The sequence below is a fragment of the Aulostomus chinensis genome, chromosome 1 (genome assembly GCF_037954235.1).
Source record: "Aulostomus chinensis isolate RoL2024-O1b breed Wild chromosome 1, RoL_Achi_v1.0, whole genome shotgun sequence".
NCBI lineage: Eukaryota > Metazoa > Chordata > Actinopteri > Syngnathiformes > Aulostomidae > Aulostomus > Aulostomus chinensis.
This window is the reverse complement of record NC_141320.1, coordinates 32,140,017-32,211,460: the sequence shown is the minus strand read 5'-3', so window position 1 is coordinate 32,211,460 and position 71,444 is coordinate 32,140,017. Positions and strand designations below refer to the sequence as shown.

At 45.1% G+C, this 71,444-nt stretch overlaps 2 protein-coding genes and 7 non-coding genes across 9 annotated transcripts; 4 read left to right on the top strand and 5 right to left on the bottom strand.

Annotated features, from left to right (window-relative positions):
* Positions 1-13,299: 13,299 nt before the first annotated feature.
* Positions 13,300-13,371, bottom strand: trnaa-agc (transfer RNA alanine (anticodon AGC)). Its single transcript has one exon. It is a non-coding gene; the product is annotated as a tRNA-Ala (tRNA).
* A 3,810-nt stretch (positions 13,372-17,181) lies between these two features.
* trnaa-cgc (transfer RNA alanine (anticodon CGC)) lies at positions 17,182-17,253 on the bottom strand. Its single transcript has one exon. It is a non-coding gene; the product is annotated as a tRNA-Ala (tRNA).
* Positions 17,254-18,876: 1,623 nt separating this feature from the next.
* trnae-uuc (transfer RNA glutamic acid (anticodon UUC)) lies at positions 18,877-18,948 on the top strand. The gene has a single exon. It is a non-coding gene; the product is annotated as a tRNA-Glu (tRNA).
* Positions 18,949-21,080: 2,132 nt separating this feature from the next.
* On the bottom strand, positions 21,081-21,162 carry trnal-aag (transfer RNA leucine (anticodon AAG)). The gene has a single exon. It is a non-coding gene; the product is annotated as a tRNA-Leu (tRNA).
* Positions 21,163-23,261: 2,099 nt separating this feature from the next.
* trnak-cuu (transfer RNA lysine (anticodon CUU)) lies at positions 23,262-23,334 on the bottom strand. The gene has a single exon. It is a non-coding gene; the product is annotated as a tRNA-Lys (tRNA).
* Positions 23,335-27,981: 4,647 nt separating this feature from the next.
* LOC147271264 (uncharacterized) lies at positions 27,982-36,545 on the top strand. The gene is made up of 4 exons (XM_086205809.1): positions 27,982-27,985; positions 35,104-35,300; positions 35,769-36,187; positions 36,356-36,545. Exons 1-4 carry the CDS (start codon positions 27,982-27,984, stop codon positions 36,543-36,545), a joined length of 810 nt encoding a protein of 269 aa, XP_086061935.1.
* Positions 36,546-51,181: 14,636 nt separating this feature from the next.
* Positions 51,182-51,253, top strand: trnaq-uug (transfer RNA glutamine (anticodon UUG)). Its single transcript has one exon. It is a non-coding gene; the product is annotated as a tRNA-Gln (tRNA).
* Positions 51,254-53,542: 2,289 nt separating this feature from the next.
* trnas-gcu (transfer RNA serine (anticodon GCU)) lies at positions 53,543-53,624 on the bottom strand. The gene has a single exon. It is a non-coding gene; the product is annotated as a tRNA-Ser (tRNA).
* A 9,994-nt stretch (positions 53,625-63,618) lies between these two features.
* On the top strand, positions 63,619-64,530 carry LOC147271261 (uncharacterized). The gene has a single exon (XM_086203446.1). It carries the CDS (start codon positions 63,632-63,634, stop codon positions 64,475-64,477), a length of 846 nt encoding a protein of 281 aa, XP_086059572.1. The 5' UTR covers positions 63,619-63,631; the 3' UTR covers positions 64,478-64,530.
* The last annotated feature ends 6,914 nt before the right edge of the window (positions 64,531-71,444 follow it).

Below are 71,444 nucleotides of genomic sequence, written 5' to 3'. Positions count from 1 at the left end.
GCATCATTTTGAGTTCATTTGCAATTCTTACTACATCACTTTCGCATCATTTTGAGATCATTAGCAATTCTTCCGACATCACTGTCGCATTATTATGAGGTGCGTAGCAACTCTTACTACATTATTGTTGCATTATTTTGAGGTTCGTAGCAACTCTTACTACATTACTGTCAGCATCACTTTGAGTTTATTAGCAACTATCACTACATTACTGTTTGCATCATTTTGAGTTGTTGAGCAATTCTCACGACATCACTGTAGCATTAAATTGAGTTCATTAACAACTCTTACTAAATTACTGTCAGCATCACTTTTAGGTTGTTCGAAACTCTTACTACATTACTTTAAGCATCACTGAGTTTCTTCGCAACTATCACTACATTACTGTTAGCATCATCTTGAGTTCATTAGCAATTCTTCCGACATCACTGTCGCAATATTTTGAGGTTCCGTAGCAACTTTTACTACATCACTGTCGCATCATTTTGACATCATTAGCAATTCTTCCGACATCACTGTCACATTATTTTGAGGTTCGTCGCAACTCTTACTACATTATTGTTGCATTATTTTAAGGTTCCTAGCAACTCTTACTACATTACTGTCAGCATCACTTTGAGTTTATTAGCAACTATCACTACATTACTGTTAGTATCATTTTGAGTTTTTGAGCAATTCTCACGAAATCACTGTAGCATTGAACTGAGTTCATTAGCAACTCTTACTAAATGACTGTCAGCATCACTTTGAGGTTGTTCGAAACTCTTCCTACATTACTGTAAGCGTCACTGAGTTGATTAGCAACTATCACTACATTACTGTTAGCATCATCTTGAGTTCAATAGCAATTCTTCCGACATCACTGTCGCAATATTTTGAGGTTCGTAGCAACTTTTACTACATTACTTTCGCATTATTTTGAGGTTTGTAGCAACACTTACTACATGACTGTCAGCATCACTTTGAGGTTATTCGAAACACTTACTACATTACTGTTAGCATCACTGAGTTGATTAGCAACTATCACTACATTACTGTTAGCATCATTTTGAGTACATTAGCATTTCTTCCGACATCACTGTCGCAATATTTTGAGGTTCGTAGCAACTTTTCCTACATTACTGTCGCATTTTTTTGAAGTTCGTAGCAACTTTTCCTACATTACTGTCGCATTTTTTTGAGGTTCGTAGCAACTTTTACTACATTACTGTCACATTATTTTGAGGTTCGTAGAAACTCTTACTACATGACTGTAAGCATCACTTTGAGGTTATTCAAAAAGTTTCACTCCATTACTGTTAGCATCATTTTGAGTTCATTAGCAATTCTTACTACATCACTGTCGCATCATTTTGAGATCATTAGCAATTCTTCCGACATCACTGTCGCATTATTTTGAGATCATTAGCAATTCTTCCGACATCACTGTCACAATATTTTGAGGTTCGTAGCAACTCTTACTAAATGACTGTCAGCATCACTTTGAGGTTGTTCGTAACTCTTACTACATTACTGTAAGCATCACTGAGTTTCTTTGCAACTATCACTACATTACTGTTAGCATCATCTTGAGTTCATTAGCAATTCTTCCGACATCACTGTCGCAATATTTTGAGGTTCGCAGCAACTTTAATACATTACTGTCGCATTATATTGAGTTTCGTGGCAACTCTTACTACATTACTGTAAGTATCACTTTGAGGTTATTTGAAAGTTTCACTCCATTACTGTTAGCATCATTTTGAGTTCATTAGCAATTCTTACGACATCACTGTCGCAATATTTTGAGGTTCGTAGCAACTCTTACTACATTATTGTTGCATTATTTTTAGGTTCGTAGCAACTCTTACTACATGACTGTAAGCATCACTGAGTTTCTTAGCAACTATCACTACATTTCTGTTAGCATCATTTTGAGTTGTTGAGCAATTCTCACGACATCACTGTAGCATTAAATTGAGTTCATTAGCAACTCTTACTAAATGACTGTCAGCATCACTTTGAGGTTGTTCGAAACTCTTCCTACATTACTGTAAGCGTCACTGAGTTGATTAGCAACTATAGCTACATTACTGTTAGCATCATCTTGAGTTCAATAGCAATTCTTCCGACATCACTGTCGCAATATTTTGAGGTTCGTAGCAACTTTTACTACATTACTTTCGCATTATTTTGAGGTTTGTAGCAACACTTACTACATGACTGTCAGCATCACTTTGAGGTTATTCGAAACACTTACTACATTACTGTTAGCATCACTGAGTTGATTAGCAACTATCACTACATTACTGTTAGCATCATTTTGGGTTCATTAGCATTTCTTCCGACATCACTGTCGCAATATTTTGAGGTTCGTAGCAACTTTTCCTACATTACTGTCGCATTTTTTTGAAGTTCGTAGCAACTTTTCCTACATTACTGTCGCATTTTTTTGAGGTTCGTAGCAACTTATACTACATTACTGTCACATTATTTTGAGGTTCGTAGCAACTTATACTACATTACTGTCACATTATTTTGAGGTTCGTAGCAACTCTTACTACATGACTGTAAGCATCACTTTGAGGTTATTCGAAAGTTTCACTCCATTACTGTAAGCATTATTTTGAGTTCATTAGCAATTCTTACTACATCACTGTCGCATCATTTTGAGATCATTAGCAATTCTTCTGACATCACTGTCGCATTATTTTGAGATCATTAGCAATTCTTCCGACATCACTGTCGCAATATTTTGAGGTTCGTAGCAACTCTTACTACATTACTGTAAGCATCACTGAGTTTCTTAGCAAGTATCACTACATTACTGTTAGCATCATTTTGAGTTTATGAGCAATTCTCACGACATCACTGTAGCATTGAATTGAGTTCATTAGCAACTCTTACTAAATGACTGTCAGCATCACTTTGAGGTTGTTCGAAACTCTTACTACATTACTGTAAGCATCACCGAGTTTCTTTGCAACTATCACTACATTACTGTTAGCATCATCTTGAGTTCATTAGCAATTCTTCCGACATCACTGTCGCAATATTTTGAGGTTCGCAGCAACTTTAATACATTACTGTCGCATTGTATTGAGTTTCGTGGCAACTCTTACTATATTACTGTAAGTATCACTTTGAGGTTATTTGAAAGTTTCACTCCATTACTGTTAGCATCATTTGAGTTCATTAGCAATTCTTACTTAATCACTTTCGAATCATTTTGAGTTCATTAGCAATTCTTACGACATCACTGTCGCAATATTTTGAGGTTCTTAGCAACTCTTACTACATTATTGTTGCATTATTTTAAGGTTCGTAGCAACTCTTACTACATTACTGTAAGCATCACTGAGTTTCTTTGCAACTATCACTACATGACTGTTAGCATCATTTTAAGTTCATTAGCAATTCTTACTACATCACTGTCACATCATTTTGAGTTCATTAGCAATTCTTACTACATCACTGTCGCATCATTTTGAGATCATTAGCAATTCTTCCGACATCACTGTCGCAATATTTTGAGGTTCGTAGCAACTCTTACTACATTATTGTTGCATTGTTTTAAGGTCCGTAGCAACTCTTACTACATTACTGTCAGCATCACTTTGAGTTTATTAGCAACTATCACGACATTACTGTTAGCATCATTTTGAGTTGTTGAGCAATTCTCACGACATCACTGTAGCATTAAATTGAGTTCATTAGCAACTCTTACTAAATTCCTGTCAGCATCACTTTGAGGTTGTTCGAAACTCTTACTACATTACTTTAAGCATCACTGAGTTTCTTAGCAACTATCACTACATTACTGTTAGCATCATCTTGAGTTCATTAGCAATTCTTCCGACATCACTGTCGCAATATTTTGAGGTTTGTAGCAACTTTAACTACATCACTGTCGCATCATTTTGACATAATTAACAATTCTTCCGACATCACTGTCACATTATTTTGAGGTTCGGCGCAACTCTTACATTATTGTTGCATTATTTTAAGGTTCCTCGCAACTCTTACTACATGACTGTAAGCATCACTTTGAGGTTATTCGAAACGTTCACTCAATTCCTGTTACCATCATTTTGAGTTCATTAGCAATTCTTACTAAATCACTGTCGCATGATTTTGAGATCATGAGCAATTCTTCTGACATCACTGTCGCATTATATTGAGGTTCGTAGCAACTCTTACTACATGACTGTCAGCATCACTTTGAGGTTATTCGAAACACTTACTACATTACTGTAAGCATCACTGACTTGATTAGCAACTATCACTACATTACTGTTAGCATCATTTTGAGTTCATTAGCAATTCTTCCGACATCACTGTCGCAATATTTTGAGGTTCGTAGCAACTTTTACTACATTACTGTCGCATTATTTTGAGGTTCGTAGCAACTCTTACTACATGACTGTCAGCATCACTTTGAGGTTATTCGAAAACCTTACTACAATACTGTAAGCATCACTGAGTTGATTAGCAACTATCACTACATTACTGTTAGCATCATTTTGAGTTCATAAGCAATTCTTCCGACATGACTGTCGCACTATTTTGAGGTTCGTAGCAACTTTTTCTACAGTACTGTCGCATTGTTTTGAGGTTCGTAGCAACTCTTACTACATGACTGTCAGCATCACTTTGAGGTTATTGGAAACTTTCACTCCATTACTGTTAGCATCATTTTGAGTTCATTAGCAATTCTTACTACATCACTGTCGCATCATTTTGAGATCATTAGCAATTCTTCCGACATCACTGTCCCATTATTTTGAGGTTCGTAGCAACTCTTACTACATTACTGTTGCATTATTTTGAGGTTCGTAGCAACTCTTAGTACATGACTGTCAGCATCACTTTGAGGTTATTCGAAACGTTCACTCCATTACTGTTAGCATCATTTTGAGTTCTTTAGCAATTCTTACTAAATCACTGTTGCATCATTTTGAGATCATTCGCAATTCTTCTGACATCACTGTCACATTATTTTGAGGTTCGTAGCAACTCTTACTACATTATTTTTGCATTATTTTAAGGTTCGTAGCAACTCTTTCTACATTACTGTCAGCATCACTTTGAGTTTATTAGCAACTATCACTACATTACTGTTAGCATCATTTTCAGTTTATGAGCAATTCTCACAACATCACTGTAGCATTGAATTGAGTTCATTAGCAACTCTTACTAAATGACTGTCAGCATCACTTTGAGGTTGTTCGAAACTCTTACTACATTACTGTAAGCATCACTGAGTTTCTTAGCAACTATCACTACATTACTGTTAGCATCATTTTGAGTTTATTAGCAATTCTTCCGACATCACTGTCCCATTATTTTGAGGTTCGTAGCAACTCTTACTACATGACTGTCAGCATCACTTTAAGGTTGTTCGAAACTCTTACTACATTACTGTAAGCATCACTGACTTGTTTAGCAACTACAACTACATTACTGTTAGCATCATCTTGAGTTCATTAGCAATTCTTCCGACATCACTGTCGCAATATTTTGAGGTTCGTAGCAACTTTTCCTACACTACTTTCGCATTATTTTGAGGTTCGTAGCAACTCTTACAACATGACTGTCAGCATCACTTTGAGGTTATTCGAAACACTTACTACATTACTGTAAGCATGACTGAGTTGATTAGCAACTATCACTACATTACTGTTAGCATCATTTTGACTTCATTAGCAATTCTTCTGACATCACTGGTGCATTATTTTGAGGTTGGTAGCAACTCTTACTACATGACTGTCAGCATCACTCTGAGGTTGTTAGAAACACTTACTACATTACTGTAAGCTTCACTGAGTTGATGAGCAACTACCTATTACTTTACCTTACTCTACCTTTTACTATTACTATTACCTTACTTATTATCAACTATCACTACGTCATTGTTAGCATCATTTTGAGTTTAATAGCAATTCTTACAACATCACTGTCAGCATCATTTTTAGGTTACGCGCAACTCTAACCACGACTGTCAGCATCACTTTGAGGTTATTCGAAACTTTCACTCCATTACTGTTAGCATCATTTTGAGTTCGTTAGCAATTCTTACTACATCACTGTCGCATCATTTTGAGATCATGAGCAATTCTTCCGACATCACTGTCGCATTATTTTGAGGTTCGTAGCAACTCTTACTACATCACTGTAGCATTATTTTGAGGTTAGTCGCAACTCTTACTACATGACTGTCAGCATCACTTTGAGGTTATTCGAAACTTTCACTACATTACAGTTAGCATCCTTTTGAGATGATTAGCAATTCTTACTAAATCACTGTCGCATCATTTTGAGATCATTACCAATTCTTCTGACATCACTGTCGCATTATTTTGATATTCGTAGCAACTCTTACTTCGTTACTGTTGCATTATTATAAGGTTAGTAGCAATTTTAAGGTTAGTAGCAACTCTTACTACATGACTGTCAGCATCATTTTGAGATGATTAGCAATTCTTCCGACATCACTGTCGCATTATTTTTAGGTTCGTAGCAACTCTAACAACATGACTATCAGCGTCACTTTGAGGTTGTTCGAAACACTTACGACATTACTGTCAGCATCACTGAGTTTATTAGCAACTCTCACTACGTTACTGTTAGCATCTTTTTGAGTTTAATAGCAGTTCTTAAGACATCACTGTCAGCATCATTTTTAGGTTATTCGAAACTTTCACTCCATTACTATTTGCATCATTTTGAGTACATTAGCAATTCTTACTACATCACTGTCGCATCATTTTGAGATCATGAGCAATTCTTCCGACATCACTGTCGCATTATTTTGAGGTTCGTAGCAACTCTTACTACATCACTGTAGCATTATTTTTAGGTTATTAGCAACTCTTACTACATCACTGTCGCATCATTTTGAGTTTATTAGCAATTCTTACTACATCACTGTCGCATCATTTTGAAATCATTAGCAAATCTCACAACATCACTGTCAGCATCACTTTGAGGTTATTTGAAACTTTCACTACATTACTTTTACCATCATTTTAATTTCCTTAGCAATTCTTACTCCATCACCGTCGCATCATTTTGGGATCATGAGCAATTCTACTGACATCACTTTCGCATTATTTTGAGGTTCGTAGCAACTCTTACTACATGACTGTCAGCATCACTTTGAGGTTGTTCGAAACACTTACTACATTACTGTTTGCATCACTGAGTTTATTGGCAACTATCACTACATTACTGTTAGCATCATTTTGAGTTCATGAGCAATTCTTACGACATCACTGTAGCATTATTTTGAGGTTAGTAGCAACTCTTACTACATTACTGTAAGCATCACTGAGTTTTTTAGCAACTATCACTTCGTTACTGTTAGCATCGTTTTGAGTTTAATAGCAATTCTTACGACATCACTGTCAGCATCATTTTTAGGTTATTCGAAACTTTCACTACATTACTGTTAGCATCATTTTGAGTTCATTAACAATTCTTACTACATCACTGTCGCATCATTTTGAGATCATTAGCAATTCTTCTGACATCACTTTCGCATTTTTTGAGGTTCGTAGCAACTCTTACTACATTACTGTTGCATTATTTTGAGTTTAGTAGCAACTCTTACTACATCACTGTCAGCATCACTTTGAGGTTGTTAGAAACACTTACTACATTATTGTAAGCATCACTGAGTTCATTAGCAATTCTTACGACATCACTGTCGCATCATTTTGAGATCATTCGCAATTCTTACGACATCACTGTAGCATCATTTTGAGATCATTACCAATTCTTCCGATGTCACTTTCGCATTATTTTGAGGTTCGTAGCAACCCTTACTACATGACTTTCAGCATCACTTTGAGGTTATTCGAAACTTTCACTCCATTACTGTTGGCATCATTTTGAGTTCATTAGCAATTCTTACTAGATCACTGTCGCATCATTTTGAGATCATTAGCAATTCTTAAGACATCACTGTAGCATTATTTTGAGGTTATTCGCAACTCTTACTATATTACTGTCAGCATCATTTTTAGGTTACTCGCAACTCTAACCGCATGAGTGTCAACATCACTCTGAGGTTATTCAAAACTTTCACTACATTACTTTTAGCATCATTTTGAGTTCATTAGCAATTCTTCTGACATCACTGTCGCATTATTTTGATATTCGTAGCAACTCTTACTACATTATTGTTGCATTATTTTAAGGTTCGTACCAACTCTTACTACGTGACTGTCAGCATCACTTTGAGGTTGTTGTAAACACTTACTACATTACTGTAAACATCCCTGAGTTTATTAGCAACTCTCACTACATTACTTTTAGCATCATTTTTAGTTCATTAGCAATTCTTACAACATCACTGTTGCATTATTTTGAGATTGGTATCAATTCTTACTACATCACTGTCGCATCATTTTTAGATCATTCGCAATTTTTCCAAGATCACTGTAGCATTATTTTGAGGTTCGTAGCAACTCTTACTACATGACTGTCAGCATCACTTTGAGGTTGTTCGAAACTCTTACTACATTGCTGTAAGCATCACTGAGTTTATTAGCAACTATCATTACATTACCGTCAGTACCATTTTGAGTTTATTAGCAAGTCTTAAGAATATCACTGTCACCTCATTTTGAGATCATTAGCAATTCTTCTGACATCACTGTCGCATTATTTTGAGGTTCATAGCAACTCTTACCACATTACTGTGTCATTATTTTAAGGTTTGTTGCAACCCTTACTACATTACTATCAGCATCACTGAGTTTATTAGCAACTATCACTCCATTACTGTCGCATCATTTTGAGATCATTAGCAATTCTTCCCACATCACTGTCGCATTTTTAGGTTTGTATCAACTCTTACTACATTACATTCAGCATCACTGAGTTTATTAGCAACTATCACTACATTACTGTTAGCATCATTTTGAGTTCATTAGCAATTCTTACTACATCACTATAGCATCATTTGGAGATCATTAGCAATTCTTACGACATCACTGTAGCATCATTTTGAGGTTATTAGCAACTCTTACTACATCACTGTCAGCATCATTTTTAGGTTACTCGCAACTCTAACCACATGACTGTCAACATCACTTTGAGGTTATTCGAAACTTTCACTACATTACTGTTAGCATCATTTTGAGATCATTAGCAATTCCGACATCACTGTCGCATTATTTTGAGGTTATAGCAACTCTCACTACATGACTGTCGCATTATTTTGAGGTTCGTAGCAACTCTTACTACAATACTGTTGCATTATTTTAAGTTTAGTAGAAACTCTCACTACATCACTGTAGCATCATTTTGAGGTTTGTAGCAACTCTCACTACATCACTGTAGCGTAATTTTATCCTTGAGATTGGGGACCAATTATTTTATTTTCCATTTTTGGGACATGTACTGTACACAGACACACAGATTTATGAAAGTCACTTTCAGGTGCCTGAAATTCCTTTGGGGACTAAAGTCTAGAAAAGTAATTTGAACATTTGTGTGTACTTACAAGTACAAATTGTACTTTGTTTTGTGATGATAAGATTTACACCGACCAAGTCAGCCATATTGGCACCACAATCCAATTGGCATGTCAATAAACATCACCCAATAAACCAGGTCTTCTGTCTAAATGTATGTCACTGAAAAATACTGTATTGTATTGCCTCACACTTACAGCATACAAGGATGCATGGCGTGGGTGGAACTGCCTGAATCTCTTCTGCAATGGAAGTTTGGTCAACCGTGTGGAACATTCCTTTGAGTGTGAAAGTAGCATCAACACAGCACCACGTGGTCCACCAGCAGCTTGGATTTCTGCTCCTTGTCTTGTAGTTCCACTTGACTTCTCCAAGGGAAGAGACTGCAAATAGTCAAGAACTCTGGGAAATTTGGTGGCTGTGGCCTCCTCAAATTCCACATTGATGTGGACACCAGTTCAAAGTTTGAAGTGCAGTTATCAACTCTGCACTGAAGTTGTTTTGTTAAAGGATAAATGATTTCCATTGTCCAATGATTATTTTACCATTCCAATCCTCTAAAGTGATGGACTGATACTGTAAATATGCAGAAATTCTCTATTGTTCAAAGTACAGATTCTGTGTTTATACATTGTTGTAGTTTTTATACTTGGAGAAACCAGAATCTGACAGGAAATCACTGTAGAAAGTTGGCTCAGTTTCATAAAGTAACAACTAAATAGCTTCAATTGACAGTGATTGACCTTAAACTTGGCAATTTTAATCACTATGCTTGCTTTTCCACTGTCAAATGAACTTTTTAATGGGAAATTCCTGCTCATAGACTGGTTTGTTTCATAAATGAACCAGTAAGAGCCCTGAACTTAGAGAAGAACCTGAAAGGTCCTTGTTCTTCATGTGTTTTTACGTGATGGGCCTTTTTTCCTGCAGTTTAATTCACATTTATCAACAATTAAAGGGCACCTAGAATGAAAATCATTGTTTTTGTGTTTTTGGTGTTTCTTCAACGTCCCCCAGCTGTGGGGAACACACACCAAGTGTGAGGCAGTGTCATAACCTCTGTTTGAAGGATCTCCCCTTTTTTGAATCGCCGTGGGAAAATGGACCAATGCGATTTTGGCTGAAGTGTTACGTCACAGTTCAGTCAGTGCCCCCCCCCCCCCACTCACACACACCCCTTTGACATATTTCGGGGGGGGGGGGGGCGATTATGTGAGCGAGCCGAGTGAGTGCAGCGCTCTTGTGTCGCAACTGGAGCCTGCAGCAGCAGCACTTACTGAGCAGATTGATTGAAGGAATGGCCTCGATACAATTGACACCTTTGTTTTATCTGCGCTGTCTGTCGCTAGCTGGCCTGGCCTGGCTTGAGGGGGAAGGAATCTCGCCAGCCAGGCAGGCTACCAAGGGGGCAGGCCACCGGGAAAACTCCCAGTTGTCCCGACGGTCACCCCGCCGCTGCATATACGGCTGGATCTGCAAATGGGCCGTGGCTACTTGGTATCTTATCTTACGAATGTTGTTGTATGATATGGAATGTTGTCAATTGACAGTAGCCGTCACACTTAGCACTGGCAACGGTTAGCCGAGAAAGTGGGAGTACTTTCTTTTCAGTGACAGTGAGGGCAGCCAATTACCGAGTAGTAGTTAAATGAGGTTGCCAGATAAACAACTGCAACTGATCTCCGTCAACTCATGCACTTGCATAAATAATGAGGTTGCCAGATGAGGTCAGAAACGACCCCAATAGGGACAAATGAGGCAGTCTAAACCCAACATGGTAACATAGCGGTTTCAGAGATCCTTTTAGGAAGCTTCTGAGCCATCACAGACCCAACCATTTTTTGTGGGGTTACATATCACACCACAGAACAAGAATTAATACCCCTTCAACCTCTCTATGGCACCTTTAATGTACTGTAATTTAATGAGTTGGGACTGTGAAAGCTGCTGTGTATTTTTACAGTTTATTCCATGTAATTTTGTGGAACAGTTCATTACTGTAATTTGACGGTATTCGTCTGGAAACTCTGCTGCCAGACTTTTTACCGTTTTTTTGTAGTTTTTTTTCTTGACAGTGTACACAGAGGTCTCGTGGTTGAGCCGGGGCACACAGAGTCCCGCCCCCACACAGCTGAGAAACGCAGCTCTGAGCAGCTGCCTCAGTCACACAGAAGATAGACGCGTTTCCTGGTTGGCGAGTGCAGACACAACTTCTCTGAGTGCAGGGTTCACTTCTCTCATTGCTGTTTGTTCACTGTTGAGGTTTTATTCCTCCACCAACCTGCTTCTGTCTGGAAAGAAACAAATAACTGGAGTGCTGCACATCAACAGACGTGGAGTTTGGACACGGATGAATGAAGTTTGGCTTTTTGTTTCTTCCATCAGATCAGAGCTGATAGGAAAAACAATCAGGTGGTTTTATTAAACCAGCAGTGAGCTGGACTTCAGCCCAGGTCCTCAGTCCCACTGTCAGTTCACTTCAACATGGACGAACAAAATCCAACCCTCACCTGGCCTGGAAATCAATAACAATTACATAACAACTCCTTTATTTCTCTCCTGTTAAGGTCCAGTTGGACTCCATCCATCATCCATCGTCATCTTCCGCTTATTCCTTACTATTAAGGGTCGCGGGGGGGGGCTGGAGCCTATCCCAGCATCTACGGGCAAGAGGCAGGGTAAACCCTGGACAGGTCGCCAGTCCCAGTTGGACTCATTCATCTCTATTTGTTAGGATTTCACTTCATGAGTTCAGAAGCATGTTCACATGAGATGCTGGTTCCTCAAATTGATTGATCGTTGAATTCTGAGTTTGATGTCTGAATTCTGTCTTTGATCTCTGGGTTCTGTGCATTGAATTCCTGCTCCAGTCTTTGATCTCTGACTGATTCTAAACTCATCAAAGGATCACATCAGCATCTTGGTCCAGACTCCAGATGGTGGTTTTACCAAGTGCACCATAGTCCTTGTTGCTGTCTGCTGTTGGGTCACAGCAAAGTAAGGAAACAGCCTGACGGTCCTCAGGAGGAAATTCAACAGCCTCCAAAGATGGAGGTGAATCTAGACCCTCTCATGTTGGCCATCCTTGATGAACTTGGGCGGTACTCTGGTGCAGGGATGAGGTCATGGAGCTGATCTGGGAGCAGTCCTGATGTTAAATGCTGTGATGAAGGACAGTGTGGAGGCAAAATGGACAAAATGTGTCAACATCAAATAAAGTTGTAAACCTGTTTGAAGTCTTATTTTGTGTTTGATGGACATTTTTAAAATCACTAATGATTTTTTGACTGAACGTCCTGGATCCTGTGGTGCCTGATGAGGAGACAACTTGAGTACAGAGTTGGAGAAGAGGGTTTTTGGAGGGGAGAGGATTTTTGCAGTGCTGCAAGTCAATAAAATGTCATCATGTTTCAAAATGTCCTCACTAAGATGGTTATTAATCCCTCATTCTCAGCTGCTACAGCCTTTAAAGAAAACCTTTGACTGGTGGATCTAACAAAGATCAGATGTTGTCTCCTCTAGAACATCAACAGCTTAACGTTGTGGGCAGGACTCCTACCTGAGCAGGGAGACCCCAATGGATTTCTAGTCCTGATAGGGAGAGGGAGCCTCCTGGGTCAAGGAGTGGGGAACCTGATAGGGAGTGGGATGACCCGCCCATTGTGGGTGATTGACAGGGCAGGTTTGATCTATGTTTTCATTTTCAAAAGTAATTTTGAATATTTGTGGAAAGTTAGCCCAACTTGAACATGGAGAAGATGTCTTCTGATAGTTAATCGACTGTTGTCACATTTAAGGCTCACTTTAGCTGATAAGATGAAGGCTACACAGGACCAGCTGGAGATGCCAGGGATTGAACCCAGGGCCTCATACATGCTCAGCATGCGCTCTACCACTGAGCTACACCCCCTCTGGTAGAGTCACTGTTTAACTGATGCAGCAACACAAACACAGACACAACATTTATTTTCTTCATTTTAGGGATGTCTGTGTAGGTTCTCATTCATCCAGGTCATCGTAGATCGAAGCGAAGTAAAATCTGGTCAAATGGACGTAAGTTTTTCTTGAAGACGTTTCACCTCTCATCCGAGAGGCTTCTTCAGTTCTAGTGAAGAGTGTGGAAACTCCAGCTTATAAACCTATGTGGGAGTGGTCAGTGCTATTGTGGTGGAAACGACCCTCCCGAGACTCACCTGGCCTCCCCAAACGACAGACGTTGTGCGGTGTCAGGGAGTTTCAGGGGTGGTAGTTAGGGAGTTTCACCGACCACTCAGATGCTAATGGGCTGTGCTGGCAGCAGCAACTCAGTCGCGTTTTAAGGTCTCATATGTGTGAATGTCACTGAGAAGAGAACTGATCTTGTCCTGGTAGTCAGTTGTGTCAAGGACCACCATGCATCTTCCTTTGTCAGCCGGAAGGATGGTGATGTTCTCATCTTTGCTCAGTGCATTCAAGGCCTTCCTTTCCTGGACCGAGAGGTTGGCAGAGGGGACCTTCGCTTCGGAGAGGGCCGCTGTGACCTTGAGTCGTAGTTCATCTGCTTTTGTGGTGGAGAGGTTGTTCTTCTTGATGGCGGATTCTGTGGCAGTGATGAGGTCAACCGTCGGGAGATGTTTCGGGGTGACAGCAAAGTTCATTCCTTTGGCAAGGACGCGTTTCTCAGGACTGGTGAGCTCCCTGTTGGATAAGTTCCTTATCCACCTGTCCTGTGAGTCCGCTGGGGTTGGGCCTTCTGCTTCTCATTCCCGGTCGAGGCGAGACTGGAGGCGAGCGAATGTCCTTTTCTGCCTCTCCTTGCTCTTCTGATGTTGAGATAGTTGGGCTGTCCCAACGAAGGAAGTGACCTTGTCCAAGATGGCGGGTGGCAAAAATGGCGATAACTCTTGATTAAGGTGATCTTGCTTGCTCTTTAGTCCCTCGATGGTGAAATGGACCTGTCTCACTCTCTCGTTGAGAAGCTGATTTTGTGCCCGTTCCAAAATCTTGCTGGCCCTGTGGCCCCTCATGGTGGATCCTAGTAGTAGGCTAGTGGGAATGAGGTTGTGTTGGCGGCATCGGAGGTTGGAACGTAGATGGTTCCTGTAGTCTGCGATTTTCCTTGCAGTCCTTTCGCATTCCCGCACCACACTAAGGATGTCCTTCCCATAGTGTTCGGCAAGATGTCTGTGTAGGTTCTCATTCATCCAGGTCATCGTAGATCGAAGCGAAGTAAAATCTGGTCAACTGGACGTAACTGAGCCTGTGATCTCAAAGGCTCTGTGATCTCTGTCATTTCACTGTGATGTCAGCCCTCACAGTCTGAAGGCGTGTTCACATCAATCGTGACACAAATTTTCGTGCAACAAGTTCACATGTAAAGTCCATGTAGAGAGCTGAACTGGTGTGTGTACTGGCCGGCAACGTGAGTGACGCGTATTCATGCATTTGAAAGTATTCAACTTTTGTGACAAATTCTCATGACAAGGAGTCCAGAGAGCCTGTCACCGTTGAGATTCCCCTGGCGTCAGGGAAGTCATGTCAACGGTCCTGGAGCCTGGAGTTGGTGTCGGTCCTTGATATCCTGGCACCGATTCTCACAAACAGGTCATCGAACAGGAACCTCGTCAGCCTGAAGTAGCGCTGGAAACGGCCGTCGTCCAGGCGCAGTTCTTGGAGAAAGAGAGTTAAGAAGTTTAGAGGTCCAAGAAGCTTCTTCAGTTCAAAACTTGCCTTTAACCTTCAGTCTAACGCTGTTCCAGCATTGGATGAAAGAGACTGGTGCTCTCATCTTCTTCAACATTGACTTGTTCTACCAGGACAAGAGAATCTGAGCTTGGATGTCATTTAGCAGTCAAAGGCTTGTTAAACTGGTCAACATCAGCTGGTGTTCACTCTGATGATGTAGCGATGGTCTGGATTCTTCCTTCTGGAGCACCAAGCTGCTGGGAAGAAGCCTGATGATGTCAGAGTTGTGTTCAGTGGCTCCTGCTGGGTCCACCACCTACTGAATTGGATGATAAAATGCATTTGTTGGACTTTTGGTTTTTGGTGACAGCGCCACCTATCGAATTAGATTATAGCAAAATACTACTTTCTAACTGTAGTATTAAAGGTTTATTCCACCAAAATACTACTTCCTGTCCTTTAATTTCTAACTACTGTATAAAAGGTTTATTCCAATTCCTCCAAAATACTTTCTAATTTATAGTTTTAAAGGTTCATTCCACCAAAATACTTTCTAATTTATAGTTTTAAAGGTTCGTTCCACCAAAATACTTTATAATTTATAGTTTTAAAGGTTCATTCCACCAAAATACTTTCTAATTTATAGTTTTAAAGGTTCATTCCACCAAAATACTTTCTAATTTATAGTTTTAAAGGTTCATTCCACCAAAATACTGCTTTCTGTCCAACTTCTCAGTTTTAAAGGTTCCTTCAGTTGAGGGCTCCTGGTTCTGTGTGAGGGGTTGAGGGTCGATATGGGATGATGAGGAAGATTTCATGTCACGATGGTCCTGCAAAGTAACTGAGAGTCATGACATCAAACAATGTCATCAAAATACGCTTGAACTCTTAAAATGGCAATAAAATCTACTGGAATCATTTTACCACAAACACTTTTATTGTGTTTTTGTGAGCATCATTTTTCAAACATTATAACATAAACTTCAAAAAGGGTCCATTCACTAACACTCTTACTTGAAGGTAGTCACTGATATCAGTAAACAACTGATAAAGATTTGTGTTCATGTTTTAATTCTCTACTCTGACCTGTGCTGAGACACTGGACCAGAGAGGAAGACCTGCTCAGCCTCCTGCATGGACCAGTTCTGCAGCTCAGTGATGACGACGAGGGATTCAGCATTGAGTTCATTTTAAACTTTTTGGAGGAAACAACTGTAAATTAACCAGCAGTTACTGGTGATGCTTCACAGTTTCCAAGCTCAAACGGCCTCCTGCTTGTTGGACTCACAATTTCCAAAAAAAGGTAGACATCAAAAGTCAAATCATGTTTTTGTTTGGTTTTGTGTTGTTTTGTTTTTTACTGGAGGAAAACTTCAAATTGTGATGATGTGTCTGACTTAGAAACTGAACCCCCAAAAATCAAAAAGTCTCCTTCTTCTGTGCCGTGATCTCAGAGCTGATCATGATTGATCTCATCAATAATCCTTGGCAGCCGACCAGTCACACACAGCCCCCCCCCCCCACACACACACACTGAGACATGCAGCAGCTCACAGTAACTGCCTCCGTCACACAGCAGATAGACTCCTTTCTATAACAAGATAAGCAGTAGAAAATGGATGGAAGTGATGATGAACTGATGAACAGGTGATTTGTCCAAAAGTCAACATCAGATTCATTTCCAATCTGTGGAAGCAGTTTCATCTTGAGGTTCCAGGTAAGAACAGCCAGCTGTGGGCTGACACACATCTCTTCAGGAGCACTTCTATGCTCCAAACTTGCCAGGTTGAATTGTGTCTGTATTCTGAGGGCAGCAGGAGGACGGAGGAGTGAGGACACACACATTTGGAACTGAGAGCAGCTGTGTGTGGGATTTAACCCAGCAAAGATAAAACCAGCTCCTTCATGCTGGCTATGAAGGCTCACAGTCACACTGACCCAGCTACAAATACTTTGATATGCAACAGACTGGTTTCTCTTCTGGTAGTTTGTTATCAGCTGTTGTCACATTTATGGATTAATTTAGCTGTTAAGATGAAGGCTCCAAAGGACCAGCTGGAGATGCCGGGGATTGAACCCAGGGCCTCATACATGCGAAGCATGCGCTCTACCACTGAGCTACACCCCCTCTGTCAGAGTCACTGTTTAACTGATGCAGCAACACAAACACAGACACAACATTTTTATTCTTCATTTTAGGGATAAAAAGGAAGTCAGCCTGTGATCTCAAAGGCTCTGTGATCTCAGTAGTTTCACTGTGATGTCAGCCCACACAACCTTAGACCACAGAGGCAAGTCAGGCTCCAGGAAGCTGAGGCTGCTCCATTCTCAGTCCAGTCCAGAGTGAAGGTTTTCCTCTCAGAAGCTTTCCAATCCAGCCCAGATCCTCTCTGACTAGCAGGAGTCTTTGACCAGGAAATGAGAATTATATTGAACGTCTGCTCATCCTCAGAATGAAGTAAAAGTATTTGTGTTCCTAAAATAATCTCCAGATGCTAAGATCAGTTATTAACATTGATTGACAGCTCTAAACTGAGCCACCATCACTATACAGTTGCAACTGAAATATTTAGAAATATTTCAAGGAAGCAGCAGGCCCTCATCCGCCCCGGTCCACCCGACTGTGTCCCCTGAGACAGATGACAGCTCACTTCTGGCAGAGGCAGTTAGGTTGAGGACCGTTGCTGATGTCATCAACTGATGTCTCCATCACCAAAGGTGACAGACAGGATGGTCATGGACATAAAACAGAGGCCTAAGAACGAGAAAGAATGGTTGTCCTGACTGAAGTTTAGCTTGAGCTTTTTAATTTGTTACTAAAGGAAGTACTGGTACAAGTAAAGGCAGGCGAACTTTCCACAAATATTCAGAATTAACTTTGACAACCAAAACATGAACCAAGATGACAAAATAGTGAACATGAAAAAGGAACCAGTCCCACCTTCTTGTGTGTTCCTGCTGAAGTAAATGTTTATGAAGATTTGTTGTGTTCTTTTTCTAAAGGTCCAGCCAGCATTGCAGGTCTCAGGAGAAGGAGCCACTTCAGCAGGATCTGTGGGACAAATCCCCCCACGGTGAGACCTGTCCAGCTCCCTGCAGCTCTGCAAGTGTTACCAACTCTTCATTCCAGCTGTTTGGTTGAATCCCATTTCTTCACCTTTGAACCTTTTGAACACTGATGAGGAGGTGAGGCTGGAGGCAAAACCACAACCTCACGTCATCTCACAGGATGAACCAAAATGCTAGACACTTCCTGTCACTGCTCCAGCACCACCTGTCTCCCCTCCATGTCTTTACCATCTGTGCAGCTTCCTGCTGTCCCTGGACCCTCACAGGTGATCGCTCCACCTGGAGCCTCACAGATGGGTTCTAACCTCCCAATACTTGCAGCCCAGCCTCGACCCACTCAGACACAGTCACCCGTTCAAGCTGGGCCTGGTACCACACTCCTGTACAGACAGAGAGAAAGAAGACACACGGGATCCTTTGAAGAAAATGTAATAAAGACAGGAAGCCCCCATCACATTGTCAGTGTTTCAGTGACTGGCATTGGGAAGAGACTGAGACAAAGTCAGTTATGAATGGAGGGCTGAGTTGGAGCAGAGGGGGGCAGGATCCTGGGGGTGGACTGTCTTTAGGAGGCTGAGGTGTCTGGTGGTCTTGGTGGACCCTCTGCATCTCAAGCTGAGACAACAGTCCTGTGTTCTTGAGTCATTGTCTATAGTCTCTGTTGTTGGAAAGCTCAGTGTGGTCCCTGGTGGTCTAGTGGCTAGGATTCGGCGCTTTCACCGCCGCAGCCCGGGTTCGATTCCCGGTCAGGGAATGAGTTATTTAGAGGTTGAGGGAGAGGTGATCAGGTGGTCCACATGATGGTGGAGGTGATGAACTGTGAATCCATCATGGCTCCACTCTCACCCCCATTGTAGTGTTCTTGGTTCACCCTGCCATGGCCCCATGTTGAAGGGTGACTGTCTCATTCAGGTTCAACCCTTTGTTAGACTCTATTAAGTCACTGACTCCCAAACTCTGTAATCCTCCTTAGTAGCTTTGGTTCCTTGCAGCACAGAAAGTCTGTTCACTGATGTAGGAACTGAAAATCTTAGAGCTCCGGTCCTTCGTTCCTTCCTACACTGAGCAGAACAAACACAGAACAGAGAGCAGTTCCTCCTACAGTTCTCAGAAAGTCTGAGGGCACCAAAGAAAGGAGGGAAATGCAATCAATGTTGAATTATTTTACATTTCTTATATTTGATCAAAGATAGAACTTAATAAGCGTCCATCAACCTGCAGGACAAACTCCTTCACTGTGTGGGAGGTTCAGAGTCCCTGGTTTGATTGCAGCTTTGACCTGAGCAGGTGTTCATCCTCATCTCAGTAACAGGGGACACTTTATCACAGCAGTGGACAAACATCAGCATTCATCACCCAGCAGCTCCTCTGATCAACAGAACAAGCTGAAGTATTCTGAGAAGGAGGGCATGGATCCCTCTACCTCTCACATGCTAAGCTAGCACTCTACCATTGGAGCTAAGTCCCCTTTTGAGCTTCCATTTGAGTTTTCTGTTCCCATCTCTATGGTAACGGTCAGTTTTGACCCACATCTTCAATCAGCTGTAAAATTCACTAAAAACAATTTTCTATCATCCAAGTTGTTTCCATCTCTTGGTTTCCTTGTTAGGCTTCCTTAGCCATGGAAATATTGATTTGAATATTTTGTTGTGGGCCTCTGGACCTTTTTTTAGTCAGTAAACCCTCGATTTCAATTAAAAAAATGATAAAATGAACCTTTGGGTTTGGCATAAAAGTCTTTTTTTCAGCAACAGAACTTTAATATAAACACTAAATGAAAAGCAGAACAGGCCAGAACACAAACTCTGCTCTGCCGTCCTTCCTGGTTACTGGGCATGGACTGCTGGAAGGGGCATTTTCCTCAGAAAGGGACAAGACGTTCATCCACTCTCACCTCTGGCCCTGGGTTGAATGTTGGTGCAAGGAGCTGCACCCATCTTTCCCAGACATCCCCAATGGGGGCAAGCTTGTCAGTTCTTGCTCCGGTGTCTCTGTCGTCAAATCTGAGGACTCTTGATGTTCGTTGAAAGTTCTGAAGTGGCCTTGTGGCCCGGAAAATATTTCTGCCTGTCGATGCGTCCCAGAGACGATCAGTGGCCTCACTGCAGGATCTGAACACTCCAGGAAGAAGAAGAACACCAATAGAAGCATCCAGGTGTTTCTCATCAATGTCTTTCCACTTGTCACCATGGACTTTTTTTCCTTTGAGGTTTGTCACAGCAATGCTGACTCTTTTTAGTGACAGTGGCATGAACAGAACCATCAACCATAAACAGCTCCAAACATGTCTTGATGTCAGTGCCTCTCGTCACAGCAAACCTTGTGATTCCAGGGCTCATTTTGATGACATCAGCAGCAGCTTCCCTGCCATGTACATCAGGAGATACTGAGCTCCAGCCAATGTTCCCTCTAGTTTTTCATGTGTCTGGTTATCCTCACAAGCTCCCTGAGCTCACTGAGGACCACTGTGAGCACTGAAACTGTGAGACGGTTCCACAGGAGGGGAGCCTGATAGCTGAAGGCTCTGGCTCCATTCTACTTTTAGAACTCTAGGAACCACCAGTAACCCTGCATCCTGGGAGCGAAGGGTTCTAGCTGGATAATAGGGGACTAGGAGCTCTGTCAGGTAGGAAGGAGCCTGACTGTTGAGGACTTTGATGGTAGAAGGAGAATTTAGAATTCTATTCTGAATGTGACAGGGAGCCATGCAGAGAAGCCAGTACAGGAGAGACATGGTCTCTTCTACCAGTTCTAGTCAACACACAGGCAGCAGTGTTCTGTTCAGGACCTACTTCTTCTTTTGGTCACAGGTTTGAAGATACCTGTGGAAGTGAAAGGAAAGGCTGCGAGAGACCTGCCACACCTCTCCAGTGACCTAGGACATGATGGCAGTGGTGGGATTTGAACCCACGCCTCCTCAGAGACTGGAACCTTAATCCAGCACCTTAGACCACTCGGCCACACTACCTCACTGTGCTGTTCTCTGAGTTGGTCTGCTAAAGGCATGTTGAAGAGGAAGTAACATCATGATATAAAACTTATTCTGAAGGGGGACCCCTTCCCTCCACGGTCACAGGAAGTGACGACAGCGCCACTAGAAGCAGGAAAGAAATGGTAAAAGGACTCAGTTTGTACAGAGCCTTTCTACCTCAGCAGCACTCAAGGAGCTGAACAATGTCCTCTCATTCACACACACTCACACACTGATGCTGAAGGCTGCCATGCAAGGAGCCAACCTACTCATCAGAAGTATTTAGGGGTTCAGTATCTTACTCAAGGACACTTTGACATGGTCACTGGAGAAAGTGAGGATCAAACCAGCCACCCTTTGGTTGCCAGACGGCCACGCTACTCCTGAGTCATGTGACCTGGATAAGATGGTGAACTACAGCTGATCGCCATGCTAGCAAACCCCTTTTGTTTGGTTTGGTTGTTGTTTAGTGACTGTGGATGAATACACAGGAGAAGTTGAGCATAAATTTGTGTTCCCTGTTCACTTGAATATCTGCAGGAGTGTGATGTGGAAATACTACTTGGAGGAGAATGAGAGTTCAGTCTCAGCGCTATGACCTGTGCTGACACTAAAACATGTCAGCCCACAGAACAAAGATGGCAGTCCTCTGGGAAAGCAGGTACACCACACATACACGAAGAAACCCTACAGGAAACAAATATGTTGCCAGAGACTTTTACTCTGTTTTTGTTGTTTACCCAAGTACAGGATTGGAGGGAGACTGATGGTCGCTGTTTGGGTCATGTGACTGAAGTCATCCAGTCACGTGACTGAAGTCATCCATTCATGTCAGTGATGTCACTTGGCAGGACTCTCATTACCAAATCGGCCGCTCTGCAGCACAATACACAATCATTAGCTCAGTGCTACGTGAGCCAAGAGCAGCAGGTGAGCAGACAAGCCGCGTTACCTGTCCGAAGCAAAACATCCGGCGCGGAAATGACGTCACCCGTCAGGAGCAGCGAGAGAGAGAGAGAGAGAGAGAGAGAGAGAGAGAGAGAGAGAGAGAGAGAGAGAGAGAGAGAGAGAGAGAGAGAGAGAGAGAGAGAGAGATGGGGCAGGGAGGGAATCGCCCCTCTTATGAGTGAGGGCGCCTCCGGTGGTTGGCTGTGCAATTGCCAATTAGGGATGACAGCTCACAGCTGTCTGTGCTGCCACACACCGATTCAGGCCTGGACTCCTGTCTCGCTGCCAAACTCCGCCTGACTCCGTAGAGCTGGTCAGCCTCCACTCAGTCCTCTTCATTTGTTTGGAGGTCACTATCGTTCATCCTACACACCTTTCCACCTGCCTCTTAGCCGTCTACTTGAAGCTCAGATAAATCCAGGCTAATTCATACCTGCTACTCAATATGGGCCTTAATTACTCTGCTGGAATTATCACTCTGTCTTAAGGGTTTTCTTAATTGTATTAAATCCTCTTTAATTTCCAAGAAGTCTTCCAACTCATTCATTCATGCAAGCCACTGATCCACAAGACCTCATTGATGAGCTTCAATCTGAGACTGATTGTTTCTCGTTGGACGAGACACCCATTCAATGAGACTCATTGTCAGTCCATTGAAATCTACTGGTGTTCCTGGTGAGTTGATTTAACAACATGAGCTGACAGAATCTACGTTCAGGTAGGAACCACCACATCCAGGGGTCTGGACCTTTGAGCAGGCAGAGCCATCAAAGTAGCAGACTAAGCTAGCAGACATTAGCATTGAGAAGAAACTGATACCTGAGCCTAATTTTGGGTCTGGTCAGGTGATGACATTATAATATGACATCATTGTCAGACTGACGCCTGCTCAACACTGACCAAACACTATGGCATTGTGGGAAATTTCTGCTTGGCTCGCGTCCATCAAAACACACAAAGAAATTTCTCCAGAATCAGTATTGACAGTGGATACAATTGAGAACACACTGGTTTTTCATTCTGAGTCGGGTGCAGGTGTGGAATTTCAGACACAGCTTGTGTTTGTGTTGTTCATTCAGTGATTTTTCTTACAATTCCCAATCACAGCTGCAGAAAGTGAGAGAACAAGCAGGGATGTTCAAGATGAACGCCCAACGTGGGGCTTGAACCCACGACCCTGAGATTAAGAGTCTCATGCTCTACAGACTGAGCTAGTCAGGCTACATCTGAGTAGCTTCAATAGCCTGAACTGATCACAGTGAGAGACGCTACAAGCTCTTCATCAGACTCACAGTCACATGAGCCATCACATGATTGATGAATGACCACAAACACCTTCATCTTTGACAAAGAAGTAAAATAAAAGGTGAACCACAGATGAGACACCAGTGGTAAAAACACTAAAGTGCTGTCAAGGAGAAACAGGATACGAGCAAACACACACACAAGTTACAGAGAGAGAACTCTCCCAAAGGGAACCACTCAAAGGAGAACCTAGAGATCATCAGGCTGGATGACCTCATCAACATGAGACAGGTGGATAGGAAACAAGCTCAGAGATGTCAGGAACATGAGATCCAAGTGGTGAGAGAGCAAGAACTGGTGAGGTTCCAGAACCAGGAGTGAGGTGAAGCCTGCATCACCTACTGGGAGCTTTTAGTCTAAGGTTCAACTTGGACTTGAATGATTTCTGGAGAGACAACGTGCAGGGAGGGAATTTGGAGATGAAGAACAAGTTCCTCTCAGGCTTTCATGGAGTTTTCAGGAGTCAAACAGACCCTCCTCTGATTGGTTGTCAGATGTGTTCTCATTGCACCACAGCCTCCAGGTTGAGGGTTCTGGTCCGAGTCAGACACATTGACTCTGATGCTGCTGAGCCTGAAGGGAGGATGAAGAAAGGAGTGTCTGAGAGAGCTTCACCAGACAAACTGTCCAGTTGAACAACAAACACTAGTCAGTAGGAATGTTGCTGCTGGGACCCTGATTCAAACCAGGGTTGCTGCAGACACAACACAGAGGACTGACCACTAGAGGATCAGGGCCTCCTGGAGGCTGAGGTTGGAGCTGCTCTGTCTTTGTCTCACTGAGAGATCAGAGACAATTGGAGTCCACAAAGAAATCATTGAGAAATCAAGGAGATCAAAGAAAGAATTCTAAGATCAAACACAGAACTCTGTTCAACTTCAGTTTTAGCTCAGACCCTCTTTAATATCTCTGTACTGCCACTTGTCGTCAGGAGACTCAGTATAAACCCCCACAGTCCTGCTGATGTCACTCAGCTGGACATCACCGTGTCTCCTGGTGACTCAGGACCAGTTGATGTCCATTAACCTGTCATGGAGGCAGAGAACAAAACTGAGGTCTTAATTAAAGCTGGAGGCAGTGTAGTTTGGGCCTGAGCCTCCTTCTGTCCACTGCAGAAAAGTAGCAGGAGTCGTCCTGAATCCAAGGATGTATTTTATGAGAGCGGTGGGACTTGTAGTTTAGGAGGTAGAAGCCTCAGTGTGACACCAAGTGAGAATCAGAGCTGAGCCTATAAGAGCCCCTCCCCCGCTGCTCTCTGTCAGAGTGGAGAGGAGAGAGGATTTTTGGAGAGTTTGTTGTTTGAAAAAGGCTCATCAATCCCCAGATTGTGGTCAAAAGTTGAATGTAACATATTTTAGTAGGCATTTTTGTCAGGAATGTAGTGAAGTTATTTGTGAAGTGGAGAGAGTTACAGTGTAGACGAGAGAAGCGTCAGTTTGAGGCTATGTGTGTCTGAGGAGACAGCCTCCTATTGGTTTACATTGTAGGGTGAAAAGTGGGTCCTGGACTTTGTCATGACTCAAACAATTTGTAGTTGGTTTCTGTTGGTTTGGTTTGCTTGACTGGTTGTTGTTTGTTGACCTTGCAAATCCATATTTTGGGTTCTGGCTTGTTCTGCTTTTCATTTTGTGTTTGTATTAAAGTTCTGTTGCTGAAAAAATAAATCCAGGGTTTAGTGACTAAAAAAAGGTCCAGAGGCCCACAACTAAATATTCAAACCAATATTTCCATGATAAGGAAGTCTAACAAGGTCACCAAGAGATGGAAACAACTTGGAGGATAGAAAACTGTTTTAGTTTATTTGACAGCTGATTGAAGACGTGGGTCAAAACTGACCGTTACCATGGAGATGGGAACAGAAAGCTGACACAAGAGGAAGGTTCCAGCTCTGAAAAAGGAGTTTGATCAAAATCTTGAACTGACAGTAGAAATATCCTTTTGTATGTTGACCTTTGTTGACAGAAGTCACTTTAGCTTGGCAGTGAAGAGAATGGCTGCTAGCTTGACAAAGAACTGCACAAACCAGGTTCAAGCTGGACTTTGGACCCTGGTATCTGCAACGACTCCATCAACTCCTAATCTAGCAGCTCTGCTGGGTCCAACTATTTTACAGAACATTTGACAGACCTGTGGAGCAGTGAGGACACACATGAGTGGACCTTTGCTATCTGGGTGTCCTCCAGATGTCCTCCTGACTGGTAGGCACCAGTGTGCACTGTTTGGCACTGAAGTCATGTGACTGAAGTCATCCAGTCATGTCAGTGATGTCACTTGGTAGGACTGTCACTGCCGTCTCATTCTAGAAAAGAATCCAGACTCCACCTGTGGCTCCATGATAACTGATGGACCTCTGGTTGGAGGCTGGACGATGATGTTTGGACTTGAAGGAAAACTCCTTGTCCAAATTCCATTGTGTTCAAATTTAAAGTCCCACAATAAGAAGTAGCTGAATCTGACAGGTGGAGGTTTGGAACTACAAGATGGTGATGTTTCCTTGACTTGATGCTCTGACTGTCAGGGTGGATGACAGCTTCTTCTGCTGCTGCATCTGAGTGGCTATGATTGGAGGTTTTACCTCCCAAGGTTGTCTGGTTCCAGGGGAAATTTTAGAATTCCAGTCCCCAACCTTGGCTGTTCTGAAACTCTTCTCCTGAATCACTCCTGAGCTGCAGCAAGAACAAATACCAGTGCCAACCAGATCAACTTAATGGCTGCTAACAGCCTCAGACACTTGATTTCCATCAATCTGGAGCCAAGAAGGCCCTCACCTGTGGTTCTCCTCCAGGAGGGTCCAGGTTCTGCCATTGGGGCTCCTGGTGCCACTGCCAGAGAGCCTCAGCTGCACACTGCAACATTTCAACAGGAGATTGACATTCCTTCAAATGTCCTGACATCTAATTCCAATGGTTCTGTTCCATATTTATATTTTAAAATCAATCACACAATGAAAGCTGCCTCAGCTGCTTTAAGAGAGAGAACAAGCTAAGAGATCTGAAACCAGTAAAATATGCTTTTCTGTGTGCAAACTAGTGAGGGGCATGGAAGGATATTTTACCACCAATACAGAACCCAGACTTTAGTCATGTGATGAGATGGCGACTCTGATTATGAAGTTAATGGACAAAATGTGACTTGAAAGAAAACACATTAAAAAATACTAACTAAACTAAATAAATAAATAAAGAAGCAGCACAAATAACGTTTTCTTCTGCACAAATTTACTGGTATTAGACTGCATTTTTGGTTAATGAGTAGATGAAAGAGTGTCACATATATATTATATACATGTGATACATGAACGTGGCTTTGGACAAAAGCTCAGTGAAACTGTAGGATTGTAGAATGATTTAAACGTTCCTAGTGGACTGTTTCAGGTTTCTAGAAGACGCTTCAGCTCTCATCCAAGAGGCGTCTTCAGTTTTCTTCACTGATGGGAGGATTTATGGCTCTAAGGGGGCGGGACCTTCTCCAGAGGTGATTGACACATGTGAGCTCTGGGTGTCAGAGTTGTTTTGGTCAGGTTGTGAAAGGGAAGTTGACTCAACTGGTATCTGTGTCAGTTAAAAGCCTCACAGTTCAGAGTCATTCCATAATCTAGGAGCAGAAACCAAAGTCTCCTACGACAAGGATAGGATTTGAACCCACGCATGCAGAGCACAATGGATCAGCAGTCCATCGCCTGAACCACTCGGCCACCTCATCTGCTAACAGCAACCCTGACCTTTCAAACAGCTGAACTCTTTGGAGCCCATTTGTCAGAAATGGACCCAGCAGGAGCCACTGAACACAACGCTGACATCATCAGGCTTCTTCCCAGCAGCTTGGTGCTCCAGATGGAAGAATCCAGACCATCGCTACATCATCAGAGTGAACACCAGCTGATGTTGACCAGTTTAACAAGCCTTTGACTGCTAAATGACATCCAAGCTCAGATTCTCTTGTCCTGGTAGAACAAGTCAATGTTGAAGAAGATGAGAGCACCAGACTTTTTCATCAAGGAAACAAGCCTCCTGTCACTGTCCTATGCAGTTTCTTTAAAAAAAAAGTGAGACAACCTCAAGATTTTCTGTTTCCTCTTGTAGGATTTTGCCACAGAGAATCAGAGACTATCAAAAGCTTGTTGGACTTTAACGTTGGAGGACTGAACAAGTCATGACATCATCAGTTTTACCTTCACAGGTGCTCCATTTACTTTACTTTCAATTTTACAGAGGTAGAACCTGAAATCAAAGCTGTCTGTCCAAAGAAGTGAAAGCTTCCCAGGTTGTGATGTTCTTGTCTACAGACTCTGTCTTGTATGGAGCTTCAGTCTTTAATGAAAAGACTCCTCCATTAATAACATCACTGTGCCTCTGCAGTGAATCAGTCACTCCATCCATTTTCTATACCACTGATTTGTTAAAGGTTATGGGGGGGGGGTGACATTTGGTGAGAGCAGGGTTCACCCTGAACAGGTCACCAGTCCTCAGGTCCACTGAACAGGTCCCCCATGTGGGATGATGGCGTTGAAGCAGAGGAGAAGTCCAGGAAGAATAGGCGGACATAGTAGTTCCTGCTCTCCAGATGGGTGAGGGCTGTGTGGACCACTGGTGAAATGGCGTCATCAGTGGAGCGGTGTTGCCTGTAGGCGTACTGGTGGGGGTCCACAGAGACATTGATGGAGGTCTCTATGTGGGCCTTGACCAGCCTCTCAAAGTACTTCATGACTACTGGGGTGAGTGCAATGGGTCGGTAGTCATTTAGGCCTGTCACTGTGGAGCACTTGGGGACAGGGACAATAGTGGCAGTCTTTAGGCAGGTGGGGACAGATGACAGCGCCAGTAAGGTGTTGAAGATGTCCGCCAGCACCTCGGACAGCTGTTGTGCTCAGTGGTTGTGTGTGTGTGTGTGGGAGGGGGGTGGTGGTGTGTGCATGTATGTGGTCATGTGGGTTGGGAAGGCCGGGTTCTTAACATGTATTTATTGTATTGTTTTATATTTTATTAAACGTTGCCTGTTTTCTCTCAGTTCTGTGAAGCACTTTGTGTTGCAGTCTCTGGATGAAAAGTGCTGAACAAATATAAATAAACTAAACTAAAGCAGACGGACGACTCGAGAATGAGAGAGGAAAGAGTAAACAAAGCAGACTCTTTTGAGGTTTTCTCCTTGGTCCCTTCATTTTTTGAGAAGACACTGGACTCAACTGCTGTCCATGATTCTGGATTGTGTTGATTGCGTTGTGAACGAGGATTTGGCCAGGTTTTGTAGGCGGGATCACTGGTGTGCGAACACACCTGACGCTGTGGAGAAAAGATGGCGAGCCACCCACAGGAGAGAGAGAGTCGGAGTGGAAAATGGCGCTGCAAACCTCACCCACCCAGGTGACACTGACCCTGACGGTGGGATTGTGGTAGGACAGAACTGACAGGTTTCACAGAGACACCTTGAATTTCTTTTGGACTGATAACGGACTGAACGAAAAGACTGCTGATGAACGGGAGAGACTCTGATTATTGATTTGTGAGATTGAGTTGTAAATTGAAATACTTTGGCCCTGAGTTTTATTTTTATAACTTTGTTTTGTTCACGTTTCCTGATTGTGTGCCAAATCGGTGTTCCATGAGTGGGCTGTTGAAAGGGAGTTCAAGCTTGGATAGAGCCGGTGAAACAAACACACAGGAAGAGGGAACGTAGAACTAAAACTCATAAATAGGCTGAACCAAGATCAAATGAGAACCTAGACTGAGGAAACTCAAATAGACACCGTGAAGTAAACAAACAATCATAGAAATCCAGCCACCAAATTAAACCTCAACTCAAATAAGTCGGGTTAACTTCAAATAAGACTCAATAGAGGTCAATAACCTGATTCTCCTGAGGTTTGGTTTCTGTCTGTTGGTTGGAGGGAGACTCCTTTATTGAATGTGTGTGGATGTAAAGGGTTTGGAACCAATAGTTTTTGTTTTTCTGACATTTTCTGTCTATAAAGAAGTCGGCAGTTTTATTCACTGACTAGTCTGTGGTCTGTTATTCTTGCATTAGAATCAACCACTCACATGAGCCTAAAATCTCTGGTCCTCCACCTGAAGTGAGACACATGGGAACTTTGACCCTCATCAACCATGCAGGGAGGAGTTCTCAGAGTTTGATTGTGCTGATGAATCATCAGAACTCTCCATCACGCCGTGACGAGGACATCTCAGTGTCAAATCTGTCATTTCCTGCTGCCAGTAGGTGGCGCTGTGGTCACTACTGACCTGTAGATGTGTTCAGACTGGGATGTTGATCAAACCTGGAAGTTTCAAACAGATCTGACAGGTGGAGAGGATTCAGAAGAGTTGAAGCTTCATTTTAGTTGGAGCCTGAAAATGAGGTGAGACTGAGGGCTCCCAGGAGTTGCAGGTAGGTGCTGCCCCCTAGTGACCCAATGGAGAACGACATGTAACGACGTGAACGTTCTCCATTTTTCCAGTTCTTGACTTCATTCATCCTCAAACTTCTTCAAGCTGGAAGAGAGTGAGATCATTTAAAGTAGAGAGTCAATAATCAGCATCTCATCACTCATTTGTTCTCTGGTGGTGACCTCACGACTCAGCAGTGTGACATCACACATTTCGCTGATGTCATCCTCAAGTGTGTCACTCAGTTCATGCAGCCTTCATTGTTTTATTTTATTATTTCCTTTCACTTTGATCTTCACAAAGACAAAGTGCGTCTGATGGAGGCACCACTGATAGAGTGGAATGTTTCCATGTTGCCATGACAACGTGAGGCCCCTCACCTCCTCTGTTCCTTCTGCCGGTCGGCGTCAGAAGAGCAAGATGGCTGCTTCTCCATCTGGGTGGATGAGCAGCTCCTCCCATCTCAGGCAGACGCTCCCTGGCTGCATGTCAGCAGCTCCTCAAAGCTCCTTCTGGTTTCTTTGCTCTCCTGATGCTGCGCTGGTGGATTTGTCCACCTCTCATTCTCCAGGGTTCTCAGCCTCATGTTCTCCCCCTCCTGTTCCAGCTCCTCCAAGTTTCCAGTGGAAGTTTGGCTTTTGTTTGCTACTTTGTCTTTTCTCCTCTGTTGGTGCTTTGAGTTCCTTTGTTGTTCTTTGTCTTTTCATCATTCAAGCCTCCTTTTGTTGAACGCTCCTCTCCCCCGTCTGTATTTGGGTCCTGTTCTCCTCCACTTTGGCCAAGAAGGCGGCCCAACAAGAGTCACCAGTGATGTCACAGCTCCTGGATGCCCCGCCCCTTCATCTGGTGCAGGTCGTGTGATGTCACTGAATCCCACTCAGACCAAACCAGTCAGAGATCAGTGTGTTTGTGTCAGTGATGTCATCGCTGCTGACATCACAGCCCTCCATCCACACACGCCAGACTGAGGTGGAGGAGGTGATGTTGGGGTTTTCAAGGTCTTCGTCATGAGTGGGAGGGGCTGAGCTGGTGAATGATCAGCTGACCAGGTCTGGGCTCAGTTCAGATGTTGAGCCACTGCTGACTGCCGTTTGCCTGAGGAAGACCCAACGTTCCCCTCAAGAAATGGAGGGCAGTTTTTAGTGCAGCGTTCATTCTGGTTGGAGTTTTCCTTTCCTTTGCCCTGCACCTCTCTGGTGGGGAGGTGCTCCCTGTTGACGAGGACTCAGTGGAGAAGACTGGACCAGGACCTTCACTGGTTCAAGGAGCACCGAGGCAAAGGGAGGCCCAGACCAGCAGCCAGGGTGACCAGTTTGAAAACCTGCTCCTCTTCCATGCTGACTTGTTGGTGTCTCCTCTTTTATTCCTGAGTGATTTTAATCTCAGCTCTCTGAACCTGAATGGAGCAGAACCAGGAAATCATTGCAGGAAATCATGGAGGAGAAATGAATGAATGAGACTTCCAGTCAAACTGAGACAAACGTCCAGGTTTGGTTATCAAAGATATCTGACATTCATCAGTAGACTGACAAAGATGCTCATTATTATTGCAGCAGATTAAACTAGAGAATAAAGAGGGTCTCACTTTGGAAAAAAATATTGCAGTATATTTTTGTTTTATCAGAGAGGCTTTAATGTCTGTCTTTGATGTCTAAACTCTGACTCTGATGTCATTGGTGGTGACTGAATTCTACCCCCTGACAGACTGAAGGCTCATATTGGTGATGCAGGTAGGTGCTGCCCCCTAGTGACCCAATGGAGAACGACATGTAATGACATGAACGTTCTCCATTTTTCCACTTGTGAGATAAAAATACCTCACAGCAAGAAGGTTCAGGGTTCCAGTCCCGGCTGGAGCATAGGATCTTTCTGTGTGAGTCTCCATGTTCTCTCTGTTCCTGTGTGGGTTCTCTCTGGTACTCCAGCTTCCTCCCACAATCCAAAGACATCAAGAGAGGACGAGGCTGATTGATACTCTAAATTGACTGTAGGTGTGACTGTGAGAGTGAATGGTTGTCTGTCTCTATGTGTTGGTCCTGTGATGGACTGGTGACCTGTCCAGGGTGAACCCTGCCTCTCACCTGTAGACGCTGGGATAGGCTCCACCCCCCATGACCCTTAACAGGAATAAGAGGAAGACAATGGATGGATGGATATTGGAAACTACTGCAATACAGTATATAAATATTCTAGTTCCATACATGGGAACCTGGTTCTTCTGCTCTTTAACATCCTCCAATAGGAATGGACCGTCTATGACAAAGTATCAATAAATCTATCAAGGAGGAAGAAGAATTCTGATCAAAGAACTGAAGTCAATCTGGAGATCAGTTGATCTCTGGAAGGAGGAGGAGGAGGCATCCTGTGCTTTTATCTCTCTGTTCATGTTTCCTGCTGTGTGTGTGTGTGTGTGTGTGTGTGTGTGTGTGTGTGTGTGTGTGTGTGCGTGTGTGTGTGTGTGTGTGTGTGTGTGTGTGTGTGTGTGTCCCAGCTGCAGCAGTCAGTTCAGGTTCCTTCAGTGTGACTGAGGGAGGTTTCTGTCCGATGGTTTCTCCCAGTGTGAACACAGCCTGACTGCTGATGCTGTGCCGACTCTGACAGTGGTTCAGTTTTTCTCAGTGGCTTTGTTGCTGCTCTCAGATCAGAATGAAAGTTCTCTCAACTCTGAGTTCAGCCTCCACAACATGGAGTCACTTGTTTCTCCTTCCTTTGATCAAATAGCGAACGCTTTTGGACGAGGAGGGAGGAAACTACGGCGTTTCACTGCTTTACATTTAGAATCTCACGCCAAGCCGGAGAAGCAGGTCCTGAATCAGTCACGTGGTCACTGCCGGCAGGCGAGGCTTCGGACGTCACCACATACGTCATCAATACGCGCTTCACAAAACGAGAAGAAGACGCGGGAAGCTTTGAACACAACAAGGAAAGAAGGAGAAGTCCGTGAAGCCCCGGCCTCGGTCTTTGTCTCCTGAAGGCTGAGTGGCGCCGGTAGAACCTCAACATGTGCGCCGTGCAGCTGCTGCGGGTGTCGGTCCAGGAGCGGATCCTCGCCGCCGCTGAAGACTTCCTGCTGCAGCTGGGAGAAGGAGACTCAGCGGCTGGAGTCCCGGTGCTGAGAGCGCTGCTCACCGAGCGGCTGGCGGCGGCCGCGGAGCAGATCGTGGCTCTGCTGGAGGAAACCGTGGCGGAGTACGAGCGGGAGAACCGCCGGCAGAGGCTGCTGCTCGATGCCGTGCTGAAGCCCCGAGTCAGGCTGGACAGAGCAGGTGAGTTCCCGCAGGGACCTGCTGGGCCCCGAATTCAGTCGAGGAAGTGGAGCTGCAGGGGCCCTCAGAGAGCATTTTAGGGGATTTTAGGTGTAAAAAGCCATTTCCGGGTTGTGTGTGAACGTCTGAAAGGTAAAATGTAAAAATTCAAAGGTCAAAATCAAAGGGTAAACTAGTTTTTCTGTGGATTGTTGTCCAGCCTTCTTTTGTAGTTTTTACCCTGTCCTGTTCAGCAGCAGCATCCATGTTCCTGGTGCTTTGTTGTACTGAAGCAGTTCTACTCTGCTAAGGAGGAACCTGATAAACTCCTCCTATCACCATCTGTGTTGAACTTTATTAGGAATGGTGTTGGTTCATTGATGAAGCTACCGGACTGAGGCTCAGGAGAGGACAGGAAGAGAGAGCAGGGACAGGACAGGGAGGACAAGGGGGGGGCAACAATAGGAGAAAAACAAACAAACAAAAACAGTAACAACAATAACAACAGAGATTTATCGAGAGTTCGATCTGAAATTCTACTGGTCACCAAGTGACGAAATATAAAAATAGACCAGAGAGAGAGAGAGAGAGTAGAGCCAGCAGGTATTTCTTCTCAGAGTATTACAGTTCTACAACACAGAACAACAGAAGTTATCAGTCGAGAAAAACTCTCACTGACCTGTCTTTGTAGCCAGAGAGGCGTGTATTTTGAGACCAGATGTGTGTGTGTGTGTGTGTGTGTGTGTGTGTGTGTGTGTGTGTGTGTGTGTGCTACAGTTTGTCTTGAATGCGGTGGGTAGCTGACTGTAGCTGATGTGGGGGACCAGAACATCACACCCCCAGTCCAGGATAGCAGGCAGGTCAGGACCAAACCACCAGGGCACCCAGAAACCCCCTGAACACAGGGAGCCCCAGGAACCCCCCCCCCCCCCCCCAGGCCACAGGCCAACCCATGCCCACGCTGGTGCAGTTAGCAAAAGGGGCAGCAATGGACCCACTCCCCGCCCCAGCTGCCCCCCCATCCCAACATGGGTGCAGGGTGTGTGTTGTGCGTGGGAGTGTAGATGTGATGGTGTGGATGACTAGAATGTAGTTAAAATTCAGGGAGGCACCCGGGGCGTGGGAGCGCTGCCGGTTGCTTGTTTGTGCCATTTATTCTTTTTTATATATAAATATTAATATTAATATTGGCCCAGACGTTATGTGTGCCAGAGAGCTAAGTATTTCCTGTGTAGGTGTTTTTTGTGTTGTTATTTTTTGATGGCGCCATGAGGATCATGAAGTGAAAGAAACAAAGACCTGACGCATCAGTGGATCTCAGGAATCGTCACTCCAGGGCTGGAACCTGAGGTGTGAGTCACTGTCAATGGTCAATGTTAAGAACACTCCCATTGACAGGCATCAGAAGCATGTTACCATTGAACTGAACCAAGACAAGACCAAGCTAAGGGGACATTCACACTGTGTTGCGAACTCCTGCTAACTGAGTCGTGTGTGACAGGCTGGCCCAGCATGCTGTGCATGTTGGTGTCCTTGTGTCGTTCTTCTGTAGGCTGCTACGGTGCTACCTTGTTAAAAGATGATCCTGTAGACTGGAAATTATATCAGCCCATTAAAAACAACCTTTTTTTCTCCACTGCCCGGTTGGCCTGGGCTGGACCGGCCATTAGGGAATCATTCCACTTCTCCCAGTGGCCAGCACCTCCCTGGCTGTGAGTGTAGGTGGGCTGACATGTTTAGCATCGGTACAGGTTCCCTCTGGTTCTAGGGACTGAACTCTCATTCTCCTACAGGGTCTCATTCTAGAAATGAACATTCTGACTAGCAGATGTGATCATGAATGGACAAAACCATTCAGCAGAGGGGACCTATGACCTTTGACCTGGGTGACACAACGTTGATCCAAGCATCTGAAGCCAGCGTTTCTGTTCCCAGTTTGCTGACTGGTCATCAGTAGCAGGACGTCTCTTTTCATTGAGTTGATTTCTGTTTCTGTCTGTTGCTCCGCTGTTTCAGAGTCAAATGAAGAGATTTCTGATGTTGCTGTTTGTGTCCTGCAGATGTGGAGCAGCTGCTGGTGATTAAAGAAGAGGTTCCCCCTGAGCTGCAGGACCCAGAGCCCCCCCACATTAAAGAGGAGTGGGAGGAGCTCAGGATCAGTGAGGAGGGAGGGCAGCTTCAAGGGCAGCAGGAGGCTGATATCACCACGTTCCCCTTCACTCTGGTCCCTGTGAAGAGTGAAGGGAACGAAGAGAAACCTCAGTTCCCACAGCTTCATCAGAGTCTAACTGAGGAGAACTTGAAAGAAGAGTCTCTGAGCAGCAGCCCAGTTCATCCTCTGAAAACAGAAGCTGATGGAGAAGAGAGTGGAGGACCAGAACCAGAATCAGCCAGCAAGGTAGATCCAGATCCACTTGTACAACCCCAGACTGAAGACCAGATGTCAGACTCTTCTGAAGCTGAGACTGAAGTCAGTGAGGATGATTGGGTCAGACCTGATAACACGGCCACCTCTGAGCACAAGGAACCCTTTGGCTCAAGGAGGAATTTGCTTCAGAAACTGAGCCCAGGACAGGAAGTGAGTCATTGCAGCTCAAAAGAGCAAAAAGTAAAGACTGGAAGAGAATCAGAGATCATCAGGAACGTGAACTTTGGTCCTTCTGAATGTCAGACAGAAGTCAGTGAGGATGGGCGTCCCTTTAGGTGCTCAACATGCAGTAAAGGTTTTGATTCCAGAAGGAGTTTGGTCATACACATAAGAACACATACTGGGGAGAAACTGTTCCCCTGCTCAGTTTGTGGCAAAAGGTTTTCAGAAAAGGTATGTCTGAAAAGACACATGAGAACACACACTGGAGAGAAACTGTTTCCCTGCTCAGTTTGTGGCAAAAGGTTTTCAGAAAAGGGATATTTGAAATCACACATGAGAACGCACACTGGGGAGAAACCATTCCCCTGCTCAATTTGTGGCACAAGATTTTCAGTGAAATCAAATCTAGGATCACACATGAGAAGACATACCGGGGAGAAACCATTCCCTTGCTCAGTTTGTGGCAGAAGTTTTTCAGTAAAGGGAAGTCTGAAAAATCACATGAGAACACACACTGGGGACAAACCGTTTCCCTGCACAGTTTGTGGGAAAAGGTTTTCAGAGAAGGGGTGTCTGAAAAAACACATGAGAACGCACACTGGGGAGAAACCATTCCCCTGCTCATTTTGTGGCACAAGATTCTCATATAAGGCAAATCGAGAATCACACATGAGAAGACACACTGGGGAGAAACCATTCCCTTGCTCAGTTTGTGGCAAAAGGTTTTCAGAAAAGGGATGTCTGAAAAAACACATGAGAACGCACACTGGGGAGAAACCATTCCCCTGCTCAGTTTGTGGCAAAAGATTTTCAGAAAAGGGATGTCTGACAAAACACATGAGAACACACACTGGGGAGAAACCATTCCCTTCTCAGTTTGTGGCACAAGATTGTCAAATAAGGCAAATCTAGAATCACACATGAGAGCACACACTGGGGAGAAACCATTCCCCTGCTCAGTTTGTTGCAAAAAATTCTCAGTTAAGGGAAGTCTTGAAAGACACATGAGAACCCATACTGGGGAGAAAACACTTTGCCATGCTGTGGCTTTGAAGCATGACAAGAGAGCGAGGTGCAGGTACGGCTGAATGAACAGCCCCCGACCCTCCAGATACCTGCTGCAACACAGCTGCTTTCTCCAGGATTTTAGAGAGGAGGGGAGGTTAGCTATCAGTCCATAGTTGGCTAGAACCTCAGGGTCTAGAGGAGGCTTCTGAAGCTGTGGTTTAATGACAGCTACCTTCAAGGACTGTGGTTCATGTCCTGTTACTACAGACAGAGGAATCAGATTGAATAAAGAGGTGCTCACTGAGGGAAGACTTCCTGAAGCAGCCTAGTAGGAAACAATCTAAGAGACAGGATGAAGGTTTTGATGAGGTCATCATTGAATGAAGTTCTGAACTGTTAATTTGATAAAACTGGTCTAAAGAAATATCTGGTTTAGCAGCAGTTTCTGTGTTTACTGAAGCGGCTCTGGCTCGACTGAGGACCTTCTTATGTATTTTAAGACGATTCTGTCTCTTGTTTAGTTGCCAAGTGTTGAATTCTACCACAGAGCTGTTCTCTGTTGTTTAATGATCTTCTTTTTAAAGGACCGATGGAGTCGGTAGTGTGGTGGTGTTTATTGTACTGCTGTGTTGTGATGTCAAAGTCTACGTCAAGCATTGTGACAGCCGCCAATCACAAGCCACAAGTCTCCAGTCACGAGCTGCTAGTCTCAAGCCTCCAGGTTTCCCTGGTCTCTCGCCTCCAGTCTCCAGTCTCAAGTCTCCAGTCTCTCCAGTCTCCAGTCTCTTTAACAAACCTCTTTTGTGCACCCTCCTTACCCTCCTCTTCATTTGGGTCTACTTCCCTTCACCCTGAACTCCTGCCAAACAAAGGAAATGCGTCACCAAACAAAGGAAAAAGCAAGCTTCTGCAGCAGTGAGCCTGCAGTTTTATCCACCATGAGATCAACCTCCAAATGACTCAACTCAGAAACAGGCATCTCTGTTGTTGTCATCCATCCAGTTACTTAACAGTGAACTTAAAGTTAACAGAAGAATAGAAAGTTTATTAAAAGACAAGTTTATGAGGACAGTTAATAAAAAGGTTTAAAGAGTATTTTTCTTAACTCGCTGTACAGTTTTAAAGTTGTCAGTGCTTTTGTTTCCATGTAGAGGCTCTGCTTGTATCCCCACCCCTGTGTTTGACTATTTGGAGTGGATGTTATCAACCTTCATCAACCCTAACTGACCAATTAACAGCCTGGTGTCAAAGTTCCGCCGGGTCTCATTTGATGGCCAAGGGTCCGACCTCATTTTGTAAAGTAGACGCCTGTCTCAAATAAACGCCAGGTTCGTTTAAACGCCTGGGGGCCGTTATTTGAGATTAATGTTATCTTAACTTGGTTTCATGTAAGATGTTGCAATTTATTTTAACTGACCAGTAATTTATGTCTCATGATGTCAGTGCACCGCAGACAGCAAATCTTCAAGCTCACGGTTCCATGCAAAAAAAAAGATCTACAAGGTGGTAACGCGTCATTGTGAATGTGTAGATCTGCTATTTTGGCCTCATGAGACTGTCGTGGAAGTGGAAGGATACGGGCCTCAAGTTGTCACGCCCCTTTTCTTCCTAATAATGTGTTCTTGTGTAAAGTGTTCTCTGGACAATCTTGATATTTGCACTACTGTTCTTTAAAGTACTACAGTATATTGTTATACCTTGTATACCTATTGCTAAAAAAATAATAATAGTGGCCCAGTGCTGGCCAGCGCCAAAATAAAAGCCTGTTACCAATCGACGCCTGGTCTCTTTTAAACGCCCGGGGTCCACATCGATTTTGCTACTAATTGGTCATTTATGGTGCACATGCATACACACACACACACACACACACACACACACACTTGGATATATATGCCTTTTACTGCAGGAACCAACCAGAACCATCCAGAACCTGAACCTCTATATCTGATCCTGGGTCTGTTTGTTTCCATAGGCTAGCACACGGCACAGGGTGGCCTGGTTTTAGAAAGTTTCTTGAAATCCTTATTATCAATAAAATATTCAATATTTTGCATAATAAATGCATGCATGGCCTAATATTTTGCCATTTTAACGTGCTTTAAGTTGACGGTGCCCACCTGTGGTGTCAATGTTTCTATGTTTGTCTGTTCTGGTCTGAATGAAAGAGGAGGTTTTCTTGGTCATGTGACGTGGATGAGAGTTCAACTAGAATTTCCTGATTCAACAGGATTTTAGTGTGTTGGGATTTTGTCAAAGACACCAACCAAACCTCTGAGTGGTGCAGATGTCTGCTGCCTCCTCAGAGCAGACTGGAGCTCAGCCTCACTCACCTGTGGGAGCCCCAGCAGAGCCACGGTGTGATGGAGCTTCAGTTTAGGCTCCAAGGTCCTGGATTGAAGTGGTGTTTTGTGTGTTTCTAGGCCTCCTGGCACCGATGAATGAATGAACCATTGTTCCAGAGGGAGCTGGTGTCAGGTCAGTCCCTGTTTCTACAAGACCTCCTGCTGCAGAGCCACACTGGGAAACATCCATCCATCCATTTTCTTCCACTTATCCTGTTTAGGATTGTGTGTGTGTGTGTGTGTGTGTGTGTGTGTGTGTGTGTGTGTGTGTGTGTGTGTGTGTGGATGTGTGTGTGTGTGTGTGTGTGTGTGTGTGTGTGTCAAGTCAAGTCAAGTCACTACAAAAGTTCTCTCATGACTCTTTACTCGTAGAGCAGGTCCAGCACCAAACTGCTTCAATGAATCTACACCAACAATTCTCCACCAGCAAACACATCCTGCAACAGTGGCGATGAAAACCTTCCTTTTAACAGGCAGGAATGTGGAGCAGATCCAGGATCAGTGGGGACGGCCTTCTGCTTTGACCGATTGGGGGGAAAGAGAGCAGGAGAGCAGGGCAGAGACAAAGACAGATAATGCTCTCCTAAAACAAGGACTGTTCAGTCAATGGTAGAGCAGAGTGGTGCAGAGGAAGCGTGCTGGGCCCAGAACCCAGAGGTCGATGGATCAAAACCATCCTATGCTAAAAGAAGAAAAATAAAATGAACCTGCATCTTTAGAAATGTGTGTCTGTTAAAAAGAGGTTCATGAGGATTTTGTCTTCCTCCACAATCACCAACCATTGTGAGAGTTAACAACAGTCCACTTTCTGACTGAAGCAAAAGTAGACTTCAAAAGGTTTTTCTGATTCAACATAGCAGCTAAATTTCCATTTCCATTTCCTGAACAGGACAGGTTAAAAAGAAGGGAATGTCATGACTTCCTCTGTATGTTAGAATATGAACGACTAAAAATGTTCATGCCCAGTTTAAAGTTAGAATTAAACTGAAAATACAAAAATCTCCCCTCTTCAATCCTGTCACTCAGTGTTGTAAACTGTTTCAAACAAATTCTACTGTTCAACAGTTCAAGTGTTTCTAATGAAGCTGAATGTTCTCCTCTGCTTTCCTCAATTGGGTTTCTTTCATGTCCTCCTGAGATCAAAGACAGAATTCTAGGTACAAATAAATACACTATCAAAGCCCCCTGATGACATCATCATCATCAATTCTGACTTTGATCTGGAGGCTCTTTCTTTAATCTTGGCTTTGATCTGGCTAATGTTTCCTGACAGGTTGCTGTTTCCACTCCAGAGCAACCAGTAGTTGATCCTATCAGACCAGTCTGATGAACAAAGCTTTTCACTGTCAGTGGAATCACTGGGAAAAGAAACTCCTCCTGTCAGATGAAGGCTTCACTGTGTTGAGGAGGGTTTGTTCAGATGATTCTAGAAGAATAAATCAAAACCTCATCATTGAACATGAACATTAATCACTGATGACTGTTTTAACTGAACCTACTGGATACTGTGGTGCCTGGTGAGGAGACAACTTGGGTACAAAGTTGCAGAAGAGGGTTTTTGGAGAGGAGCTTTAGATGAGATGGTTTCCAAATAAAATCGGTTTTCACAAGGGAAAGTCTGCATGGAAACACACACACACACACACACACACACACACACACACACACACACACACACACACACACACACACACACACACACACAGTCCTACTGACTAACCCATGTTTTTCTTCACTTAAGCCACCACTGGAGTATTTAAGAGATTGCATGAGACACCATCAACTTACATTAAAAACCCATGACTGCCTTTAATTCCCTCCTGGCTGCAGGAAATTAGACAGACCAGCCCATAGCGGGCCTGCACGGTGGTGCAGTGGTTAGCACTGTGCCCTCACAGCAAGAAGGTTCCGGGTTTGAGTCCCAGCTCGGGCGCAGAATCTTTCTGTGTGAGTCTGCATGTTCTCCCCATCCCTGCGTGGGTTCTCTCCGGGTACTCCAGCTTCCTCCCACTGTCCAAAGACATGCAATTTGGGGACGAGGCTGATTGGATTCTCTAAATTGACCGTAGGTGTGAGTGTGAATGGTTGTTAGTCTCTGTGTGTTGGCCCTGTGATGGACTGGCGACCTGTCCAGGGTGAACCCCGCCTATCGCCCGTAGATGCTGGGATAGGCACCAGCCCCCCCGCGACCCTTACTAGTAAGGAATAAGCAGAAGATGACGATGGATGGCCCATTGAGTGGAGGTGAGACCACAACCATGCTCTACAATCAATATTTACATCAAACCAGCACCATCTCAACAACTTAACCTGACTAAATATATACATGATTCCAGACTACTTCACCAACTCAGTAATACATCCACATGCATAATCAGAGGAGCTGCTGGGTGATGAATGCTGATGTTTGTCCACTGGTGTGATGAAGTGTCCCCTGTTACTGAGATGAGGATGAACACCTGCTCAGGTCAAAGCTGCAATGAAGTCAAGTCATCACCCTGTAAAGCACCAAATAACAACAAAAGTTACACTTTACAAGTAGAACAGGTCCAGTTCAACACTCCTTAAATGAATTTACACCCAACAATTCTTCATGAGCAAGCACATCCTAGCTTAGGCCCAACTTTTCTTGGCGCTCTCCCAGATGCTTGGGAGCTGCTGGGGGAGCGCTAGTTGGGCCTAAGCTAGGAGCTAAGCTAAGGTGGTCTGCACCAGCTAGTGAGGGCTGGCTAGCTCTCGCAGCTTTTGGTGCAGAGCCGCTGCAGGTCCAATTCAACATCGCAAAGACTCACCAAAAAACTACATTTAACACACTTATCAGTATCACTAAAGGAGGCAGAGGAGGAACAAAACATGTGGCACCCTGAGCAGGAGAGAGGAGAACAAGAGGGAGAAGCCATCGTTAGCTTAGCGTGTTTACAAGGCAGAAAGACTGTTGCTACCAGAATGATGGTCTTTTAAACTTCAGCCAAATAAAGCAATTAGGTATTAATTTTTGGTGGGTAAGTAGTCAATGAAATAAGGAATTAGCAGGGAGGATCACACTTTAGCGAGCACAATGAAGCAAGGCTCTACATTCAGCAACACAGAAAAAGGAGTTGAGGTCACAGGCTTCCTGCAACCAAGGTCAAAAATCCAGGACAGACGAATGGGAGGACGACAAAGACAAAGACACAAGAAACAGAGATAATAACCATCAACTCCATAACAACCATAACAAATATAAACATACAGAACATATATAACAAATATAACAAGAAAAGCATTAAAAAATATGTCACCTCTGGTCAGATACCCTGATTTGCATTTGTGTCTCTCAGCATTTTCATTTTCATGTTAAAGCCTCCAGAATGAGGGGAGGGGTCAGGGGCAGTTTTCTGTGTTGTCTGCAAACTGAATTACAGGAAACCTGAACTTCCACTGTCAATGTATCCAATTGATTAATGATTGTAGTTATTGCCCACACACACACACACACACACACACACACACACACACACACACACACACACACACACACACACACACACACACACACACACATTTTGTGAAACAACTCAGGAGTCATCAGGTGTTTTACTCAGAGGGATTCATTCATGATAAATGAGCATGGAGGAGACCCAGTAATCATCAACACAAGCGTCACATGAGCAGGTCACCACCCACTTTTATTGATTGGTTCTTGTAAGAATCACTCCTAACGCCATCAGGAGGTCATTTTTGTCCTGCCCTGTCTCAACTGTTGGAGCACAACTACAGCCTGAACTCTGCCACTACCTTATCCCTCCCTAACAACCTCATACAGACCCACTATCTGGACTAGCCTGACCCCCCTGACCCTCATCAGTCACTCCTAGTGCCTCCCACTGGAGGGAATAGGAGCATCTGTGAGCTCTGACTGTTGGGATGCACATCCATGTGATGAAAGAGCTGTTTTAAACAGGGAATCATTTGACCTCTTGACCTGTGTGGGAAGGTACAGAGGGACGATTCCATCATGAACAATAATATTACTAAACAAATGGGTCTTTAGCTTCTTTCTGAAGGCGTCCTCAGCGTCCTCGTGTCCAGTGGGAGAGCGTTCCAGAGTCTAGGAGCTGCAACCTGGAAGGTTCCCTCTCCTTCAGTGAGGCTGAATCCCTGTGGTCAGGGAGGATAAGGGACCCCACAGGTGTCACTAAAGTGCTTTAGACTGCAAAGCACTCAGCTAATCAAGCTGGGATCAACTGCTGTGGTGATCAAGGTATCATCATATATAACAAACAAAGAAAACAAAGTTGAGGAAAAGCACACAAAGAAAAAACGATGAACATAAACAGAGCATCTTCTACACCAGATGTCACACAGCTCAGTAGACCTCTGGTTTGACCCGTAGCAGGTCCAGTCTCCAGGGTGCCCCCATCATTGGGGGTCCCAATGATGGGGGCACAATCCCATCGCTCCCCTGCAGAAGAACATATGAGAGCATCTGCTTGCTCTTCTCTGGCTGGACGTAGAGGAGAGTCTGTTTGCTCTTCTCTGGCAGGACGTAGGGGAGAGTCTGTTTGCTCTTCTCTGGCTGGACGTAGGGGAGAGTCTGTTTGCTCTTCTCTGGCTGGACGTAGGGGAGAGTCTGCTTGCTCTTCTCTGGCTGGACGTAGGGGAGAGTCTGCTTGCTCTTCTCTGGCTGGACGTAGGGGAGAGTCTGCTTGCTCTTCTCTGGCTGGACGTAGGGGAGAGTCTGCTTGCTCTTCTCTGGCTGGACGTAGTGGAGAGTCTGCTTGCTCTTCTCTGGCTGGACGTAGTGGAGAGTCTGCTTGCTCTTCTCTGGCTGGACGTAGGGGAGAGTCTGCTTGCTCTTCTCTGGCTGGACGTAGGGGAGAGTCTGCTTGCTCTTCTCTGGCTGGACGTAGGGGAGAGTCTGCTTGCTCTTCTCTGGCTGGACGTAGGGGAGAGTCTGCTTGCTCTTCTCTGGCTGGACGTAGGGGAGAGTCTGCTTGCTCTTCTCTGGCTGGACGTAGGGGAGAGTCTGCTTGCTCTTCTCTGGCTGGACGTAGGGGAGAGTCTGTTTGCTCTTCTCTGGCTGGACGTAGGGGAGAGTCTCTTTGCTCTTCTCTGGCTGGACGTAGGGGAGAGTCTGCTTGCTCTTCTCTGGCTGGAGGTAGGGGAGAGTCTTTTTGCTCTTCAGAAGTTTGCCGGACCTTCACTTGAAGGTCATGATTTTCCTCTTTCAAACAGCTTTTTAAATCATGAAGATTTCCCAGGATTTCCCTCTGAGCACTGTTCCTTTTCTTCTTTTGTGTTCTCACTGCACATAGAAGACTCTGAACTTCACCGTTCAGACTGCCAGTCTTTGTGGGGTCCTGGTCCTTCCTTGATTCAAGGTGGGCCAACTCTGCAGTGAACGTCTCTGTCTCCTGAGATGCAGTAGAAACTCGTCTCCTCAAACATCCATTTTCTGCCTGTCTCTCCTCACTCTGGGACCTCAGCTGTTCAAGAGTCGTCTTCTTCTCAGTGAGTTCTTCTCTCATTTTGTTCTTCTCTGCCTGGATGGAGTTGAGCTCACACTTGAGGTCACACTTCTCCTTGCAAACCATCTTCACCTCAAGCTGAAGATTGTGGACTTGTGTGTTCAGGTCTCTGATCTGAGTCTGGTTCTCCTCCCTCACAGATTCAAGGTTGCCCACCATGGCAGACATGTTCTCTACCAGCTGATATGCAATAATCTTCTCTTGTCCAAGACTAGAAACCTGTCCCCACAAATTCTGGTTTTCTGTCCATCTCTTGTCACACAGAGACTGAAGCTGATCAAGTGCACTTTTCTTCTCAGTCAGGTCTTCCTCAAGACATTTCATCTCCACCTGTTCTCTCTCCCTCAGAGACTGAACGTGGGTCAGCTCTTTTCTGAGCTCATTGTTCTCTCGATCAACCTTCCTCCCCTCACACTGAAGACTGTGGACTGTTGCGTTCAGACCTTCTATCTGAGTCTGGTTCTTGTCCTGGTCCATTTTGAGGTTGGCCACCACAGCAGTGAGGTTCTGGAGCTCCTGGATTGCTCTTTTATTCTCACGTTCAAGAGTAGAAACTTGTTCCCTCAAATTCTGGTTTTCTGCCTGTGTGTTGTCACTCAGAGACTGAAGCTGCTCAAGGGCAGCTTTCTTCTCAGTCAGGTCCTCCTGCTCTGTCGGCCTGAGAGATGGAGGAGCAGGATCACATTGACCAGGATCATTCAGTGGATAAATACAGCTCCTACTGAGATCCACCAGATCTCTGAATGCTCCAACGATACAATCCAATGGAGTCATAGCCTTCTGTCCTGGGTTGATCTGAAGATCTTGAGCCAGACTAAATCTCTTGGAACTGTGAAGTCTTTAAAGACCAAAACTGCCCCATGAATGTGGAGTCTGGATTCTTTTCTAGAATGTGATGGCAGTGACAGTCCTGCAGAGTGACATCACTGACATGACTGGATGACTTCAGTCATGTGACTGGATGACTTCAGTCACATGACTGGATGACAGTGTAGATACCAATGTAGAGGTTGGGGAAATAGTCTCTGAGAATCCAGCTTGAAGCCACGCCCTCCTTGTTTTTGAAAAACCCAAACAGCGACCATCAGTCTCCCTCCAATCCTGTACTTGGTTCAATGTTGCTGTTCCATTTTGCAGCAGTAGGTGTCGCTGTGATCCCAGGTTCAGTTCAAGAGTCCCAACTCCAGCTCATATTGGTGACCTCAGTGGCAGGGTAAAATGGTGCTTCAGTGGATCATGTGATCAACTCATGTGTGTCCTCACTGCTCCACAGGTCTGTCAAATGTTCTGTAAAATAGTTGGACCCAGCAGAGCTGCTAGATTAGGAGTTGATGGAGTCGTTGAAGCCCTGATTTCTGGGTCTCACAGTCTTTTTACTCTCTTGGCTCCACCCACACAGGGCAGGAGAACATCCTCATAGTGAGTCAGTATTTTTCCATGTTTAACCCAATCAGCTCTCAGTGGTTAAGAACAGGTGAGTTAGTGAGTGTGGTTCGTTCTAATCTGATGTCCAAGCTGCAGGGAACAGCAAAGCCAAACAGTACAGAAGCCTTTCAGCATTCATGCAGACTGGAAAGAGGCTGAAATGCTCCCTGCTTCTGGAAGGAGCAGAGATGGAGCCAGAAAAAACACAGAATTTACCCAGACTCTGATTTGAACTAGCAAGAGACTCAAGCTGGTCATGAAGTATGATTGGCTGCCTCTTTGTGATGTCATTCACACACACCTGTATAATCAGGATGTGAGCTGAGGGGTGGAGATCGATGAGTCCTGGAGACGTTCAATAATGTCCACAACTTTGGCACCAGGAAGACAGCAGGTGATGGCACCTGGGAGTTCAACAGACCTGATGATTGAACCACCAATCACAAGGATTTCAGCCTCCATTGTAAACAGAGAGTTTAGATGAGAGAGAACCTGCTGTCAGCCTCACCAGTCAGGGCAGTGGCAGAGGCAGCAGAGTCGAATGAAGCAGGATCACCTGGCAGGTCTCAGCTGGAGGTGATGACATCACTGGCCTCAGTCCTCACCAGTGCTCTGCCGAGCAACAGGGACGATGGAGAGAAACCAGTAGTAGCACTCTGAGAGTTGGAGACAGCAGGAGGAGAGAGACCACGACAGAGTCACCCATGGGAAACTGTTGGATCCACTCAGGACCGGCTGGACAGACACAGATCAAAGACAGAATTAATGATGATGTCATCAGGGCTTTGATGGTGTCTTTATTTGTACCTAGAATTCTGTCTTTGATGTCAGGAGAACATGAAAGAAACACAATTGAGGAAAGTAGAGGAGAACATTCAGCTTCATTAGAAACACTTGAACTGTTGAACAGTAGAATTTGTTTGAAACAGTTTACAACACTGAGTGACAGGATTGAAGAGGGAAGAGTTTTCTACTTTAAAATTAATTTGTAACTTTAATCTGTGGATGAACATTTTTAGTCGTTCATATTCTAACATACAGAGGAAGTCATGTCATTCCCTTTTTTAAAAAAGAAAAACATGTGAAGCTCCTCCCCCCAGCTCCAGATGGACAGACAGACATGAGAATGACAAGGAAGCAAAGAAGTGTTGTGCTCCTCTCCAGTGCTCTGGTGTTGTTGTGTTCTTCTCAGCTCCATCATGAAGACCTGGTGGCACTGGGCGCTGGTGGAAGTTTGCAGCTCTCACTGGAAAGTCCTGAGGCTCCTCCCACTCTGAAGCAGGCAGTTGCTCCCAGCCAGCCCACACTTTCACTCTCTGGTGTAGGAGTGAAGAACAAAATCAGAATCAAGAACCATCACTCTTTCATTGGGGCTCCTTTCTCCTTGTTCTGATACAGAAATTCAACAGCTTCTATCATTTATTTGACAGGAAATGTTTATGACACACTGGGAGTTTTGTTCTCCTGCTGTCACTGTCAAGTGCCAGTTCAGATGTACTTGATGTTACAGAAAATCCAGCATGGTGGTGCAGTGGTCAGCACTGTCTCCTCACAGCAAGAAGGTTCCAGGTTCCAGTCCTGGCTCCAGCACAGGATCTTTCTGTATGGAGTCTCCATGTTCTCCCTGTTCCTGTGTGGGTTCTCTCTGGTACTCCAGCTTCCTCCCACAGTCCAAAGACATCAAGAGGGGACGAGGCTGATTGATACTCTAAACTGACTGTAGGTGTGACTGTGAGTGTGAATGGTTGTCTGTCTCTATGTGTTGGTCCTGTGATGGACTGGTGACCTGTCCAGGGTGAACCCCGCCTCTCACCTGAAGGCTGCTGGGATAGGCTCCACCCCCCCATGAACCTTAACAGATAATAAGATAATAATAAGTGGACGAAAATGGATGTTGGATGTTTCCCAATGTGGCTCTGCAGCAGGAGGTCTTGTAGAAACAGGGACTGACCTGACACCAGCTACCTCTGGAACAATGGTTCATTCATTCATCGGTGCCAGGAGGCCTAAAAACACACAAAACACCAATTCAATCCAGGACCTTGGAGCCTAAACTGAAGCTCCATCACACCGTGGCTCTGCTGGGGCTCCCACAGGTGAGTGAGGCTGAGCTCCAGTCTGCTCTGAGGAGGCAGCAGACATCTGCACCACTCAGAGGTTTGGTTGGTGGCTTTGACAAAATCCCAACAAACTCAAATCCTGTTGAATCAAGAAGTTCTAGTTGAACTCTCATCCACGTCACATGACCAAGAAAACCTCCTCTTTCATTCAGACCAGAACAGACAAACATAGAAACATTGTTTCAGCTTCTGATCAAACAATAACAAGTTCTTGATTGTTTGCCATGTTCTATGAATCAGACTGATGATCTCTGGATGTTCTAGGAGGGGGGTCTGTTTCTGATGAAGCCTGTTTGGTCTGGGGGGGTTCAGATGGTGGGGCTGTTTCAGTTCTAGTGCTGAAGGCTTTCACCATGACAGTCAGACTCTCCTCTGTCCTTCATGGTCCCTCAAATGTGCAGTGTGGACCTCACACACTGAATTTAGCCTGAAAACTCTTCATGAAAAGCAGGTACCTCAGAGTCTCTGTGGCGCAATCGGTCAGTGCGCTCGGCTGTTAACCGAGAGGCTGGTGGTTCGAGCCCACCCAGGGACGATGAACAGGCTCTACTGGTGCTTAGGAGTCGCTGTGTTAATGATCTGAATGTGGACGGATAGACTGACCCTCCACAGCAGACTCACGTGACAGATCTCTGGATGAGACGCGTCAGTGTTTAATTTAGTCGTCGTGTGTCATGCAGTGTTGAGGAGGCCTGCTGGCTGTGGGTAAAGTGGGGGCTCAGAGTTTGTGGAGTCGGCTCTGGAATGAAGGGGGTCACTGTTTGGTTCTGAGATGCTCCAGCTCAGGTTAGCGAGGTGGTGGAGAAATGAGTGAGAGCTCTGCCAGCTGGAGCCTCTTGGGTCCCGGGAGGCTTCACTCCTGGAGGTGGAAATGATGAGGAGTTTTAAAATCTGCTCCTCTTTCACGCTGACTTGTTTTGTTGGGTTCCCTCTTTCATTCATGTGTGATTTTAGTCTCAGCTCTCTGAACCTGAATGGAGCCAGAACCCATTTTAAAAGAGCTGCTCCTCTGAAACTCCTGGAGATCAAGAGGGTCCTGCCATGTTTGTCCAGGAGACTCACAGCACAACAGTCAGTGAATGGGGATGCAGGCAGGCTTTTAATGGGGGTCATTTGAAGTCCCAAGTCCAGTTGGAGCAGAGGCTGGAGTTTGATTCTCCAGGAGATTTTTGTTGTTGTCTGGACCAGTTATCAAAATAGGATGATAAAGCAACAATCAGAGCCAAACCTGAAGTCAGAAGTGCACTGTCAGCAACACTGCCAGCAGCTCCTCTCCCAGTCATGGGAGCTTCAGGGACTCTCATCAGCCTTGTTTTCCCATCGACCTGCACAACAACACAACAAAGACCATCCTTGATGTGTCTGCATAGAATGCATTTGTGTTGTGGACCCACATCCACCAAGAGTGCAACAGCATCCTCCTCAGTAGCCCTGCCTCAACACCAACCAGAACAGCCACAGCCACAACCCCACTCAGGACCTGATTCCAGAAGAAAGAGGGTCAGGACTGCCCAAGCAGTCAGGACAGCAGGACAAATGGATTGTGCTTCAACTGCAGGAAACATCTCTGGAAAGAACACACAGAAGTGACACACATGAATCTAAACACACACAATCAATCAATCAACCAATATTTCCATGGATAAGGAAGCCTGACAAGGTCACCAAGAGATGGAAACAACTTGGAGGATAGAAAATTGTTTTTAGTTTTTTTTTTTTTTTTTTTTTACAGCTGATTGAAGACGTGGGTCAAAACCGACCGTTACCATAGAGATGGGAACAGAAAGCTGACACAAGAGGAAGGTTCCAGCTCTGAAAAAAGAGTTTGATCAAAATCTTGAACTGCCAGTAGAAATGTCCTTTTGTATGTTGACCTTTGTTGACAGAAGTCACTTTAGCTTGGCAGTGAAAAGAATGGCTGCTAGCTTGACAAAGAACTGCACAAACCAGGTTCAAGCTGGACTTTGGACCCTGGTATCTGCAACGACTCCATCAACTCCTAATCTAGCAGCTCTGCTGGGTCCAACTATTTTACAGAACATTTGACAGACCTGAGGAGCAGTGAGGACACACATGAGTTGATCACATGATCCACTGAAGCACCATTTTACCTGCCACTGAGGTCACCAACATGAGCTGGAGTTGGGAATCTTGAACTGAACCTGGTATCACAGCGACACCTGCTGCTGCAAAATGGAACAGCAACATTGAACCCAAGTACAGGATTTGAGGGAGACTGATGGTCGCTGTTTGGGTTTTTGAAGAACAAGGAGGGCGTGGGTTCAAGCTGGATTCTCAGAGACTATTTCCCCAACCTCTACATTGTAATCTGCACTGCCATCCAGTCACATGACTGAAGTCATCAGTCATGTGACTGAAGTCATCCAGTCATGTCAGTGATGTCACTTGGCAGGACTGTCATTGCCGTCACATTCTAGAAAAGAATCCAGACTCCACTTGTGGCTTCCATGATAACTGATGGACTTCTGGTTGGAGGCTGGACGATGATGTTTGGAATCGAAGGAAAACTGCTTGTCCAAATTCCATCCATCCATCAATCCATTCATTGTCTTCCACTTATTCCTACATTAAGGGTTGCGGGGGGGGGGCTGGATCCTTTCCAAGCATCAACGGGCGAGAGGCAGGGTACACCCTGGACAGGTCGCCAGTCCATCAAGTGGTTAGCACTGTCACCTCACAGCAAGAAGGTTCCGGGTTTGAGCCCCGGCTCCGGCACGGGATCTTTCTGTGTAGGGTTTGCATGTTCTCCCCATGCCTGCGTGGGTTCTCCCCAGGTACTCTGGCCTCTTCCCACCATCCAAAGACATGCAATTGGGGACTAGGGTAATTGGATGCTCTAAATTGACCGTAGGTATGAATGTGAGTGTGAATGGTTGTTTGTCTCGATGTGTTGGCCCTGAGATGAACTGGTGACCTGTCCAGGGAGAACCCTGCCTCTCGCCTGTTGACACTGGGCTGGGCTCCAGCCCCCCTGCAACCATTAACAGGAATGAGCGGAAGACAATGGATGAATGGATGGATGGATGTTTGTGAAAATTAAAACCAGACAACCACTGTAGTCCCGCCTACATGATAAGCGCCATAATTTTTCTCACACGTCTTTTTTTTTTTTTTAGACTGGTTCCATGGTGTAATGGTTAGCACTCTGGACTTTGAATCCAGTGATCTGAGTTCAAATCTCGGTGGAGCCTTCAGCAGGTCTCTGATGGACTTTGAAAGAGGAATTGCATTTTTCTATGGCCAACTCCTGCTACTTGGCTGTGGCTGGTTGGGAGGAGGCTCAGGCCCTAACAACGCTGCCACCACCTTCAATTAAGACCTCAGTTTTGTCCTGGTTGAGCTGGAGAAAGTTCTCTGTCACCATGACAGGTAAATGGACATCAACTGGTCCTGAGTCATCAGGAGACACGGCGATGTGAAAAGGAAAGAATCGCTGCTAGCTTGACAAATAACTGCACAAACCAGGTTCAAGCTGGACTTTGGACCCTGGTATCTGCAACAACTCCCATCAACTCCTAATCTAGCATCTCTGCTGAGGGTCCAACTATTTCAAAGAACATTTGAGCATCACAACACTTAGCAGGACCGTCAAGTTGGATTCTCAGAGACTATATCCCCAACCACCACACTGGCATCTACACCTGATCCGGCTGTGGTGCAAACATGACGGTTGTGGCCCACAAATGAAATACAGGTTTTAATGAAAGCTCCAAAATCCAAGGTGAAATGAAAATGTGTGGAACTAACCGGATTCGGTCCGAACATCCGAAGGTGCCAAATACTGAAGTAAAATCAGAACTGGACCAATCCTGGGTCTGGTGTGGTGCTGATCTGCAATCGGGATGCGGGCCGTTTTTGGGCCATCGTGCGTCTAGACACTGTTTGTGTTCAAATTTAAAGTCCCACAATCAGAAGTAGCTGAATCTGACAGGTGAAGGTTTGGAACTACAAGATGGTTGATGTTTTCTTGACTTGATGCTCTGACTGTCAGGGTAGATGACAGCTTCTTCTGCTGCTGCATCTGAGTGGCTAGGATTGGAGCTTTTACCCTCCAAGGTTGTTTGGTTCCAGGGGAAATTCTAAAATTCCAGTCCCCAACCTGGGCTGTTCTGAAACTCTTCTCCTGAATCACTCCTGAGCTGCAGCAAGAACAAATACCAGTGCCAACCAGATCAACTTCATGGCTGCTAACAGCCTCAGACACTTGATTTCCATCAATCTGGAGCCAAGAAGGCCCTCACCTGTGGTTCTCCTCCAGGAGGGTCCAGGTTCTGCCATTGGGGCTCCTGGTGCCACTGCCAGAGAGCCTCAGCTGCACACTGCAACATTTCAACAGGAGATTGACATTCCTTCAAATGTCCTGACATCTTATTCCAATGGTTCTGTTCCATATTTATATTTCAAAATAAATCATACAATGAGGGGTGCACGGTGGTGCAGTGGTGCAGTGGTCAGCACTGTGGCCTCACGGCAAAAAGGTTCCGGGTTCGAGTCCCAGCTCTGGCACAGTATCTTTCTGTGTGAGTCTCCATGTTCTCCCTGTTCCTGTGTGGGTTCTCTCTGGTACTCCAGCTTCCTCCCACCATCCAAAGACATGCAATTTGGGAATGAGGCTGATTGATACTCTAAATTGACTGTAGGTATGAATGTGAGTGCGAATGGTTGTTTGTCTCTGTGTGTTGGCCCTGCGATGGACTGGCGACCTGTCCAGGGTGAACCCCGCCTCTTGCCCGTAGATGCTGGTATAGGCTCTACACCCCGCGACCCTTACTAGTAAGGAATAAGTGGAAGATGACGACAACGATCACACAATGAAAGCTGCCACAGCTGGTTTAAGAGAGCGAACAAGCTAAGAGATCTGAAACCAGTAAAAAATGCTTTTCTGTGTGCAAACTAGTGAGGGGCATGGAAGGATATTTTACCACCAATACAGAACCCAGACTTTAGTCATGTGATGAGATGGCGACTCTGATTATGAAGTTAATGGACAAAATGTGAATTGAAAGAAAATACATTAAAAAATACGAACTAAACTAAATAAATAAATAAAGAAGCAGCACAAACAACGTTTTCTTCTGCACAAATTTACTGGAATTAGACTGTATTTTTGGTCAATGAGTAGATGAAAGAGTGTCACATATATATTATATACATGTGATACATGCACGTGGCTTTGGACAAAAGCTCAATGAAACTGTAGGATTGTAGAATTATTTAAACGTACTAAGTGGACTGTTTCAGGTTTCTAGAAGACGCTTCAGCTCTCATCCAAGAGGCGTCTTCAGTTTTCTTCACTGATGGGAGGATTTATGGCTCTAAGGGGGCGGGACCTTCTCCAGAGGTGATTGACTCATGCGAGCTCTGGATTTCAGAGTTGTTTTGGTCAGGTTATGAAAGGGAAGTTGACTCAACTGGTATCTGTGTCAGTTAAAAGCCTCACAGTAATTCCATAATCTAGGAGCAGAAACTAGAGACACTTGCGACGAGGATGGGATTCGAACCCACGCGTGCAGAGCACAATGGATTAGCAGTCCATCGCCTTAACCACTCGGCCACCTCGTCTGCCGACAGCAACCCTGACCTCTGAAACAGATGAACTCTTTGGAGCCCATTTGTCAGAAATGGACCCAGCAGGAGCCACTGAACACAACTCTGACATCATCAGGCTTCTTCCCAGCAGCTTGGTGCTCCAGAAGGAAGAATCCAGACCATCGCTACATCATCAGAGTGAACACCAGCTGATGTTTACCAGTTTAAAAAGCCTTTGACTGCTAAATGACATCCAAGCTAAGATTCTCTTGTCCTGATAGAACAAGTCAATGTTGAAGAAGACGAGAGCACCAGTCTCTTTCATCCAATGCTGGAACAGCGTTAGACTGAAGGTCTGAAGGTCCCTGGTCTGGTCCAGGTTTCAACAGGGGACCAGCATCAGCCAGCATTTAAATGTGGACAACAGTGGAGGTGAAGCCCACATCAAGGAAACAAGCCTCCTATCACTGTCCTGTGCTGAGTTTCTTTAAAAAAAAGTGAGACAACCTCAAGATTTTCTGTTTCCTCTTGTAGGATTTTGCCACAGAGAATCAGAGCCAATCAAAAGCTTGTTGGACTTTAACGTTGGAGGACTGAACAAGTCATGACATCATCAGTTTTACCTTCACAGGTGCTCAATTTACTTTACTTTCAATTTTACAGAGGTAGAACCTGAAATCAAAGCTGTCTGTCCAAAGAAGTGAGAGCTTCCCAGGTTGTGATGTTCTTGTCTACAGACTCTGTCTTGTATGGAGCTTCAGTCTTTAATGAAAAGACTCCTCCATTAATAACATCACTGTGCCTCTGCAGTGAATCAGTCACTCCATCCATTTTCTGTACCACTGATTTGTTAAAGGTTATGGGGGGGTTGACATTTGGTGAGAGGCAGGGTTCACCCTGAACAGGTCACCAGTCCTCAGGTCCACTGAACAGGTCCCCCATGTGAGATGATGGCGTTGAAGGCAGAGGAGAAGTCCAGGAAGAGATGGCGGACATAGGAGTTCCTGCTCTCCAGATGGGTGAGGGCTCTGTGGACCACTGGTGAAATGGCGTCATCAGTGGAGCGGTGTTGCCTGTAGGCGTACTGGTGGGGGTCCACAGAGACATTGATGGAGGCCTCTATGTGGGCCTTGACCAGCCTCTCAAAGTACTTCATGACTACTGGGGTGAGTGCAATGGGTCGGTAGTCATTTTGGCCTGTCACTGTGGAGCACTTGGGGACAGGGACAATAGTGGCAGTCTTTAGGCAGGTGGGGACAGATGGCAGCGCCCGTGAGGTGTTGAAGATGTCCGCCAGCACCTTGGACAGCTGTTGTGCACAGTCCTTCAGTCCTCACCCTGGGATGTTGTCTGGGCCTGCAGCTTTGCGAGGGTTGATTCCCTGAAAGGTCTTCCTCACGTCTGCTGTGGTCACACTGAGGGGCGTGTCGTCAGGTGGTGGTGTGAGTCTGGTGTGGGGGGGGGGGTGTCAGGGTCCTCGAAGCGGAGAAGAAACTGATTGAAGGAGTGAGGCGCTGGACCTGCTCTACTTGTGAAGTGTCATGAGATAACATTTGTTGTGATTTGGCGCTGTACAAATAAAACTTACGACTTAAATGGAAACTGTCTGGGGGGGGGGGTGTAGCCTCCATCAGGGATGTGTTTGATGTCTGAATTCTGTCTTTGATGTCTGAATTCTGTCTTTGATGTCTGAATTTTGTTCATTGATCTCCTGCTTCAGTCTTTGATCTCTGAGTGATCCTAAACTCATCAAAGGATCACATCACCTTCACAATCTGTAAAGACCCTGGGTGTCATTTTGGACTCTGAGCTGAATTTCATTCCACACGTCAAGAACATAACTAAGAGAGGTTTTTATCATCTTAAGAACAGAGCCAGAATCGCCCGTTCCTCTCAGGCCAACACGGAGGTGCTGATGCATGCTTTTATTTCCAGTCGTTCAGATTCTTGTAGTACCCTGCTGCTCTCTGGTCTCCCCAAAACAACCATCTACAATCTACAATGACTCCAGAATTCTGCAGCACGTGTGCTGACGAGGACCAGAGGGCGGGAGCTCATTACACCAGTTTTAAAGTCGCTGCATCGGCTCCCCGTGTGTTTCAGGATCAATTTTAAGGTTCTTTTAGTAGTTTTTAAGTGTCTTAATGGTCTTGGCCCACCTTATTTATCTGAACTGCTTTTGTCATATCAACCTTCGCAGACCCTGAGGTCCTCTGGCACCGGCCTTTTAGTCATTCCAAGAGTCAGAACTAAAACCCACGGGGAGGCTGCATCCAGCCATTATGGCCCAAAGTTCTGGAACAGCCTGCCAGAGAACATCAGGACCGCGAGACTGTTGATGTTTTTTAAAGGAGGCTCAAGACTTCCCTTTTTAGCTTAGCTTTTAACTGACTTAGTCTCTCTTATCCTTTCATTTTATCACGATATCTTATTGTTACTTTAGTCTTTTAATTATTTTATTCTACTTTTTTATTAGCTCTTAAACTTTTAGATTTTATATATATTTTATGTCATTCTGATATTTTAATATGATTGTAATTTCTGTTCTTTCCTACTCTACCTTCTTTTAGTCTTTTAGTTTTTAGCTCCAGTGTTTCCTGGTGGGAGCCCTCCACACTGGGAGGTGTGTCTGGTCCGCCTGCGGGGGCGTCGTCCTTGGGATCGTCCAGGCCCGGAGAGCTGGGGGGCTCTGCATTATATGTGGAGTGTACCCGGTCTGTCCGGGTCGGGGGGTCTGGGTGGTGGCGCTCCCTGTGGTTGTGGGCTGTGGCACCTCCTGGTGAGGATGGCTCCCATAGGTGGTCTTTCCTCACTAGGATTTTCAGTGCCCTGCCATGTTCCTACTTACAGTCAGTGTGTGGTTGTGTGTATGCGTGTGTGTGTGTGGGGGGTAGTGTGTGCATGTATGTGGTCATGTGGGTTGGGAAGGCCGGGTTCTTAACATGTATTTATTGTATTGTTTTATATTTTATTGAATGTTGCCTGTTTTCTCTCAGTTCTGTGAAGCACTTTGTGTTGCAGTCTCTGGATGAAAAGTGCTGTACAAATATAAATAAAGTAAACTAAAGCAGACGGACGACTCGAGAATGAGAGAGGAAAGAGTAAACAAAGCAGACTCTTTTGAGGTCTTCTCCTTGGTTCCTTCATTTTTTGAGAAGACACTGGACTCAACTGCTGTCCATGATTCTGGATTGTGTTGATTGCGTTGTGAACAAGGATTTGGCCAGGTTTTGTAGGCGGGATCACTGGTGTGCGAACACACCTGACGCTGTGGAGAAAAGATGGCGAGCCACCCACAGGAGAGAGAGAGTCGGAGTGGAAAATGGCGCTGCAAACCTCACCCACCCAGGTGACACTGACCCTGACGGTGGGATTGTGGTAGGACAGAACTGACAGGTTTCACAGAGACACCTTGAATTTCTTTTGGACTGATAACGGACTGAACGAAAAGACTGGTGATGAACGGGAGAGACTCTGATTATTGATTTGTGAGATTGAGTTGTAAATTGAAATATTTTGGCACTGAGTTTTATTTTTATAACTTTGTTTTGTTCACGTTTCCTGATTGTGTGCCAAATCGGTGTTACATGAGTGGGTTGTTGAAAGGGAGTTCAAGCTTGGATAGAGCCGGTGAAACAACCCAACAGGAAGAGGGAACGTAGAACTAAAACTCATAAATAGGCTGAACCAAGATCAAATGAGAACCTAGACTGAGGAAACTCAAACAGACACCGTGAAGTAAACAAACAATCATAGAAATCCAGCCACCAAATTAAATCTCAACTCAAATAAGTCGGGTTAACTTCAAATAAGACTCAAAAGAGGTCAATAACCTGATTCTCCTGAGGTTTGGTTTCTGTCTGTTGGTTGGAGGGAGACTCCTTTATTGAATGTGTGTGGATGTAAAGGGTTTGGTACCAATAGTTTTTGTTTTTCTGACATTTTCTGTCTATAAAGAAGTCGGCAGTTTTATTCACTGACTAGTCAGTGGTCTGTTATTCTTGCATTAGAATCAACCACTCACGTGAGCCTAAAATCTCTGGTCCTCCTCCTGAAGTGAGACACATGGGAACTTTGACCCTCATCAACCATGCAGGGAGGAGTTCTCAGAGTTTGATTGTGCTGATGAATCATCAGAACTCTCCATCACGCCGTGACGAGGACATCTCAGTGTCAAATCTGTCATTTCCTGCTGCCAGTAGGTGGCGCTGTGGTCACTGCTGACCTGTAGATGTGTTCAGACTGGGATGTTGATCAAACCTGGAAGTTTCAAACAGATCTGACAGGTGGAGAGGATTCAGAAGAGTTGAAGCTTCATTTTAGTTGGAGCCTGAAAATGAGGTGAGACTGAGGGCTCACAGGAGTTGCAGGTAGGTGCTGCCCCCTAGTGACCCAGTGGAGAACAACATGTAATGACATGAACGTTCTCCATTTTTCCAGTTCTTGACTTCATTCATCCTCCAACTTCTTCCAGCTGGAAGAGAGTGAGATCATTTAAAGTAGAGAGTCAATAATCAGCATCTCATCACTCATTTGTTCTCTGGTGGTGACCTCACGACTCAGCAGTGTGACATCACACATTTCGCTGATGTCATCCTCAAGTGTGTCACTCAGTTCATGCAGCCTTCATTGTTTTATTTTATCATTTCCTTTCACTTTGATCTTCACAAAGACAAAGTGCGTCTGATGGAGGCTCCACTGATAGAGTGGAATGTTTCCATGTCGCCATGACAACGTGAGGCCCCTCACCTCCTCTGTTCCTTCTGCCGGTCGGCGTCAGAAGAGCAAGATGGCTGCTTCTCCATCTGGGTGGATGAGCAGCTCCTCCCATCTCAGGCAGACGCTCCCTGGCTGCATGTCAGCAGCTCCTCAAAGCTCCTTCTGGTTTCTTTGCTCTCCTGATGCTGCGCTGGTGGATTTGTCCACCTCTCATTCTCCAGGGTTCTCAGCCTCATGTTCTCTCCCTCCTGTTCCAGCTCCTCCAAGTTTCCAGTGGAAGTTTGGCTTTTGTTTGCTACTTTGTCTTTTCTCCTCTGTTGGTGCTTTGAGTTCCTTTGTTGTTCTTTGTCTTTTCATCATTCAAGCCTCCTTTTGTTGAACGCTCCTCTCCCCCGTCTGTATTTGGGTCCTGTTCTCCTCCACTTTGGCTGAGAAGGCGGCCCAACAAGAGTCACCAGTGATGTCACAGCTCCTGGATGCCCCGCCCCTTCATCTGGTGCAGGTCGTGTGATGTCACTGAATCCCACTCAGACCAAACCAGTCAGAGATCAGTGTGTTTGTGTCAGTGATGTCATCGCTGCTGACATCACAGCCCTCCATCCACACACGCCAGACTGAGGTGGAGGAGGTGATGTTGGGGTTTTCAAGGTCTTCGTCATGAGTGGGAGGGGCTGAGCTGGTGAATGATCAGCTGACCAGGTCTGGGCTCAGTTCAGATGTTGAGCCACTGCTGACTGCCATTTGCCTGAGGAAGACCCAACGTTCCCCTCAAGAAATGGAGGGCAGTTTTTAGTGCAGCGTTCATTCTGGTTGGAGTTTTCCTTTCCTTTGCCCTGCACCTCTCTGGTGGGGAGGTGCTCCCTGTTGACAAGGACTCAGTGGAGAAGACTGGACCAGGACCTTCACTGGTTCAAGGAGCACCGAGGCAAAGGGAGGCCCAGACCAGCAGCCAGGGTGACCAGTTTGAAAACCTGCTCCTCTTCCATGCTGACTTGTTGGTGTCTCCTCTTTTATTCCTGAGAGATTTTAATCTCAGCTCTCTGAACCTGAATGGAGCAGAACCAGGAAATCATTGCAGGAAATCATGGAGGAGAAATGAATGAATGAGACTTCCAGTCAAACTGAGACAAACGTCCAGGTTTGGTCATCAAAGATATCTGACATTCATCAGTAGACTGACAAAGATGCTCATTATTATTGCAGCAGATTAAACTAGAGAATAAAGAGGGTCTCCCTTTGGAAAAAATATTGCAGTATATTTTTGTTTTATCAGAGAGGCTTTAATGTCTGTCTTTGATGTCTAAACTCTGACTCTGATGTCATTGGTGGTGACTGAATTCTACCCCCTGACAGACTGAAGGCTCATATTGGTGATGCAGGTAGGTGCTGCCCCCTAGTGACCCAATGGAGAACGACATGTAATGACATGAAGAGTCTACATTTTTCCACTTGTGAGTCCAAAGACATCAAGAGAGGACGAGGCTGATTGATACTCTAAATTGACTGTAGGTGTGACTGTGAGAGTGAATGGTTGTCTCTCTCTATGTGTTGGTCCTGTGATGGACTGGTGACCTGTCCAGGGTGAACCCTGCCTCTCACCTGTAGACGCTGGGATAGGCTCCACCCCCCCATGACCCTTATCAGGAATACGAGGAAGACAATGGATGGATGGATGTTGGAAACGACTGCAATACAGTATATAAATATTCTAGTTCCATACATGGGAACCTGGTTCTTCTGCTCTTTAACATCCTCCAATAGGAATGGATCGTCTATGACAAAGCATCAATGAATCTATCAAGGAGGAAGAAGAATTCTGATCAAAGAACTGAAGTCAATCTGGAGATCAGTTGATCTCTGGAAGGAGGAGGAGGAGGCATCCTGTGCTTTTATCTCTCTGTTCATGTTTCCTGCTGTGTGTGTGTGTGTGTGTGAGTGTGTGTGTGTGTGTGTGTGTGTGTGTGTGTGTGTGTGTGTGTGTGTGTGTGTGTGTGTGTGTGTGTGTCAGCTGCAGCAGTCAGTTCAGGTTCCTTCAGTGTGACTGAGGGAGGTTTCTGTCCGATGGTTTCTCCCAGTGTGAACACAGCCTGACTGCTGATGCTGTGCCGACTCTGACAGTGGTTCAGTTTTTCTCAGTGGCTTTGTTGCTGCTCTCAGATCAGAATGAAAGTTCTCTCAACTCTGAGTTCAGCCTCCACAACATGGAGTCACTTGTTTCTCCTTCCTTTGATCAAATAGCGAACGCTTTTGGACGAGGAGGGAGGAAACCACGGCGTTTCACTGCTTTACATTTAGAATCTCACGCCAAGCCGGAGAAGCAGGTCCTGAATCAGTCACGTGGTCACTGCCGGCTGAAGAGGCTTTGGACGTCACCACATACGTCATCAATACGCGCTTCACAGAACGAGACGAAGACGCGGGACGTTTTCAAACAACAAGGAAAGAAGGAGAAGTCCGTGAACCCCCGGCCTCGGTCTTTGTCTCCTGAAGGCTGAGTGGCGCCGGTAGAACCTCAACATGTGCGCCGCGCAGCTGCTGCGGGTGTCGGTCCAGGAGCGGATCCTCGCCGCCGCTGAAGACTTCCTGCTGCAGCTGGGAGAAGGAGACTCAGCGGCTGGAGTACCGGTGCTGAGAGCGCTGCTCACCGAGCGGCTGGCGGCGGCCGCGGAGCAGATCGTGGCTCTGCTGGAGGAAACCGTGGCGGAGTACGAGCGGGAGAACCGCCGGCAGAGGTTGCTGCTCGATGCCGTGCTGAAGCCCCGAGTCAGGCTGGACAGAGCAGGTGAGTCCCCGCAGGGACCTGCTGGGCCCCGAATTCAGTCCAGGAAGTGGAGCTGCAGAGGCCCTCAGAGAGCATTTTAGGGGATTTTAGGTGTAAAAAGCCATTTCCGGGTTGTGTGTGAACGTCTGAAAGGTAAAATGTAAAAATTCAAAGGTCAAAATCAAAGGGTAAACTAGTTTTTCTGTGGATTGTTGTCCAGCCTTCTTTTGTAGTTTTTACCCTGTCCTGTTCAGCAGCAGCATCCATGTTCCTGGTGCCATGTTGGACTGAAGCAGTTCTACTCTGCTAAGGAGGAACCTGATAAACTCCTCCTATCACCTTCTGTGTTGAACTTTATTAGGAATGGTGTTGGTTCATTGATGAAGCTACCAGACTGAGGCTCAGGAGAGGACAGGAAGAGAGAGCAGGGACAGGACAGGGAGGACAAGGGGGGGGGGGACAACAATAGGAGAAAAACAAACAAACAAAAACAGTAGCAACAATAACAACAGAGATTTATCGAGAGTTCGATCGGAAATTCTACTGGTCACCAAGAGACGAAATATAAAAATAGACCAGAGAGAGAGAGAGAGAGTAGAGCCAGCAGGTATTTCTTCTCAGAGTATTACAGTTCTACAACACAGAACAACAGAAGTTAGCGATGTCGAGAAAAACTCTCACTGACCTGTCTTTGTAGCCAGAGGCGTGTATTTTGAGACCAGGTGTGTGTGTGTGTGTGTGTGTGTGTGTGTGTGTGTGTGTGTGTGTGTGTGTGTGTGTGTGTGTGTGTGTGTGTGTGTGTGTGTGCTATGGTTTGTCTTGAATGCGGTGGGCAGCTGACTGTAGCTGATGTGGGGGACCAGAACATCACACCCCCAGTCCAGGATAGCAGGCAGGTCAGGACCAAACCACCAGGGCACCCAGAAACCCCCTGAACACAGGGAGCCCCAGGAACCCCCCCCCCCCCCCCAGGCCACAGGCCTAACCCAGGCCCGCGCTGGTGCAGTTAGCAAAAGGGGCAGCAATTGACTCACTCCCCGCCCCAGCTGCCCCCCCATCCCAACATGGGTGCAGGGTGTGTGTTGTGCGTGGGAGTGTAGATGTGATGGTGTGGATGACTAGAATGTAGTTAAAATTCAGGGAGGCACCCGGGGCGTGGGAGTGCCGCCGGTTGCTTGTTTGTGTGCCATTTATTCTTTTTTATATATAAATATTAATATTAATATTCGCCCAGACGTTATGTGTGCCAGAGAGCTAAGTATTTCCTGTGTAGGTGTTTTTTGTGTTGTGTTATTTTTTGATGGGTCCATGAGGATCATGAAGTGAAAGAAACAAAGACCTGACGCATCAGTGGATCTCAGGAATCGTCATTCCAGGGCTGGAACCTGAGGTGTGAGTCACTGTCAGTGGTCAATGTTAAGAACACTCCCATTGACAGGCATCAGAAGCATGTTACCATTGAACTGAACCAAGACAAGACCAAGCTGAGGGGACATTCACACTGTGTTGCTAACTCCTGCTAACTGAGTCGTGTGTGACAGGCTGGCCCAGCATGCTGTGCATGTTGGTGTCCTTGTGTCGTTCTTCTGTAGGCTGCTACGGTGCTACCTTGTTAAAAGATGATCCTGTACACTGGAAATTATATCAGCCCATTAAAAACAACCTTTTTTTCTCCACTGCCCGGTTGGCCTGGGCTGGACCGGCCATTAGGGAATCATTCCACTTCTCCCAGTGGCCAGCACCTCCCTGGCTGTGAGTGTAGGTGGGCTGACATGTTTAGCATCGGTACAGGTTCCCTCTGGTTCTGCTCCACTGTTTCAGAGTCAAATGAAGAGATTTCTGATGTTGCTGTTTGTGTCCTGCAGATGTGGAGCAGCTGCTGGTGATTAAAGAAGAGGTTCCCCCTGAGCTGCAGGACCCAGAGCCCCCCCACATTAAAGAGGAGTGGGAGGAGCTCAGGATCAGTGAGGAGGGAGGGCAGCTTCAAGGGCAGGAGGAGGCTGATATCACCACGTTCCCCTTCACTCTGGTCCCTGTGAAGAGTGAAGGGAACGAAGAGAAACCTCAGTTCCCACAGCTTCATCAGAGTCTAACTGAGGAGAACTTGAAAGAAGAGTCTCTGAGCAGCAGCCCAGTTCATCATCTGAAAACAGAAGCTGTTGGAGAAGAGTGTGGAGGACCAGAACCAGAACCAGCCAGCAAGGTAGATCCAGATCCACTTGTACAACCCCAGACTGAAGACCAGATGTCAGACTCTTCTGAAGCTGAGACTGAAGTCAGTGAGGATGATTGGGTCAGACCTGATAACACGACTACCTCTGAGCACAAGGAACCCTTTGGCTCAAGGAGGAATTTGCTTCAGAAACTGAGCCCAGGACAGGAAGTGAGTCATTGCAGCTCAAAAGAGCAAAAAGTAAAGACTGAAAGAGGATCAGAGATCATCAGGAACATGAACTTTGGTCCTTCTGAATCTGAGACAGAAGTCAGTGAGGATGAGCGTCCCTTTAGGTGCTCAACATGCAGTAAAGGTTTTAATTACAGAGGTGGTTTGGATATACACATGAGAACACACACTGGGGAGAAACCATTCACATGCTCAGTTTGTGGCAAAAGATTCTCTGTCAGGGAACATTTGAAAACACACATGAGAACACACACTGGGGAGAAACCGTTCCCCTGCTCAGTTTGTGGTGGAAGGTTTTCAGAAAAGGGATATCTGCATAGACACATGAGAACACACACTGGGGAGAAACCATTCCCGTGCTCAGTTTGTGGCACAAGATTTTCAGAAAAGGGGCATCTGAAAAGACACATGAGAACGCATACTGGGGAGAAACCATTCCCATGCTCAGTTTGCGGCACAAGATTCTCAATTAAGGCACATTTAGAATCACACATGAGAATGCACACTGGGGAGAAACCACATCCCTGCTCAGTTTGTGGCAAAAGATTCTCAGTTAAGGGAGATCTGAAAACACACATGAGAACGCACACTGGGGAGAAACCGTTTCCCTGCTCAGTTTGTGGCGGAAGGTTTTCAGAAAAGGGATATCTGAATAGACACATGAGAACACACACTGGGGAGAAACCATTCCCGTGCTCAGTTTGTAGCACAAGATTTTCAGAAAAGGGGAATCTGAAAAGACACATGAGAACGCACCCTGGGGAGAAACCATATCCCTGCTCAGTTTGTGGTAAAAGATTCTCAGTTAAGGGAGATCTGAAAAGACACATGAGAACGCACACTGGGAAGAAACCATATCCCTGCTCAGTTTGTGGTAAAAGATTCTCAGTTAAGGGAGATCTGAAAAGACACATGAGAACGCACACTGGGAAGAAACCACCTTTGCAAGAAGTGGCTTTGAAGCATGACAAGAGTGGGAGACGCAGGTTGAAGGCCAAATAATGAATTTATTTGGTGAAAAGAACAACGATAAACCAAAATTGAACTCAGACAACAATGTGATGTGAACATCAGTCCAGTTGGTGGTGTGGGTTCATGTGTGCATGTGTGTAAGGGAGGTGGAAGGAAGAGATGTTGTCTGCTGAAAATCAAAGTGACAATGGATGAGGAGGAAGAGAGGCTCCTGGCCAGCAAGGCGGGTTCTGTATGTAGAGAGCACCGGGCCCAGGAGCTTCAACTAGGAGGAACGAACAGCCCCCCACCCTCCAGATACCTGCTGCAACACCAGAAACAGCATGAAAGGCACCAGCCACGGGACCTTTATCCTCCCCCCCCCCCCCCACACACACACACACACACGAAAGGGGTCACCAAAGTACCTTAAATGTATTTGTTTAAAAAAAAAGCCAAAATGATGATTAACCAAACCCCCTCAAACCATGTACATCACCCATTGTTCTGTACAGATGAGGTAAACCTATCAGGAGGTGAACCAGTGGCTGCTCCGGTGGTCCAGCATCTCTTGTCCCAAGGTACCGCATTGACCGGTGCACCCAGAAAGCAATGATGTAGGAGGCTAGGAAAAGACAAGAGGAGAACCAGAGACAGGAAAACAGTTCACTATCAATTTCCACACTGAAGGAACTCTAGACAACGCGTCCACCACCACTTTGTTGGTCCCCTTCACACAGGAACTATCCAGTGTGACTGCAGGAACAGAGACAAAGAGAGGAGAAAACACAGCAGGAAAGAGACAGGATGAAGCTGAAATCATGGAGCCACCATTGGACAGGAGGGTGTGAGGGCTGATCTGATTTCTCTGAGGTCACCATCAAAGATCCACTTGGCACCAAGTACTGATCTTTATATTGATGTATTGATCCTGATCAAACACTGAATTGTCTTTGAGATGTGTGAAAATAAATGAGTGGGTGGAGTCTCTGATATCAGTGATGTCATCCAGCTGATGGAGACATATGGGACATCAGCTGGAGCCTCCGGTGAAGTACCTTTAGTAGTAGTACACATGCAGTACACGCTCAGGACCGGCTCCTACACTTCCTACTATGCTCAGGCAGGGTGCTGTGCTGCTGGGCACCACTCAAACAAATACATGGTTCCTATGTGAGGGATTGGTTGGATTTCCGGTGTATCAGGACCAGGACTGAAGTTGGTCCCTGACCGTCCTGGAGGGGCGGCTGTAACACAGGATGAGTTTTCACAGTGAAGGTCTTCTTCTTCTACAGCTGAATTAAAGTGTAAACAGCCGTCAAGACACCTTTTAACTGTCCTTATAAACTTGTCTTTTAATAAACTTTCTGTTCTTCAAGTCGTCAGTGCTTTTGTTTCCATGTAGAGGCTCTACTTGATCACCACCCTTGTGTTTGACTGTTTGGAGTGGATGTTGTCTGCAGACATCCTTCTACTTTAAATAGATTAAAGACTTGTTTTTCCATCTCATGTTGTTCCTGCAATGATTGAAGGCAACAAACAACAACACATTATTTGCCATTTTTCATGTTATTTTGAACTTTTCAATTTTTATCTCAGTTCTGGATAAAAATCATTCTTCTTCCTCTTCTGTTTAACAGCAGCTGTTCTCTAAGTTTGAAACTCCACATTAGAACTGCAGCAATCAATCAATCCATCAGGTTTGGGGAACCAGCCCAACAGAAACATGGTGTCAGGGGCCTCTTATGTGTTACAGTTGGAATGTCCTGGCTCAGGGACTCTTGGATTTCACTTCACCAGCAGGATGGATTTTGCGTTTGTTTTGTCTTCTCTTTTTTTCCTTGTACTTGTGGTCATCATTGTCTCCAATAAGAAAATCTGAGGCTGGGACGTCTTGATGACTCTTGAAGACAGGAAGCAGGTCTCAGAAGAGTGTCAACAGTCTGGTGCTGCATTTCTCTCTCTTCTAGACTCAACTGGTGTCCATCAGTCTGTCCATGAACGCCCTCACTGTCACAACCACACCTCCACCTCCTCCTAACATGTGGAACTGAAGCTGAACATCTCGTTGTGTTTCCACAGAACGCTTTTATCAGACCATCAATCAATCACTTTGGACTTTGAACTAATCAACTACACTCCACTCAGGAAAACTGTGGTTTCCAGATGTTTGTCTGATCAGGCCACACCTGGATTTAAGGAAGCGATTCCAGTCGTGCTTAATCAGTGTCGTGTCCCATTGTTACAGAGGACACTGTTGTCAACCTTAGTCCCTCCCAAACTGATAATTTTATCAATAGAGCAACAGGCACCTTAGGATCAACTCTGGACTCATTTGCCCCACTAAAAACTAAATCTATAAATCCAAGGAAACAAGCACCTTGGTACAATTCAGAAACCAGACAGCTTAAACAAAAAACCCAGAAGTTCAAGAGAATATGGCGCTGCCCCAACTGGAGGAGTCTCATTTAGTCTGGCAAGACAGCCTTAAAAGCTATAAGAAAGCCCTTCGTATAGCGAGAGCAGCCTACTACTCAGCACTAATAGAGGAACACAAGAACAACCCAGGTTCCTCTTCTTTCATGGACTTCTTTAATGACAAAATTGTCCTTATTAGAGAGAAAATTCACCTCCTCCTGCCATCAGCTGACAACATGGCACCTATAGCCTCAGAAGCCTTAGAGGCTGCTGGAGGACCAGACGTACACTTGACAGTTTTTCTACCGTTAGCCTTGATGAGCTCAGTTCAATCATTTCCTCCTCTAAACCATCCACCTGTCTTCTAGACCCCATCCCAACCAAGCTACTTAAGGACTCTCTACCCCTCGTTAGCACCTCCCTCTTAGATATGATCAATGTGTCTGGTATCTGGTTACGTCCCACAGTCCTTTAAAGTGGCAGTAATTAGACCTCTTCTCAAAAAAGCAACCCTGGATCCAGAAGTTTTGGCCAAATACAGACCAATGTCAAATCTTCCTTTTCTCACCAAAATTCTGGAGAAAGCAGTTGCTAAACAGCTCTGTGACTTCTCCATAGCAACAGCCTATTAGAGGATTTCCAGTCAGGGTTCAGGATTCATCATAGCACAGAAACTGCACTCGTCAGAGTTACCAATGACCTCCTACTAGCATCAGATGAGGGACTGGTCTCTGTGCTGGTCTAATTAGATCTTAGTGCAGCTTTTGATACCATTGATCACCATATCCTTCTACGGAGACTGGAACATGTCATTGGCATTGAAGGAACTGCACTTAACTGGTTCAGGTCCTATTTACTCGGTCGATCTCAGTTCGTACTCACTAATGATAAACCCTCGGAAACCACTGCAGTCACTTATGGTGTTCCTCAAGGCTCTGAGCTTGGACCAATCCTCTTCACCCTTTATCTGCTTCCTCTCGGTCACATTATTAGGAAACACTCAATTAATGTTCACTGCTATGCTGACGACACACAGCTGTACTTATCAATGCATCCACGTGAAATAAATGAGCTGACTAAACTGGAGGCCTGTCGAAAGGAGATAAAAACTTGGATGACCCTTAATTTCCTTTTATTGAACTCTGACAAAACTGTGTCATGAAATAACTTCTGTTGGGATTTGGTTCGATATAAATAAAATTGACTTGACTTGACTTTTAGGTTAGAATTAATTTTAAAGCTGAAAACTCTTCCCTCTTCAATCCTGTCACTCAGTGTTGTAAACTGTTTCAAACAAATTCTACTGTTCAACAGTTCAAGTGTTTCTAATGAAGCTGAATGTTCTCTCTTCTACTTTCCTCAATTGGGTTTCTTTCATGTCCTCCTGAGATCAAAGACAGAATTCTAGCTACTGTCAAAGCCCTGATGACATCATCAGGAATTCTGACTTTGATCTGGAGCCTCTTGCTTTAATCTGAATTTGATCTGACGAATGTTTTAGTTTAGGTTGCATGATACCGACCACCTCATTTCTCCTGATGGACTGGTGACCTGTCCAGGGTGAACCCTGCCTCTTCAACAATGTCACCTGGGATCGCCCCCCCCCCCCATGACCCTTAAAGGACAAGAATAGAAAGTGGATGGAGGGATGGACTCAACAGTGAAATCAGCTGATCTGATCCACATTCTAATTTTTCCTGTCCCTCTTTAGGAGTCAATGAGAATAGTAGTGTATATAATAATGTATATCCAACCTTGTAGTATCTTTCCAAAGCTTTGAGTATTTCTTCTTGTTTCTACTTGTAGTTTTAGTGTCTGGATCTTTTCTTTTGATATCCTGCTGTCTGCTCTTTGCTTTTGGAGCTTCCTTCAACAACTACCAGGCCTCCTGGGTACTGTAGGAAACATGGTCAAGTTCTTCTGACTTCTCCAGGAACGTCCTGCTCACATTGGTCTGTCTTCATTTTGACTCCTCCCACTGCCACAATGACCAGCCTTTATACTCTTGGTGACTGGGGCCCTGGTTGCTGCAGGCCTCAACACCAGCCTGTGGTTGTGAGCAGTGCAGAACAGAACTGACAGTATCTCCCATGCAGGACCTGGGTCAGCGCCTGGTGCCAGCTGGGGCACCGCTTTAACCTGGACCCCTAGAAGATCTTCTCCAGGAACTGGCCTTTTTGGTTCCATCAAGGCCTGAGAGGATGGTGAAGAGTGATCCTCCACCAGGCAGCACAGGCAGCAGCAGCCATTTTGTTCCACTAGAATCAAGTATGATAGTGACAGACTGGTGAGTACTTGCTAACTAACACTTCCTGTTTTTACTGCTATTCTTCCATGAATGTGCTCATGTTGGCTGGTCCCCAACCACAGTTTCAAAGCCATGATGACATCTTTCATCAACAATCAGACTTATATTTTCTCTATTTGGACAAATAAGGTTTCAACTGACACGGCTGGCCAACGTCCTGGAGTTCATTCAGCCTGGAGAACCAGATGCTGGTTCCTTCTTTTACCAGGCAGGAACGGGCAGCAGATCCAAGATCAGTAGGTGAAGATGTCTGCTTTGACTGGTAGGAGGAAAGAGAGCAGGAGAGCTGGTCAGAGACAAAGACAGATCATGAAGAAGGAGTGCTGTATTCTGCTAGCACATGCTAGTGACAGTCAGAGATCAGGAGTCTCAGCAGGGAAAGATTCATCTCTTCTTTCAGAGGACAATTGGACGTTCACTGGAAGACTGTGAATGTTTGAGGGTCAGAGGAGAAAAGAGGACAAGTGCACCTGTTGTGTGTGATGGGGCACCAGCATGGAGGAAGTTGTCAAACATTTTGAGCGAAACAGCAGGAAACTTCAAGTAAAGAATTAAAATGATTTAGTTAACAATGAGGTCTCTGTCATAAAACAAAAGGAACAACTGACTCCCTCACCATTTCCACCTTCTTTAACAGATTCACATTTCAAAACAACCAGGTTTATTTTGTTCCCTTCTTTTAGCAGAGGATGGTTTTGATCCATCCACCTCTGGGTTCTGGGCCCAGCACGCTTCCTCTGTAAATCCATATTTTGGGTTCTGGCTTGTTCTGCTTTTCATTTTGTGTTTGTATTAAAGTTCTGTTGCTGAAAAAAAGACTTTTTTGCCTTTTTAAAAACACACACACACACAAATAGTTTGTCTTTGAGAGAGGACAAAAAAATATTTGACTGTGCTGACATTAAGATGAATTTTTGAATGTCAGTCTCCTACAAATGTGTGTGAATGTGGTCGTTGTGGCCGAGTGGTGAAGGCGATGGACTAGAAATCCATTGGGGTCTCCCTGCTCAGGTTGGAGTCCTGCCAACAACGTTAAACTGTTGACAATTTAAATTTGACTCATTTTTCCTCCACACTGTCCTTCATCACAGCATTTAACATCAGGACTGCTCCCAGATCAGCTCCATGACCTCATCCCTGCACCAGAGTCCCACCCAAGTTCATCAAAAACGGTCAAGCATAAATATATAATATGTATATAATGTGAACACACCTTTACAGGTGCGTTAATGTCCTTAATGATAGAGAATGAATGAAAGGTTTGTTCAGAGTGGAGTGCAGTACCACAGTCAGGCGAGCAGGTGGGGCTTTCATTGGTGCTGCCGACCTAATTGCAGTATCTGTGCTCTGCCAGCAGAGGTCGTGCTTCACCACCAATCTTCTAGGGTGTCTGAGTGGTGCCGCCATGTTTAGGTCGTAGCAGGAGGACGTAGGTTTCCGCTTGGCAATTTGGATGTAGCGAAAGTCACGTTATGAATGGAGGGCTGAGTTGGAGCAGAGGGGGCAGGATCCTGGGGGTGGACTGTCTTTAGGGGACTGAGGTGTCTGGTGGTCTTGGTGGACCCTCTGCATCTCAAGCTGAGACCACAGAGTCCTGTGTTCTTGAGTCATTGTCTATAGTCTCTGTTGTTGGAGAGCTCAGTGTGGTCCCTGATGGTCTAGTGGCTAGGATTCGGCGCTCTCACCGCTGCGGACCGGGTTCGATTCCCGGTCAGGGAATGAGTTATTTAGAGGTTGAGGGAGAGGTGATCAGGTGGTCCACATGATGGTGGAGGTGATGAACTGTGAATCCATCATGGCTCCACTCTCACCCCCATTGTCGTGTTCTTGGTTCACTCTGCCATGGCCCCATGTTGAAGGGTGACTGTCTCATTCAGGTTCAACCCTTTGTTAGACTCTATGAAGTCACTGACTCCCAAACTCTGTAATCCTCCTTAGTAGCTTTGGTCATTGATGATCTGCAATGGTTAGTGGGGGTGGAGCCTATCCCAGCAGCCTTCAGGTGAGGGGCGGGGTTTATCCTGGACAGGTCACCAGTCCATGGCAGGGCCAACACATAGAGACAGATTGATTATAAAAATGTTCATCCCCAGTTTGAAGTTAGAGACAGGATTTAAGTGTGGAAGGTTTTTGTCTTCAATTTAATTCTGAGTGTTGTAAACTGTTTCTAACAAATTCTACTGTTCAACAGTTCAAGTGTTTCTAACCAAGCTGAATGCTCTCATATACTTTTTAAAGTTGAGTTTCTTTCATGTCCTCCTGAGATCAAAGACAGAATTCTAGGTACAAATA

Bases quoted from the DNA above. Each gene is read 5' to 3' on its own strand.
- LOC147271264 (XM_086205809.1), top strand. The intron at 35,301-35,768 runs CCTCAGTTCCCA...TGCAGTAAAGGT, and splicing joins GTGAAGGGAACGAAGAGAAA to TTTGATTCCAGAAGGAGTTT. The intron at 36,188-36,355 runs GTTTTCAGAGAA...TTGTGGCAAAAG, and splicing joins TGCACAGTTTGTGGGAAAAG to GTTTTCAGAAAAGGGATGTC.
- LOC147271261 (XM_086203446.1), top strand. From the start codon at position 63,632: ATGAGAACACACACTGGGGAGAAACCATTCACATGCTCAGTTTGTGGC.